General features: G+C 32.7%; 4 protein-coding genes and 1 long non-coding RNA gene across 10 annotated transcripts; 1 reads left to right on the forward strand and 4 right to left on the reverse strand.

Moving 5' to 3' along the window:
* Positions 1-12,296: 12,296 nt before the first annotated feature.
* LOC103496578 (uncharacterized) lies at positions 12,297-13,742 on the forward strand. The gene is made up of 4 exons (XM_008458497.3): positions 12,297-12,458; positions 12,542-12,848; positions 12,935-13,090; positions 13,163-13,742. Exons 1-4 carry the CDS (start codon positions 12,408-12,410, stop codon positions 13,564-13,566), a joined length of 918 nt encoding a protein of 305 aa, XP_008456719.2. The 5' UTR covers positions 12,297-12,407; the 3' UTR covers positions 13,567-13,742.
* A 122-nt stretch (positions 13,743-13,864) lies between these two features.
* Positions 13,865-17,515, reverse strand: LOC103496577 (polyadenylate-binding protein 3). Its single transcript, XM_008458496.3, has 7 exons — positions 17,019-17,515; positions 15,734-16,509; positions 15,546-15,623; positions 15,369-15,458; positions 14,893-15,189; positions 14,551-14,775; positions 13,865-14,436 (listed from the first exon to the last, which is right to left on the reverse strand). The coding sequence occupies exons 1-7, from the start codon at positions 17,281-17,283 to the stop codon at positions 14,212-14,214; spliced, it is 1,956 nt and encodes a 651-aa protein (XP_008456718.2). The 5' UTR covers positions 17,284-17,515; the 3' UTR covers positions 13,865-14,211.
* Positions 17,516-18,853: 1,338 nt separating this feature from the next.
* On the reverse strand, positions 18,854-21,360 carry LOC103496576 (uncharacterized). Its single transcript, XR_007819668.1, has 3 exons — positions 20,752-21,360; positions 20,560-20,633; positions 18,854-20,476 (listed from the first exon to the last, which is right to left on the reverse strand). It is a non-coding gene; the product is annotated as an uncharacterized LOC103496576 (long non-coding RNA).
* Positions 21,361-24,411: 3,051 nt separating this feature from the next.
* LOC103496575 (uncharacterized) lies at positions 24,412-38,036 on the reverse strand. 5 transcript variants are annotated; one of them, XM_051082659.1, is made up of 10 exons: positions 37,769-37,918; positions 37,220-37,305; positions 36,633-36,684; positions 34,895-34,968; positions 34,278-34,379; positions 28,886-29,026; positions 27,609-27,660; positions 26,542-26,615; positions 25,491-25,580; positions 24,861-25,221 (listed from the first exon to the last, which is right to left on the reverse strand). In XM_051082659.1, exons 3-10 carry the CDS (start codon positions 36,678-36,680, stop codon positions 25,098-25,100), a joined length of 705 nt encoding a protein of 234 aa, XP_050938616.1. In that variant the 5' UTR covers positions 36,681-36,684; positions 37,220-37,305; positions 37,769-37,918; the 3' UTR covers positions 24,861-25,097. The 5 variants fall into 5 exon arrangements, with proteins under 5 accessions (XP_008456712.1, XP_050938615.1, XP_008456715.1 ...); XM_008458490.3 differs by lacking the exons at positions 24,861-25,221; positions 37,220-37,305 and adding an exon at positions 24,412-24,703 and having other exon boundaries at positions 37,769-38,036; XM_051082658.1 differs by lacking the exons at positions 24,861-25,221; positions 37,220-37,305 and adding an exon at positions 24,412-24,698 and having other exon boundaries at positions 37,769-37,983.
* A 3,670-nt stretch (positions 38,037-41,706) lies between these two features.
* On the reverse strand, positions 41,707-51,920 carry LOC103496574 (uncharacterized). Of its 2 annotated transcripts, XM_008458489.3 has the most exons (9): positions 51,655-51,920; positions 48,815-48,866; positions 48,000-48,073; positions 47,190-47,291; positions 46,479-46,622; positions 45,564-45,618; positions 44,968-45,041; positions 42,827-42,916; positions 41,707-41,987 (listed from the first exon to the last, which is right to left on the reverse strand). In XM_008458489.3, exons 1-9 carry the CDS (start codon positions 51,777-51,779, stop codon positions 41,954-41,956), a joined length of 750 nt encoding a protein of 249 aa, XP_008456711.2. In that variant the 5' UTR covers positions 51,780-51,920; the 3' UTR covers positions 41,707-41,953. The 2 variants fall into 2 exon arrangements, with proteins under 2 accessions (XP_008456711.2, XP_050938617.1); XM_051082660.1 differs by lacking the exon at positions 48,815-48,866 and having other exon boundaries at positions 47,190-47,260; positions 51,655-51,860.
* Positions 51,921-72,089: the final 20,169 nt, after the last annotated feature.

Consider the following 72,089-nt stretch of genomic DNA (forward strand, 5'->3'; position numbering starts at 1 on the left):
AGAAGATCGTCGTCTCAAATACGTTGCAGCCAAAAAGATCGTCGTCTCATATATGTTGTAGCCGAGGATGTCGTCGTCTCAAATATATTATCGTTGAGAAGGTCGTCCCCTAAAATATGTCGCAGCTCAGAAGATTTCCGTTCTTAAATATGTTGAAGCAGAGAAGATCATCGTCTCAAATATGTTACAACCGAGAAGATCGTCGTCTCAAATATGTTGCAGCCAAAAAGATTTTTGTCTTAAGTATATTGTAGCCGAGAAAGTCGTCGTCTCATATATATTGCAACCAAGGATGTCGTCGTCTGAAATATGTTGCTGTCGAGAAGGTCGTCCCTTCAAATATGTTGCAGCTGAAAAGATTGTCGTTCTTAAATATGTTGCAGCAGAGAAGATCATCGCCTCAAATATGTTACAACCGAGAAGATCGTCGTCTCAAATATGTTGCAGCTAAAAAGATTTTTGTCTCAAGTATATTGTAGCCAAGAAAGTCGTCGTCTCATATATGTTGCAGCCGAGGATGTCGTCGTCTCTAATATGTCGCCGCCGAGAAGGTCTTCCCCTCAAATATGTTGCAGCTAAGAAGATCGTCGTTCTTAAATATGTTGCAGCAAAAAAGATCATCGTCTCAAATATGTTGTAGCTAAGAATGTCATCGTCTCATATATGTTGTAACCGAAAATGTCATCGTCTGAAATATGTTGCAGTCGAGAAGGTTGTCGTCTCAAATATGTTGTAATCGAGGATGTCGTCATCTCAAATATGTTACAACCAAGAAGATCGTCGTCTCAAATATGTGTAGCAGCCGAAAATGTCATCGTTTCAAATATGTTGCAGCAAAAAAGATCGTTGTCTCAAATATGTTACAGCTAAGAAAATCATCGTCTCTAATGTGCTACAACCGAGAGGATCATCATCTTCATCTTCTCACATGTGTTGTAATCGAGGAGATCATCATCTTCATCTTCTCACATGTGTTGCAGCCGAGAGGATCTTCATTTTTATTTTCTCACACATGTTGCACCTTAGAAGATCTTCATCTTCATCTTCATTTTCAATGTAGCGTGGCCAAGGCATTCCTCATCTTCATCTTCAATGTGGCGCGGCGCAGACAATCATCTTCATCTTTAATGCGGTATAGTAGAAACGATCATCATCTTCATGGACCATCATCTCTATCTTCAATACGGGCACAACAGAAATGATAACCATCTTCATCTTAAATGTGGTCATCATCCTTATCTTCAACGTGACACAGTAGAAATGATCATCATCTTCATCTTTAATACGACGAAACAAAGGCGGTTATCATCTTCGTCTTCAATGCGGCGTAGTCTAGGCGATCATCATCTTCAATGTGGCACAAACGATCATTCTCTTCAATGCGGCACACACGATGATCATCTTTAATGCGGCATAGTCGATCTTCATCTTCAATGCGACACAGTCGAGTCCATCTCCTCTTGGTTGATTTCTATCAGAACTATAAGGTGTCAAACTCCAGACAATCATCATTCTGTGAAGTAAACCATCGTTCTGCAAATGAAGTTCGCCAGAAGCAAGTTAGCGCTGATGATATCATCTTGAAGCAAAGAATATATAAAAGCAAAGTAGACGGAGAATGGCGTCGAGGAAGCAGTAGGGCGTCATGATAGAGTTGCATCGTCTATCATGAACAAACCTCAGGCGTCAATGAATAAGTAAGGCATCATGATAGAGTTGCATCGTCTATCATGAACAAACTCTAGGTGTCGATGAAGAAACAGGGTGCCATTAAAGAAGCAGGACATCAAGGAAACTTCATATATACTTGCATGAGACTACAAAAAAAAAAAGGTCAACTTTGGTATAGCTTCAAGTTGGTGCGAATCTAAAAAAAAAAGAGAGAGAGAAAAAAACAAGAAAATAAAAAAAAGTTTTAAAAAGAAAGTAACTAAAAAAAACTTGAAAAAAATATGTTAGAACAAAACAGTTTAAAAAAAAAAAGAAAAGAAAACTTTTTCTAAAAAAACAGAAACAAAAAAAAAACAAAAAAAAGTTAAAAAAAAGGACAGGAAGAAAAAAAAATGAAAATGAAATAAAAGTAAACAAAGAAAAACAAAACTAAACTAAAAGGAGTAAAAATGTAAAAAAAAAAAACATATATGTATATGGAAAAAAAAAGATGAAAACGTGAAAAAAAAAAGAGGGGAAAAAGTAATTGAAAAAAAAGAAGTAAAAAAAAAAACAAAAAATGAAAAAGAAAATATATATATATATATATATATATATATATATATATAGAAAAGAAAAGAAAAGAAATAGAAGAAAAAAAAAAGAAATAAGAAAAGAAAAAAAAAGAAAAAGAAAAAGAAAAGAAAAGAAATCTCTCCAAAATTAAAAAAAAGGGGGGGGGGGGGGGTTTTCTCTTCTCTGTCTCCTTTCTCTTCTCCATCTGTGCTCTTCCTTACCAATTGAATGAAAAAAAAAATCTGTTTTTTTTCATCTATCACCTCTTCTTCCAAATCATGAAAAAAAAAGAAGCACATCGGATTTTTTTTCCTCTCCCAAATAAAGAAAAAGAATTGGAGGATCAAACACATATGCAATGAAAAAGAAAGTTAGAGAAGATGAATTTGTGTGAATTTTGTTTGCAAGCTTCTTCCCTATTTATAAAGGATGGAAGGTAGCAAATCAAATCTTTTCTCAACAAACTAAATAAAAATCTTCTTAACAAATAGTTAGATTAGGTGAGATTATAGGAGAGAATTCCTAACCTCCTCTATTCTTTTTCTTTATTAAAAAAAAAAACTCCTCTATTGTTTTTTTTTTAAAATTAATTAAGAAAAAAAAATAATGACATTCTGTTTTTTTAAAAGCGTTAAAAAAATTTCAAGTCTTATCCCTCCCATATCCTCTTCATAATTAAACCTTAAAAAAAAAAAACCTCAAATCTTGGAAAAAAAAAATCCCCCGATTTTCTTTTCTCATCTATTAAAAAAAATGTTTAAACTTTATCCCAAATCATAAATGAATTTGAAATGAAGTAAAAAAAAAAATGGCAAACTTTTCAAATTTTATCCCAATTCGCTAAAAATTCAAATTAAGAGAATATGCAAAAAAAAAAAAAACTTTAACTTAAATTCATATTTTGATGAATTGGCAATATTCCAATTTTATAAATGTTAGGTCTCAATTCTTCCATTAAATTCATTGGTAAAAAAGAAAAAGTTCAATTTCATTCAAGTTTTGGCTATATTCCAAAATAAATAAATAAATTGTGAATTAAAATCAAAATTCACTACAAATTTGATATTGGGCTGTATCAAAACTTCATTTTTAATCAAACTTATGTCCAAACGCATAGTTTGATTAATTCGACATATTAACTGGAGCAAAAGTCAAGAAATCACTTGTATTTTTTGTTTCAGCTTATCATTTTCGAGATTCATCCACCCATACACGTGTACAAATCTCGAAAAGGGGGCATTTGTTGAACAGGAAATTTTGACCAATTAAATCACGCCACGTCATCACAGCAAAATTGAGATAATTATAATTTGATTGGATTTGGGTAGTCAAGTTTTCTCATACCCAACCTAGTTCAAGGCCCTAAAAAAAATTGGGCCAAAGAAATAATGGACCCGAGCTTGCGCAAATAAGTGGGCCGAGTTCGAGCCCACCAAGCAAATGGATCCAAGCCCAAACCGATCGAGCAAATGGGTCCGAGCCCAAGCCTGTCAAGAAAACAGATCCAAGCTCAAACTCAACAAGCAGATGGGTCCAAGCCCAAACCCAATAAGCAGATGGGCCCAGGCCTAAGCCCGCCCAACAAGCAAATGGACCCAAGCCCACCTAAAGCCCATCGAGATTCTCTATAAATAGAGACCTTCTCATTCATCTTGGGAGGACCTTTGATTGAAGAGAAGAATCGAAGCTCTGAAGAATTGAAGACAAAAACTTCTGAAGACTCTCAAGACGTGCAAGTTATCATCAACCTCAAAATCAACCTTCTGAAAGATCGAAGACTTGGAAGATCAAACTTTCCTTGAATTCCAGAAGATTGAAGCTTGAATTGACTTGTAGTTACAACTTCTTGAAGATCGAAGACCACGAAGTTTTAAATTTTACTTTTTGTATCCGAGGGAAAGAATCAAAGGAGTAAATATTAGAGATTGTATCCGCAATACATAAATCAATACAAAGTTCGATTCCACGAATTAAATTTCTCCTAAAATCTCGTGTGAACAGTTAGATTTGTTTTAAACAATAAGTGTAAAAATAGAACCTCTCTAACTTTCAAGTTATGCAATTATGCACATTTTAACTTTGTCTTTTAAATTATTACATCATCGTGAATGAGTCTAACTTAATTGATATGACATTTGTATTGTAAACTTGAGATTAAAATTTTTATTTTAAAAAAAGAAAAACAATTTTTTAAAAGACAAAGACTTTAAACCTATTTATCATAAAATTGAGAGTCGGATACATACATTTTAAAAATTCATAAACAAAAAAAATCACATCGATATAAATCATATAAACAAATAATATATTTTTCAAAAATTTATAAAGAGGAATATTAAGTCCCATGATCACACAACAAAATTAACTTGATCATAGGCAAATTAAACTTGCTTATTAAAATTATTATAAATAATAAAAATGCAAAAAAGTATTTACAAATATCAAAAAATTTTGATTTTATTAATAATGAGGCATCTATTAATTGATGGAGTAACTTTGTCAATACTAAATTTTGGCTTCGAGTTATCTCCAACTCCCCATGTTATAATTTAATATATTAAATATATTTCGTAAATATTTTCATCATCATTTCTTAAGTTATAATAATGATAACAATATTTATTATTATTATTATATATAGGGAGAGAGAGAAATATCATAACCGTCAGCTTTGCCAAGGATTTGAAATTGGGCTTAGAAAAAGAATTGACAAAAATTAGAGGCTTGTGTTCTTGAAGTTGAAGACTTGGAAGGAAGCTTCAATTTTCAAAAATGTTCTTGAATTCTCTCTAGACCTTCTGAAGTAAAAAATTTCCAAGCCTTGCAAATGAAGATAACTCCTCTATTTATAGATTTACGTAGTGGACTTTAATGGACTTGGGTTGGTCTGGTCCATGGATTTGAGTCATATTTAATTTTGGGCTAAATTAAACTTATTTTTGGGCTGAATTGAATTTTAGTCCAAGTAAATAATATTTAATTGAACCAAAATAATTAATTTCATCTAATTGCAATAATAAACGCACGTGACATTGTTAGAATTGTCTAATTTGTCCTTAAATTTAATTTGCACACGTACCAATTTTTAGTTAATCCCAAATACAATTATTTTAGTAAATGATGTGACAATTTGTGATTGGTTCCAAAATTTCTTATTCAACAAATGTCCCCGACATTTATGCATGTGTATGAGTGGGTGAATCTCGAAAAGATAAATTTGAAATCCAACTATGAGTTTTTTTTTTTTTTTTTTTTTGCTCAATTTGACATATCCAATTAATTAAACTATGAATTTAGTACATGGGTTTGATTTAAATTTGAAATAAGGGTTGGGATATAACCAATCCTTAATTTGAGAAAAGATTAAGGTTTTATCCAGAATTTACTTTAATTTGAGGATAAAAATTTGAGTTTGATGATGATTTGATTTTTCTTTTTTAGATAAAATTTTAGAACCATATTTTAGTTTGAGATAAGAATGGGGTTTCTATCGTACCCTAATTTGTTTGAGTATGGATAAGAATTTGGAAGGATCAATTTTAATATTGGGATAAAATGACCAAATTTAATTTTAAGATAAATACGAAATCTCAATCTTGGGATAAAGTTTGATTTATGGCTCCAATTTAAATAAAACAAATTGAGGTAAAATCTAAATTTTAATTTGGGGATAAAATCTAAACTTTGAAATATTCAAATATGTTTAATTATATAAAAAAGTGAAACTCGAGATTTTATTCAAAAAACAACATAAGATAATTGAATTTTAATTTTATTTTAAAAATTAAAATATTAAAATATATTTGAACATTTCAAAAGTGGAATCCGAGATTTTATTCCGAAAATAACATAAGATAATTGAATTTTAATTTTATTTTTTAAAAATTAAAATATTAAAATATCTTTGAATATTTCAAGAGTGGAATCCGAGATTTTATTCCAAAATAAAATATCATAAGATAATTAGATTTTAAAAAATTAAAACATTTCCAAATCCTATTAAAAATTGGATTTGTTAGCCTTCTAAATAGACTCATACCTCGATTATTCTTTAAAAACTTCTCTTCTCTCTTTTTATTTTTCTTTTTCTTCTTCTTTTAATAATAATTTTTTTTCAACTTTCTATTTTTTTTAGGAACTAGAGCTATCGTGCCTCTCTTTACTTCTAGACGCGTCTTCAAAAGGTAAGGATTTCTTTTATTCTATTTTTTTTTTGAAATCATTTGTAGAAGTAACTCTGTCGTCAGCGATCCAACTTCTATTGGGGGACGATCGGGCTTTTGCCATTAGATCCACCGCCCTGGTAGGAGCAATCGGACACCTTCGTCCTTTAGAGGGGTGGTATTGCCGTCAGCGATCCGACTTCTATCGGGAGACGATCGGGCTTTTGCCGTCAGATCCACCGCTCTGGTAGGAGCGATCGGACACCTTCATCCTTTGGAGAGGTGGTATTGCCTTCAGCGATCCAACTTCTATCGAGGGACGATCGAGCTTTTGCTGTCAGATCCACCGCCCTAGTAGGAGCGATCGGACACCTTCGTCGTTCGAAGAGGTGATACTGCCGTCAGTGATCCAACTTCTATCTGGGGACGATCGGGCTTTTTCTGTCAGATCCACCATCCTGGTAGGAGCGATCGGGCACCTTCGTCGTTTGGAGAAGTAGTACTGCCGTCAGCGATCCAACTTCTATCGGGGGACGATCGGGCTTTTATCGTCAGATCCACTGCCCTGGTAGGAGTGATCGGACACCTTCGTCGTTTAGAGAGGTGATACTGCATTAGTGATCCAACTTCTATCGGTGGACGATCGGGCTTTTACCGTCAGATCCATCGTCTTGGTAGGAGCGATCAGACATGTTCATCGTTTGGAAAGATGGAGGCAAAATTGTACCATCGACGTCTTCTTGGAGAAGCAAAGGTGGAGCTGCACCATCGTCGTCCTCTCAAGGCTACAACATATTAGAAATGAGGTAGAGTTTTATTTTATTTTATTTGTTTTTTTGTGCCGACATTTCTTTTAGAGGAGGCAGAGCCGCCTCTACATCAATAAAGCCTAAGGTCTTCAAACTTGCTTGAAAGGCAACGATGAAGTTTTTTTATTTTATTTTATTATTTTTTTTTCTTGAAGAAAACAATACTTTTAAATTTAAATATGAGAAAGCATCAATGAATCCTTTGAGCTTGAATATGAGGATACATCGATGAAACCTTCGATCTTGTACATGGAAAAATAACAGTGCAATCCTCAAAGTCGGTGGAGCATTGGTGAAGTCTTCAGCGTTTCATTTGAATGATCCTTTATGAAATTTTTGAACTCGAATTTGAAGAAACATCAACAAAGCCTCAAATTTTGATTTTGAGGAACTTCTAATCTTTTGTGAACTTAAGTTTTAACAAACATTAACAAAGCCCCCGAATTTGATTTTGAGGAACTTCTAAATTTGGCGATGGAGTGTTGAACTTCAAAAGAATGATGTCACCTTATAAGTTTCAACATCTTGCTCCTAGTGCCACACCTTTTAAATTTTGTTATATTGCCCCCAGTAAGGCATCTTCAACTTTAAGTTGATATTCTTTGATGAGAATGAAAACCATCAATTGCTAATGCCATGCTTTATGTGATCATGACACTACTCTTGCTTTCCATTCTTCTCAACTGAGTTCTTCTTTTTTTTTTTTTTACTAGACTGAACTTAAAGTTTCTCTTAAGTTGCCTACATACCCTTTATAATATAGGAATCAAGTCATAATGTAGTTCAATTTTTTTTTCTGCCATTCATCTTTTAAGCTCTTATGGGTTAGGAGTACCATGCAGTTTAGGCTCTTACGATAAGGAGCTTTGCATATTTAGCAACTTTTATTTTCATCAAGAATTTTCTCATCTCCTTCGTTTATGGGATTGGTGAAGATGATAAATCTTGGTTTCACGATCAAGGAACCTTCTGTATTTATGTCCACAGACAATTTTCTCTTCATGCGTGATGGAACACGACTATGAATCTTATCGTCATCATTTTCTTCATGAAATAGTTTTGCCTTTAAAGATTTCATCTCTTTTTGTTGTTGATCGTTTGTCTTCTTTAGACGATCAAAAGCAGATGTTGAAGGTCGATCTTTCTTCGATGTGGAGATACTTAGCCTTTTGAAAGTTGAAGTTCGAGTGTAAGTAGACGTTGGACATTGGTTTTCTTCTTCTTTCGTGGTCATACTCAATCTTTGAAAGACTGAAGATCGAGTAGTTAAAGGCTTGATACGATCAAAGACAGAAGTCCTTTGCTTAATTTCATTTGAATTGTCTACTTCATAAGAATCATAATTGTTGTCAACTTCTACTATGCTGGTAGTATGACATGCAGTGACTTCTAGTATTTCTTCTGGATGATCCTCAAGGAAACTTCTTGGGAGGAATTCTGCCAAAGTTATCGACCGTCGAGGTTGAAGGAAGTCCTCGTCTTTTTCTTTGATGGGCTTAGGCTTCCACATCTTCTTGTTCCTTCTTCCCTTCTTTTTATGGGAGATGTTTCCTTTTGAATACTTTGGATGGAAGTGCGACTTCGTTTGAACGGAACTTGTTTGTCTCTCTTTTTTATGAGCCACGACTATCCATTCTTCGCCCCCATCCTCAATTGGCTCTTCTTTGTTTTGAGAGTTCGACGTCATGATCTTTTGTTGGAATCGAACAAGTATAGGTTCGAAAGTCCCAAATTGAATCAAACTTTACCTTTGATCATAAAGCAGTATTGATGGCGAAACACTTGAAGTCATATTGACTGCCACATGATTTGTTTGAGCTACTTCATCAATATCCAGCTTAATCTTATTTCCTCGAGCTAACTATAGAATTAACTCCTTCAACACGAAGCACTTTTCAACAGGGTGACTAATGATCCGATGATACTTGCAGTAGTTAGGATCATCTACTTTTCCTGCTTGCTCCGATCGTTTACATTCTGGCAACTGAATAAGTTGCTTCTCTATTAATTGCTCCAACATGTCTGCAACATCATAGTCAGGAAAAGGATAAACTTTTTTCTGTCTTTCTTTAAGAATTGGGCGTTGCTTTTAATCGCCATCATGATTTCTTTCATGTTTTGTTTCTTTTCTTTTAGAGAAAGATTTCAATGGAGTCTCTTAGACAACCATATACTCGTTTAGAACACTATTTGTAATCTTTTTAGTTTCATTGATTTTATTCTTGTCACTCCTCGTTCTTTGAACCAAGAAATCTTTTGCTCCTCTGTTGGCTATACTCAACTCATATCAGGGGCGCGAGTTGCCAATTCTTCAAACGTGCGAGGTTTTATTCCCTGTAAAATATAGAGAAGTTCCCAGTGCATACCTTGGGTGCACATCTCTACTGCAGACAGTTCTGTGAGTTTGTCTTTGCAATCCAGACTTAGAGCTCTCCATCGGTTTATGTAGTCGATGATTGACTCTCCCTTCCGCTGTTTGGTATTTATTAACTTCATCATGCTAACGACACGTTTAGTGCTATAAAAGCGGTTGAGAAACTCTATTTTCAACTGCTCCCAACTATCAATTACTTCTGGCTCTAGATCAATATACCACTCAAAAGCATTTCCTTTTAAGCTTCGAACAAATTGCCTGACTAGTTGGTCTCTTGATCCTGCATTTTCGCATGTTTCAACAAAGTGGGTGATATGCTGCTTTGGATTGCCTTTTCCATCGAATTGCTGGAATTTTGGAGGTTGGTACCAAAGTGGCATTCTCAAGTTGTTGATTCTCTTGGTGTACGACTTAGAATACATGAAAGAAGTTTGCAGCGATCCTCCATACTGAGCTCTAATGGAATTTGCGATCATATCCTGTAGCTGCTGAATTGAGAGAGAAGCAACAGAACTGATTGTTGTTGTGGTTGGTTTTTCTGCACCACATTCTTCCTTTTATCAGTAGCTTTGACAATAGGAGTTTGACTTGACTCAGTAGTTTCACGAGTCTTCATTTGATCTTTTAAGGCGGCTATTTCATGATCTCGCTCCTCAACAACTTTCATTAGGAAATTTATTTTTCTTTCCATCTTTGCCATGGTTGCCTCAACTATCACATCTACCATCATGACAGACACTGCTTCAAGGTGTGATTCTTTGTCTGATAAATTAGAAGCAGGCATAGAGTCGTTGAGCAAAGGATTATATCTGATGATGATCCCGCCTTTAGGAGATTCTATCAGTTGTTCCAAACTTTTCTTCTTGAGGACAGAACCTTGTTCTTGTTCTTGCATGCTTTCCTTTAAGTGACTTTGAGTGACAAGTCCAGTGTAAGAGTCACTTGCAGTAGAAGATTTGGATGCAGCCTTATTTGTTGTCATTGATTTTCTTGCAGAGTTGGATGATGAGAGAGAGATGAAAGGTAGAGATGTCCCACCGGGCGTGCCAATTTGTTCACAAAAGATTTTTGGAGAAATTTGATTCGTGGAGTTGAACTTGTGTTGATGTTGTATTTATGTTGATTCGATGTGATGTGGTTTGATCTCTAGAATTTGATCCTCTGATTCTCTCTCACCTGGATGCTTTCGCTTGAAATTTAATCGTTAGAATTGCTCAATTTGTCTTTAAATTTAATTTGGGACACATACCAATTTTTAGTTAATCTCAAATACAATTATTTTAGTAAATGATGGGGCAATTTGTGATTGGTTCCAAAATTTCTTATTCAACACAATGTCTTGAATGTCCCTACCAAATATGATTCATAAATTCAGTTGTTTACTAATCTCCAAATACTCTATAATTAAATATTACTTTGCATCCACCATAGAATATTCTACTCTCCCCCAAACCATAAAAAAACCATCAAATCTTCATTCTTCATTCCTCTGTTCGTCCATTCGAACCTTCGTCACATCTCCTTTGCTTCGTCCGTTCGCCCTTGTCACTTCACTTCAAGTTCGCTTCACTTCGTTCGTTTCCTTTCGCTTCCCTTCACTTTGAGTTGGGAGAATCAACATTCATTTGTTCGCTTCCATTCGAAACATCTTCAAAGGGATTTTTGTCGCTTTCTGCCATTCGTTCAAAGGGGATGTAACATTTTCTGACGTTTATACACAGACACGACAATCATATCTTCAACGTTTTCTGTCGTTCATCCTTTCCTTTAAAGGGAACAAACTCCTCAAATTTTGATGAGTTCTTCAAATTTCCTTTAAAGAAAATACGGTGAGTTCCTTTCGTCCCTTCTACGAGTGGAAATAATTGCAAAATTATTCAAAATGTGAGAAAATAATTAACAAAAGTATTGGGCTAAATATTTTAAATTGGCAATATTTAATTTTCAGCCCAATTGTAGGATAATTGCATAATCAATTTGAATCATCCTTACCATTATATCTTAAATTATTGTTTCATAAATAATACAAAATAATGATTCAAATTTGAATTAAAACTATATTAGAAATATATCAAATATTATCTTTGCATAATCTTAGGATTCAAACTAACATGTAAAATTTGGATTTAAAAATAATGTTAGAATTTTAAATTAAAACTAACGGTTTCAGGTGGAAAATAATGTTAAAATATCAAATATGTATTACGTATTAGTTAAGTCTATTTTTTTATATATATACTTTGAAGAATAAAAAATACAAAATAGTTTAATTTATCTTTAGAGTTATTTTAGGGATACAAAGTAAAATATGAATTCAAATTAAAATTGTTATTAAAAATTTGTTAATATGCATTATTTAATATATTTTTTATAAACAATATTGAATATAAAAAATCATGAATTACTTTGATTTAAATGCTAATACCTAGTGAGGTTGAAACTAAACCATATCTTTTAACATGTTGGTTGAATATTTTGGAACAATAAAATATTTTTTTATTTTTTATTTAGTTAAGATTTACCAAAAGTGATTGCGTTTAAAAATATGATATTTTGTTGATTAGTTGACCTCGGAAGTATACTCGGCTAAAAGAAATTGGAAAAAATAATCAAAATAAATTTGGAATTTACTAAGATTTTTCTTTTTCTATCGAAGATTTTGTTAGATAAACGTGGGCCGAAAACAAGGAAACCCATGTAACAAAATGGAACTCGATAGAGACATTTATGGCCCAAATCGCGAAAAATGGCGCCAAGGTTTTCAATCGAAACCGAGAACGTTGGCTCCAAAGTGAAAAAAGTTGAGTCAAAAGCATTAGAGAATCGAAGTAGGAAATGGCGACGATCTTCATCGCCGTCCAGTGCTTTCAATGTTCCACCATGCAGGTACCGAACTCTCTCTCACTGTTTCTCAGTCCTTTAACGTCTCTCTATACCTTCTGTAATGGCGAGCGATGGTTTCGATTCAGGTGAAGCAGCAGCGTAAGAGCGGGAACAAGTGGATCTGTGCAGTGTGTAACGAGAAGCAATCGGTGCAGAAGGTGTTTGCTCGAGCTCCTATGGCTAAAGACGTCCGTAAATTCGTACAAAGCTTCAATATGTCTCGGAAATATGCGAATGAACAGGCGAACGTCGACGATCTAATTCATGGAGGAATTGTTGATGACGATAAGCTTGATTGCAGTGGGAGGAGGAAAAGACGTAACGATTGGAGTGAATATCTCGATCCGGAGGAAGATCGGAGCCATAGTGGAAGAGAAAATGAAGGAGAGTTAGGTCATTAAATTTTTAAATACATATTCAGTTAGTTTTAATCTTCGAAGAAAAATCTTTGTTAGATGATGATTTTTTTTCTGTATCAGAGAGTGATTTAAAGATCGTGACGGAGCTTCCAGACATTAAAACCTGGAAATCTGATTCAAGGAGCTGCTCAAGCTGGTCGGAAGGAGAAGGCGATGGATTGTACAGACCACTTTTCTCTAAGAGAAAACATATAGCCAAGAATTTGAGCTCCCAAGGTAAAATTTGATGTTCATGTAACTTCTTGCACTTCTTCAAGAAAGGATTAAAAAACGCCAATAAAATTGCAGATGAGATCCAAAACTGGGAGTCGCCATCAGCAATTCACACATCAAAATTGAGTAAAGGCGACGATGAGCAAACTTTCTCGACGGCCGAATACTTGAGTGCGCCTTTCCAGGACAAGAAGATGAGCAAAAACAGCCATGAAGTTGAGAGTGAGATTCAAAACTGGGAGTTGCCATCAGAAACTGAAGCATCAAAGTGGACTAAAGATGATGAAAATTCAAGAACGAAAAGTTGCATATTAGGTAAGGTAAGAGGAGCTTCATCTAAGTGGAGTGAATACATAACTGAAGAAGAAAATTGTGGAGGCAGAAATGAAGAAAATATGGCGAGAGAACAGGGAATGGATATCTTGAAGATGATAAATGATGAAATTGTTGAAGACGATATCCACCCTGATTTCAAATGACAATGACAGAGCAAAATAATACCATTTGTGATTAGAAAAGAAAAAATTATTTTAGTTTGGTATTATTGTTCATGATTCAAGACTTTGGATATAGCAACTATTGTTTTGGTAGAATTTGTCAGTTTGGAAAGAATGAAACACTTTTTTTTAGTGAAAAAAGAAGTTTAAAGAAATCATTTCAAACTGACAATTTATTAGTTAGATGGTGAAGATCTTAACTACAAACATTTGAATCATGAACAATAGCAATATAAAGAAAGCCTTGAATCATGCATGACTCATGAGCTGAAATAAGAGCAAAAACAAAAACATGAAATCAGTGTTAAATCTCAAAGAAAACTGTAGGTTAGATAACAAATGTGTCATCATGGATCTAACAAAACCAAACAAATTTACTAGAAAACTTAACCCCAAAAAACTCCTCAGTACCAAAATTCTAAAATATCCAAAACTATAATTAAATAAAATAATGCCGCCGCAAATATTTTTTTTTAAAAAAAAACCTAATTTAAATATAAAAGAAACTAAAAAGGGAAAAAGAATATATAAAACCCAACCATAAAAATATGTTCACCATGCAGAATAAAGAATGTTGCAAGGAAAATTGAATGTCAGGGAACCCGTGCTTTCTTTTCCAGTCTTTGTTCATTTGGTCAGGGCCAATGCACCAAGCTGATCAGAAAGCTCGGGTTCCGACGAAGCTTTGCGAAGGACTTCCATTGCCTCAGCCACCTTACTTTTCAAGTCTTCAGGTGACTCGATGAGATGAAGTACCTCTGGTTGGTCCATCTCCAGCAACATTCCAGTAACCTTTGCTGCATGACTTGGCTCGAGACGTTCCACAAGTGGATACAACTGCTCGCCGAGCATCTGTATCAATATAATGCAGAAACCACGAAGTACAGTTAAATGGTATGTTTCATGTAAGAAAAATATGGTTTCATATTTCTCTAATAAATGAAAGAAACAAACATGGTGCCATACCACACGTTGGTTTTCTGGTGTAGCGGAAGCTAATGCAGAAGCAAGTGTTGAGGTAGGCACGGCCCTTGTTCGCTGGATGTCATTGGGAGGGCTAGACACTCCAGAACCATCAAAAGCTAGAGGCATCATCGGACTAACAAGACCTTGGGGCAGGACAGGTGACTCTAATCCATTTCGTGCATTGTTCATGTATCTAAAGCCTTGTCCGAAGCCACGGAGTGGTAACTGGGTTCAAGAAATGATATCACAAGATAAGAACAAAAAAATAGTTTAGAGGCATTTGGATCGGCCTTGAAGGACTTTAGTTATCTTTGGGTAGTCCAAGATGATGAAAAATGTTACCTGCTGCTGCGGTAAAGGTTGTGAATTTCCACCTCGCCTCATCCCTGAGCGTGGCCCAGGCTGTCCTTGCCTTTGAAATTGGTATGGCATGAGGAAGTTTGGGCCCATACCAGGTCGCATCCCACTCATGAGTTGAGGCTGGAAACCATATCCAGCAGGCTGCGGGGGTGCTAGCCCTGGGTTTCCCTGACCATAATACATTTGCTGAGGTGAAACTCGTGCCCCTGGATGAAATCCTGGAATTCCAGAAGGCAAAGATGATATTCCACCAGTTGCTCGGATTTGAGCAAATTGTGCCTGCACGCAGGGACAAATGTACGAAGTTATCGATTTCCTAATAAACCGCAATTTACAAAATTACAATAACATGAAGACATGTGTAACGAATGTTTTTTACTTAACAAAATTTAACAAAATTCGACCGAGGAAAATAGAACTTGAATACTCTGGTCAATCCCCAAGAAGAAATATCACACCTGCAACCGAGCCTTTCTTTCTTCCTTGCGCTGGGCAACAGCCACATAGAGAGGCTTCCTTCCTTTCATCTTTCCATTCATTTCATTTAACTAAAAAATACATAAGAAACAAAAATCTTAATATCAATATTTGGATCTGGATCTTAATGAAAAATTAGAAAAATACAAATAAATTACGGCTTTGGTTGCTTCATCTGGTGAGGAAAAGGCAACAAAACCAGACCCTTTGCTCAGTCCATGTTGGTCAAGCATAACCTGACAAATAAATCAACCAAGCATTGAGATCAACAAAAGCAAAATTAACCTGTAGGCTTTTAATGGTATATATAAGAAGACAAATGGAGATTGCCAAAAGAAAAACGAACCTTGCATGATGTGATTGTTCCATACTCAGAGAATAACGCTTTAAGTTTCTCATCATCAATATGGTCATCAAGATTTTTTATATACAAATTAGCACCTTGTAATTTTTCAAATCTACTCTTTCTTTCCTGTTCAAATTTTGCTTTCAACTCAGCCTCCCTTTCTGCTTTCCTTTGAGCCCTACCTACGTACAAAATCTTGTCATCTCCAAGGACGGTACCGTTCAACTTTTCAACTGCAGCAGCAGCAGAGTCTGTGTTCTGGAAGTTCACAAAACCAAAACATTTGGACTTCCCATTTGAATCAGTCATGACAATTGCACTAGTAATGGTACCATGTGCAGCAAAAAGATTTTTTAGGTCATCATCAGTGGTAGTTTCTGGTAAGTTTTTCACATAAACATTAGTAAACTGTGATCCATTTGCCCGAATCCTTTCTTGGTGTCGAATAAAATGCCCAACATAAACTTGCTTATCATTGAGCAGCATGCCATTCAACTTTTCTATGGAAATTTCCGCTGATTCCTCACTTTCAAATTGCACAAATCCGTAACCTTTTGACTGTCCATTGCTATCTACAGCAACTTTACAAGAAAGGACAGGACCAAAAGCAGCAAATGTATCACGTAACGCCTTGTTATCAATTGACAAGTCCAGATTTTTGATAAAAACATTTGCATAGCCACTTTTCCGAATGCTAGGATCTCGATTAGATATCATAATCCTGATAGGCTTCCCATTAACAGGCGTGAAATTCAAATGCTCCATGGCATTGACAGCTGACAATTTATGAAACGAAGCAAAAGTAGTTTAAATATATAAATTTGTCCCAGAAAACTATTTTTAAAAAAATCCAACTAATGTATAACAAACTACAAAGTTCACAGCAGCATGAATGCATGAAATGTATAACAAAGGATTGAAGAAATATAATCATAAACTAAATAAGCTAACATGCATTTACCGTTTACATAGGACCGCGAATAGAAACAAAATAAAATAGAGAAATTCAATAATAGAAAATCTTTGTTTCGAAATTTTTGATTGATCTTGAATTAGATATAAAACAATTATCAAATTTTGGTGATGGGATGGTCTTTAAAAGCATTTTTAACATGAAATTTCTCATAATATTTTTCGCCAGTATCAAATTGAAATAAAAACTAAGAGTTTGATCAGTATAAAAATATGAATCCACAAAAATCAAAATTCAAGCGTATCATCCAGAAATTACAAAATAAACATAGAAAAGAAGAACAAAAAAAAAAAAAAAAAAAAAAAAACGAACCATCCTGGTGGCTGCTAAAATTAACATAAGCATATCCAAGCGATTGCCTGCGTGTCTGATCCCTGCAAACCCTAATGGATACAACCTGAGCCACTTGGCCGAACAGTTCCAAAAGCTGTCCCTCGTTCACGCTCTGGTCCAGATCGCCTACATACAATGAAGAACTCAAAAACCCGCCTCCAGTGGCCACAGCTCCCGTCGGAGGAGGAATCACCGCCGTTTGAACTGTAGCGGCCGTCGCCGGAGCCGGAACTGTAGCCGCCATGCCGTCTCGTGAGAAGAAAAAAACAAAAAAAATCGAGGGAATACAATTGAATAGTTATGTAAAAGAGTTAGCGATTGCGATCGAACAGGGAGGAAGAACACTAGGGTTTCTAAACTCTAAAAATAGAAAATCGAAGGTTTTTTCTTTGTTTGTTTTTTTTTTTTTGTTTTCTTTTCCTTATTTTTTTCCTTTTCTTCTTCAGTTCCTCCAAGAGGGAAGGGAGAGACGCAAAACGAAATCGAAACTGATTTATTTATATGTGGAGAAAAGCGGGGAGATTCCAAAACGGTGAGTTTTGAGAACGGATGACATGGCATTCCAGGCCGTATCTTTTATCAAATTGTCGCGCGCTTTTGGTTTTTTATTCTTTGTTTGCACGTGTCTTTTTATTCATTTCATATACATTTTATATATTTTTGTGGCCAAGTCAAATCAAAGGTTAATAATATCTTTATTTTTTATTTTTTATTTTATTTTTTTCTCTCTCTCTCTTAAATCAAATTGATTATTTAAACACCTTTCTATCAATAAAAATTCAACATTTGCAAGACGAAGTAGTTTTTAAAAACTAGGTTGATAGTCCAACAATATGAAAGTTTGCAAAAATATAATACTTTCCGAGTCCAAGCCTACTTTAAATTTGTTTCAATAAGTGTACTTATGCTTTACTCAAATCTAATTGCTATGTGATTTTCATTTGATATTGATTTGTAAATGATTGTTATCTAATTACTTTATGATATACTAATTGTTACTATTATTGATTACTGTTTTATTATTGTTCGATTAATATCTAATTGTTATCTGATAATGATCGTTATCTTTTATTATTCTCTACTTTGTTTATTACCGATTGCTATCTTATACTATTTTCTACTTGATGCTTGTTTTATTCTTATTTGATATCGATGGTTCTATTATTACCAATTTCTATTTGCTTGTTTGATTGTGAAATACTAGTAGGCAATGATATATATTTTTCACGTGATAATGATTTGTAAAATTGTCGATGATATTGATTATTGTTTGACAACAACAATTAGATAGCAATCAATAATATAAATTGTCATCTTATTGTTCTCTGATTGCTATCCAAAAATTTAAATTAATACTAGTTCTTAACACGTGTCATGCACGTGACATTTGTGTTTCATTTTCTTTCTCCCAATTGTTCTTTAAAATTAATGTCACGACCCAACTTTCCAGACTAAGTTGAGATCATTACTTACGACTAGACTCACAGTAAAATGCACAAACTCGTAAAAAGATCTGTTTACGAATCATTAAAATCCTTCAATACATAAGAAAAGCAGTTTCGGGCCCTATTTTAAATAACTTTCCAAAAGTTCCAACACATAATCCATGAAGTCATCAAAACAAGACAGGAAAACAATTGTTCTAACCATGACTCCATTTAATAAGTAAAAAAAACAGAAACAGTAAATACGTTCAGCGGAAGCATAAGAAAAAACTAGACATGTCCATATGGCCTTCACGTATCCTTCTTGCCTCTCGCCGATCTGCCTCTCGCGTTACCTTTACCTGAAAAAGTTAAAGAGTAAAGGGTGAGTATAAAAATATACCCAGTAAAAGACCCACTACTGGGCCCGTTAGGGTAATAACGGTTAGCTTCCTATTAAGTGGTTTCGTAGAATGCACACATCAATCAGTCGAGTGATCCCGAAGGATGCACATATCAGTTGAGTGACCCCGAAGGATGCACATATCAGTCTAGTGACCCCGAAGGATGCACATATCAATCTAGTGACCACGAATGATGCACATATCAGTCTAGTGATCCCAAATAATGCACATATCAGTCTAGTGATCCCGAAGGACGCACATATCAGTCCAGTGATCTCGGATGACACATATATCAGTCTAGTGATCCCGGAGGACGCACATATCAGTCTAATGATCCCAAAGGACACCGTGTCTGTAAGGTACACTACCCCATAGATAAAGTTAACCGTTACCCCTCAGTCCATTCTTAACCGTCTACAACAGTCACATCACAACATCGTTCAAGCTAACAATTCAGTTCATAAGCTTAGTCATTCAGACCGTTTAGGTTTAGTCAACAGTCTCATCAGTCGCTATACATAAATCCAATCCACGTAATACCGTCACCTTTTCTAAATCCAGTCAACGAATCAATCATCTCTAGGTAAATACACCTGACAATCATTTCGTCTCAGTCCAAGCGCTAGCACAATTACAAATAAACTATATTATGCATAATGTCCCTATTTTGCTTAACGTTCCCATTCAATCTACAGTACAATCCATCAGTGAGTACACAGTCTATACATGAGGTTTCCGAACCTTAGTCCATCAACTACATAACTCAATAATGAGCAACCAACATTCTTCAACTATACATAACATCAAGATTTTCATAATTCAACGACATTACTATTTTGGTTAACAGCACGACCCATCAATATAACTATATCACATGAAACATCCAGGCGTCCGTACTCCATCAACAGAACAACCCATTAACATATATATATAAGTTACAACTAATAATCATGTCACCAAGTACACACTAGTGGTGCGTCTAGGCATACGTGCATCAGTCACTTAAGTGCAGTCGTTATTGTGCAACCCTTATTTGAGTTACTACTTATCCCCCTTAACAGCTTAACTCGAAAAAGATAAGTAAACTATGCATCACGCCTATGTTCAGTCTACAACACAGTTCATCAGTATATACAACTATACACTATAGTCCAGAACCCATACTCCATCAACAGCATAGTCCGACCGTATGCACAAACTACACATGACCGCTCAAACATCACTACTCCATTAACAATACAACCCATCAGTATATATAACTGCATATAACAGCCAAAGTCATTTACACTCTACCAATAATATAACCCATCAATATAGATGATATATATATATAAACCACTCATAACGGTCCAAACATCTAAACTCAATCGACGGCACAACCCATCATTATAACTAGACTACATATAGCAGTCATATGATTATACTCAGTCGAAAGCATAACTTGGCAATACCTTTTTGGTTTATACAAACAGTCGAACAGTACAGTCATTATATTATAATTCTCATATCAGTCAATACGTGCCAATCTAAAACTGAGTCCAGTAGTAGAAGTCCCTTACTTGAAATGTAGCTAAAATCCTTGTTCAATTCGACGTCCACACGAATCCACCTAAACACAAACATAAGGGTTTAAACGATGGCATTACCAACATCCACATTTAAAACGTTCCAAAGCAACATCCGCCGACTTACTCGAGTAAAGGAGGGCTATCTCCAACTAAGTCTGCCGTGAAACCCCAAGAACTCGAGTGCCACTTCTCTAACACCTTCAAGGAACGAAAGGTAACCCAACCAATAAGTTCCACGTTTTATTCGAATATCTATACTTGAATCAACTATAGCAACGTTAGGAAACTCATTAAGTAATCCTTACCAAGGACTCACCGTGACCCGACGTGGAAAGAAAATGGCTTAGGTGGCTCGGTGAACAGGGAGTTCGGCTTGGCTTGGGAGTGGCTCGCTCGGCTCAATTCTCAGCTCACGGCTCGGCTCAATTCGGCTCACGACTCAATTCTCGGCTCGGCTTGGCCCAATTCTCGGCTCGGCTCGACTCAATTCTCGGCTCGGCTTCGCGTAGGCGCTTGCGAAAATGGAGATACACGATCGTTGGGGGGCTTGTCGACGGTTGCTTGGCTACATGATGAGGCGAAAGGTGGCTGGGCATCGACAGACACGGTCAAACGAGGTCGGAGGGTGATCGACAGCGCTCGACTGAGGTCAGAGACAGCCGGCGATCGACGAACGAGTGACAGGAGAAGAACCGAAGATGCGATGCCAAATGCTCCACCACACGGCTGCCGACTTCACAACAGAGACAGGTCTGGCCGACAGACGTGGAGATACACGGCTGCTGGTTGACGTTGAACGAAAAGGAAGAGGAGAGAAGAAGAAGAAGAAGAAGATTGGGGGGGCGGGGCGCGTCTTAGGGTTTAGGGTCTTTTCCAACCCATTTTTTTACTCCAAAAATATAAATCCTTTTAAATAAATATAAATTTTAAAAATTTACCTTGAAAAAAATCGAGGCGTTACAATTAAACTCATAAATAGTTCTTAAAATAGAATGCTTCGACGATTGCTTGACAATTTTACTTTGCATAACTATTAGAAAAATAAATAAACTATACTACATTGATTTACCGTTCTAAATTCTAGAAACTTTTAAAGAAGAGAGTTGATGAGTGAATAAAAAAAAATACAAATTAAGAGAGAATGACAAACCCAAAGTTTTTTCTTATATAAGTACATATAGATATCTTTAAAGATGTCAATTGATGAGATAATTTTTTCTTTAAAAAAGAACAATAACTTCATAAATCACATACTATCAATTAAGGATATATTTTTTCTATTGGTGGAATCTTTTTCTATAGTTGTTTGTATTACCCTTCGGAGATGCTTTCATTTTTACTGATGTTTATGGATTTATTGGATCAAACCCAATAACTTCTAGATTTGATCAGCCTAGCCCCTAGAATAAACACATGTAACAGCCGAAGTGCATGTTTTATGTATCAACTTGAAACATTGATGAAATGTAAAAGATTTTCAAGAGATATATTTTTAAAATAAACACATCTAGAAAAGCATAAAAAACAAACAAACAAACAAAAAAAGAATAGTAAGAAAATGAAAATACAGGACCGAAAACATGCAATGAAACTAAGACTAAGATATTCCTTCTTATTTGGAAGACTATCCAAATTGTGTGCAAACTAAGACTATCCAAATTGTGTGCAAACTCCAAGGTAGAAAAAGAGGTTTTATAGACATTCATATTCAAGAATTATTAAAGGTTCATTCATTGTATTTTGTGTAAAAATTAATAATTAAATGGATTACTAGTTATTTTCATTTAGACGATGGACTTTTGGATTCCCTTAACTATAAAATTGCTCATTAGTTACAATTTGGTTTTCTTGAGCTATTAGAAGTTGGAAAGATTTTTGGTTTTTTTTGAGCTATTAGTTATTTATAAGTTACAATTAATTTGCCTAATCAATTCGTAAAATCACCTCATTTCTTCTTCAATTAGCATAAAAATAGGAATGGAAAAAGACAACATTGTCATCTACCTTATTATAGAAGTTACTTCTAAAGAAAGGTCAAAAATGGGAAAAAATTTCTCCTTATCCAAGCTTATATATACTATATATTAATCGATAACAATTGCTATCTAAAAATTTAAATTAATATTGATTGTTATTAGAAAATACATTAGAACCAAACCCAAACCAAAAATCTATCTCACCTCTAATAAACTAAAAAACATTGTTTTAATTGTAAACCAAACACAAAAAGGAGTTAAAAGTAACCAAAATAGTATTTGAGTAATTTAAAGCCCAATGGTAATTTATTAAGTTTAGTTTAAAAAACAAACAAACAAACCAAACCAGACTCCTTAAAATACCTATCAGTTTCCCACCTGGGTCGCCTAGCAATCTACTTGTTATCGATCACCGCTATCCATGACGTCGGCCACCGTTGCACGTTTGGTCGTCGGTCTCTCTATCACTTTAGTCAACACAAAATTGACAAAAGGGTATGAAAATGTTTTTATAGATATATATATTTTTAGATGTATTTATCAATCTCCAACATATTGTTTCAAATTCATAAACATAATAGTTAAACCTCCCGAAAAGTAGAGAGTGAAATAAGAAACAAATGGTTAGTAACCAAGGGAAATGTGGTAACCCAAACTAGTACCTTAGTTTTTGAATCTTATGTACTAAGAAAACATAAACAAATTTAGGAACAATTCTAAAAAAGAAACAGAAATGCAATCACTCATCAATGGATCTAGCAGTGAAGCGTTCATGCTTTTTTTTCTTTAACTTTATTTTGTCCATTGATTAAAAAATTTAAGTTCATAAATGAAGATAAACTTAATATTATATCGGTATTCTAATGCTCTCCCTCGTTTGTTTGTGAGCTACAAATTTGTAGGATGCAAAACAAATAAAAATCAATATTAATTAGAGAAAATGACATCTTAGGGCTCAAACACTACACCTTCGATATTAACTTATCATTACTGTTATTAATTTGACACATTTTAGTTGCTAACACATATATATGCTATCTATGACCATACCCCCCTAAAATTTAGAAAATAAGAATCATATTATTGTTATTTCTTCTTACTCATATAAAAAACTACTTGGTTTTCTTGTATAGGAGAAAAACTACCCATGGATAAAGAAAGATATTGGAAATCTAAATAACAAGTATACAACGGATAGACAATAAATATTATAAAATAATTGTTTTAAGATATAGCGGACACATAGTATTTGTTGCACAAGTTGTACAAAATATATTGCACGTGAAAGATAGGGAAAAAGATTCTATATCCTGTCAAATTTTGTTGGTTACCGATTTGCTTGAGAATGAGAATAATATATGGATTACTCAGAGTTTTATGGAATATATGGTTTGTGAGATGAAAATAGAAATTATATATAGATGGTTGAAGTCTTTGAGTCTAGCTGTTGCAAAGCAGGTGTTGCTACAAAGCTGCAGTGTGTTCTCCTAGGTGTACTTGGTGAATATTTCTAAATATGAAACGACTTTGCAAATGAATTCAAAATATACAACCACTATCCATATGAAGATCTCGTATGACAATTTATATACAAAACCTTGATTGGATGATTGATGAGAAAATTGATCAAGGGGAGATCTTCATCATTGAAGTACTTAATTAGGAAGTCTTGATTAAGGAGGAGATTTTGATTAACTTGAATCAAACATAGACTTAATCATAAAATGTCTTTGTATTTTCCAACACGTATAACCACTATATAGAGTAAGATTAGAAGTGTGAGATTACTTATAATCTATTGTTGTTAGAAATAAAATCTCCTATCTCGAGTCAAGTACCCCCAGACGTAGATGCAGTTTCATCGAACTGGATTAACAAATTTGAGTGTCATTACTATCTCTACTATATATGCTTGTTGTTGTTCCTACGATTGATTAAGAGCACTAAATATCTTCGGCCATAATTGTTGATTGTTTCGTTGTTTTTCAATAATAGATAAATAAAAGGAAATCCAATCATTGCTTGAGATACAAACCATAGATATTACAAAAGGCTTCTAAGGTTATTTTGATCATTTGATAGAGTTTCTGCTATGGAGTTTTTGTACAAGTTCACCAAGCAAATATCATGAAAAAACTATAAGATTTAAACTATTCTCAATTAATAAAAAACATGACATCCCAATGAATCGGCTTTCAACGTAACGTTTTGATACGTACCAGAACAAGGTAAATTCCTCTAACTTCCTTTGCACCTTATGAGGACGACGTTCTTTCATACCTTCTTTCTGACCTATCATAAATGGATAACAATATGCAAGAAGAAGCCATATTAAGTTTTTACCTCTATTAAGCCAGAAGGCTATGTAGAGAGCCAATAGTGTTGAATATCCAACTCATCTACTACCTCTGATATAAAGTTAGAGAGACATGATCAATTAATGTAGGTCAACCATTATCATCACTTATTAAACGCAGTCAAAATGGTCATTAATTGTTTTAAGTAATTAATGGTAATTAAAACTTCCATAACGGTTTACTAATAAAAATGTCTTCTTCAAACACAAAATTAAATTAAAAAAAGAACAATTAATAGAAGACTTTCAAATTCAAATACAATACGAAGAAGTAATGAAATTTCCTTGTGTCCAAAATGTTATAAACAGTAAATATCAAGTAAGTGAAGGTCAGAGTTTTCCAAGTTGGCATTCACAAAAATAAGAGAAATCAAAGTACAATAGCTTAGATACATACTCTTTGATAACAATTTTGTTTCTGTTTTTATGCTTGTTATCCCCCAATTTCTTGACCCTGACCATGATTCTCATTTTTTGTCAAAGTCAAGTTCCAAAAACAAAAACAAGTTTTTAAAAACTTTTTAGTTTTCAATTTTGATTTGGTTTTTGAAAATATTGGTAGGGAGTGAATAACAAAAAATAACTTAGCAACGAAAGAAGTGTTCATAAACTTAATTTTTAAGAAAATCAAATAGTTATCAAACGGGACATTAGTATATTGAACTATATATCAATTTTGTATTTTCATCCTCTGCTATCTAACAATTTGGACAGTGAACTTGCCTGTTAGAATTTTTAAATAAAACAAGGTATGCTGGATCGTCGGAGTTGAGCTTGAATAGCTCCTTAACAATGAAAGTACACGAAGAGGCGCTGAAATATTAGGAAGATAACACTGTCAGTACTTAGAGATATTTGCGGAGCCATACTCCGCGTAAAAATAAATGATTTAGAATAAACGAATAATCACTTCAACTAGAGGATTGTGTTGCAAGAAAACACACATCCAAAATTCATATAAAGAGGCCATAGGAACTAAATATTTTCCGAAAAAGCTGGAAACTAATAGGGACAAATTTTAAACTCCATTGAAAGTACATAACTAAATAGTCATTCAAAAGTAAATGGACCAAAATGAAATGACAACTAAAGAAAAATGAAACTTCGAGCTTCTAAAAGAATAGGTAATCATCAACTTGGAATGTATGGTGCATCACCATGCTGAGAACGTCACATTATTTTAGATAACATTTGGGAGAGAATAAATTGTTGGGATATTCATGGTGCACTCCATTCCCATTGTCTTTATTTGTGACATAATATCTTGCTAGTTGTTACTAGTTGGAATGATTTCTGTAAAATTCATTGATAGAGGTTGTGTTCTTATCCTTTTCATTTTTTATAAATGAAAGGGTTTACTGTTTCCTATCAAAGAATATATATAAATGTATATGCAACACACACCAAGGTCCACGTGAACAGAGAAATACAGTCATTAAAACATTATATAATCTTTGTCCCTTCATCAAAAATCAATGGATTAGAAACGCATTTTCTTTACATCCTTAAAAGCATAGATGCTTTCTTGAGCATCTTAATATTAACGAATGTAAGAATGTAATGATGCGAGTACGGAGTACATACACGGTGTACTTTGAACTAAAGAGACTTTTTGTTTGAACTTACTTTAAGAGAAGAAAGTTGATGAATGGTCTTAAAAAATGATTATCAGTGGAGAAAGAATGTATCACTATTTCATTCACCAATGGCAGGTTCCAAATGCAATAAAGATACAAATAGATATGTGAATTATCCAACAAAAGTGACAGATTACCTTCCAAAGATTAAGAATAGAACTATCCAAGTGAAAGCAGTAAGCCAAGATTCTTCTTTGTAGAACATCCAGACCTAATTTCATATGGCAAGACAGATAAAGTTATTCGGCTTTTGGATGACAAATGAAGTCACGAAAACAACAATCAGGAAGCTAATCCAATTTTAAGTATTTACCCATTTACAAGTTATAAATAAGAGAGCAAAGAAGTAAATTTTCTTCTAGATGTTAGGTTTAAATTTCAACCGTTCAGGCTAGGGCTTTGTTAACAGCCTAACAGTGAACCATCGTTTCTTTTCCTTTTTTCGGAAAGGGAAAAGTTTATACGGTTTAACTTTACTTTAATTCATTAGATTTTTTCTTTTTGAAAAGGAAACAAGACTTTACGTTCATAAAATGAAAAGAGACTAATGCTCAAACTACATTGAAAATGAAAAAACAAAACAAAACAAAACAAAACAAAACAAAAGAAATAGGAAATACAATCTCTACAACCAACAATAAGTTTAATAACACTTGAAAAGAAATAGAAAAAATCATTTGATATCATGAACTAAAAAGAATGCTTGAAGGACAAAAGACACCATTAGAACCAACAATGGATCTCTAAACTAACGAGGCAGATGAAAACCTAAAGGCCTTGAGATGGGCAGAACTTAACACTAGAACCAAGATTTTTTATTTTAGTTAGAAAGAAACAATAGATTCTTCGGTGATATAGAAAAGCCACAAATATCTATCTTTACAATGGTATTTTATTCTCTTAATTTTGGTGTAAATTATGCCTTTGACTCCTTAGAGACATATCTTGCTATTACATTCACTAATAAACTCTTTGGGAGAGGAAATCTCTCAAGAAAAGTTTTATCTACAATAGCTTCGTCTTCAGCTTTATTTGTGGTTAACAGAACAACCTTATTTAGATATTCATATATATTGCCCCTACCCTTGTGTACAAGTTTCATTAATGTCTACTTTGATGGTCTCGTTAAAAATCTAGGTTCACTGGCTAATTGAGTGCGTGCACTGAAGCAACAAGGGTAAATGATAAAGAATTTAAGACATACTGATATAGCTGTGCCGTTTATATAGAAATCAATCAGCGTCGCCACCAACCAGCTGCAAATGTACCAACAGTTAGTTAAACTCCATAAGAAGATAAATAAAGGCAGAATGTTGGTCAAAAAGTATATACAATCAAAACAAAAAAAGTGTAATGATCTATTCAGAATCTGTTCAAAGAAAAATCAACCAGTTGCATAAACAATGAATGATTAATGCAGAATAATATATATGGTTAAATAACAAATTTAGTAGGTAAACTTTAAATCGGTAAGGAATCTAATAGACACAAAATTGAAAATCGAAAGTTCAGGAATATTTAAAAAATCTATTTAACTTTAGAAATCTAACTTGAGCCTTTTATTTTAATATTTAGAAATCTTAGCATGCAAAGTCCAATGAAAGTTCCATTTCCATTGACCTAAAATTTAAATTTATATTTAAGAACTTTGTTTAGTGCTAAGAATGAAATCTTGTTTTCTGCTTCTTAAAAATAGTAGTAATGATAATAATGAGAAGAGCGTAAGATTCTCTCTTAGGAAAATCCAAGGAGTTTCTATTCGTGCTAGAAAAATTATAGAAGAGCCCATCCTGAAACTTCTTAAAAAAATACTAAAGAAGTTAAAAGATCTTAGATTCCACAACAATACACGAAGCTCATCTCAAAAGATCTTAGTGATTCACCTCATGTACCTCACTCGTCACTCTCAAAATGTATAAGTATAACCAAAAGCATTGCTACAAAAGACAGGCGCAGATATCACTGGCTACTCCCAAGATCCTTCATATGAGCAAAGAATTTGAGCTTTTAACAACAAAGGCCGGAGTCTCCAATAAGGAAAAGGTTACCCAGGATAGTTATTTGCGGCTGTCTATGTGTTTGCTCATTCAAAAACAATTTCAAGGATTGTTCTCTCATTCTGAGTATTTATTCCCTTTTTTTTATCATCATAGGCAGGCAAGCTGACTCACACATATCTTGACTAGTACTGCCTGTTCATACAATTTACATTACATCAGCCCAAGAGTGGCTAATGTGGCTACAGAGCTATTTCTTTGGATAGCTACTAATGAGATGGGAAATTAGGCAATCATTATGCAAGGAAATGAATAGTAAAAGAGACACAGTGGTGTTGATATCTAAATATTAGTTTCCAAGGTTTAGATATCAACACCACTGTGTTTTTCTTTTCTCCTCTCCTAATATGAGAAAAAAATAATTGCAAAGCATCAACACTTAAAAGGACAATCAAATTAAGGAAGAAATAAAAACATAAATTACGGTGTAAAAAGGTCCTTGTTAAAAGGTGAACCATCGCTGAAAAGATAGGCCAAAGTTACCGCCATCAAAAAACCCATAGCACCAAAAACTATTTTTGCAATCATCGTATTGGAGGGCTTCCTGGGCTGCTGCACGCCATTCCTATATACATAAGCCAACAAGCAAATCATGCTAAAGAATAAGATACAGAATAACGAAGTTTCTCAAAGTCTAGGAGAAAGAATAAGTGCATAACCATAGCATCGCATACAACTATTGGTAATGCTTCAAGTCTAAGATGTAATCATATTACCTGTTATGTGTGTGAGTGTGAGAGAGAGAGAGCCAAACCTAAGAGAGTCATAAAAAGTCTTAAATCTCCAATTCGACCAAAAAAGCTTAAGATGGGTGAAAAAGTAAATTTTATTATATATTCTTAAAAGCAATAAAGTAAAGAGACACCAAGTTACGTGGAAACTCGAGTATCAGGAGAAAAACCACAATTTACTTTTCTTATTAATTTCTCATAATAACAAATGATACAAATGGGTAATTAGAATACAGTGTGGAATAAAAAAGGAAAGAATATTAGGTCAAATCTTCCCTTGGGCCAAGACCATTAATCTATACTCCCCCTAATATAGAGGCCAATATTTGTTCACAACAACCGAATGACTGACACATTCTTAACATCCAGCCAATATAGAGCCAGTCTTTGTTCACAGCAACAGATAGCAGGACTCTAACTGTATTCAATTTAGCAATCAAAAAAAAGTTTTTGAATAATCAACACCATAGGTTTGAATAAACCCTTTTGCAACTAACCTCGCCTTGTGTCTGTCAAGGGTTCCATCTACTTTGTATTTGAGAGGGAACACCCATTTGCATCCTACAGTTTTATGTCCCTTAGGTAAAGGGTAGATCTCCTAAGTCTTATTCTTCTAAAAGGCCTTCATCTCTTCCATGAAAGCATTTTTCCACTCAGAACACTCTAAAGCAATGTGGATATTTTTCGATATAACGGTAGAGTCAAGGTTGGCTGTGAAGGCTCTAAACTTAGAGATAAACTATCATAGGAAACATAGTTATAAATAGAGTATTTTGTGCAAGACTTAGTACCTTTTCTCAGCGCAATGGTAATATCCGGAGAAGGATCATACTTATTAAGGTTCCCTGACCCTGTTCAACCTCATTACCACTAATTTATGCTCTAACCTCAGTCCTATCACCACTGTCATTTTCTCCCATATCTTCAGGAACAATAACACCAGACCTGTCATTCTCACTCATTTTACTATCAACACATGATTCAATAGTGTTCGTCATACCTTGATCTCGAGGAGGTTCAGAGTCTTGGACTGGAGCTAGTTGATTAGTGGGGGACTCAATTTCCTTTCTAAGATTTCTCCTATAATAAGTTTTCCAAGGGACTTGGTTTGTGGTGGTTTGTGGTAGGACTATGGGATGAGGATCGGGGTCAGGTAAGATATTAGGAGTAGGTTCAGGTTCGATAGACTCTAAGGTACAGTTAGACATTTCACTCACACTCTTCCCTTGAAGACGGCTATGGGAAAGAAAAGTTGATCCTCACAAACAAGTAACATCGATAGAGACAAAGTACTTTCAAAAAGGAGGATAGAAGCATTTATAGCCTCGCTGATGAAAAAGATACCCAACAAACACACATGCCTGAGCCTAAGGGGGTAAATTTGGTTTGATTGGGGCCAAAGCTATGAACATAGGCTATACACCCAAACACACGAAGGGGAACCTCAGAAGTTAGGCGAGTAGAAGGATATGACTTCTTAAGGCAATCTAAGGGAGTTTTAAGGTGGACACGAGAAAGCATTCTATTGATGGGACAAGCTACAGTAAGGATATCATCTCCTCACAGTAATGAAGGAAGGGAAGTAGATAGTATAAAGAAACGAGCTACTTCCAAAAGGTGACGATTTTTTTTCTCGACAACCCCATTTTGTTGATAAGTGTAGGCACACGAGTTATGGTGAACAATCCTCTTGGAGGCTAGGAACTCACTAAGATTATGGTTTTGGTACTCCCGACCATAATTACTTCGAAGAATTGCAATTTTTGTATTGTATTCTGTTTCAATAGTGTGCTAGAAGTTTTGGAAAATAGAAAAAACCTCGAATTTATCGATGATAAGGAAGACCTAGGTAAGACGGGTATGATCATCAATAAACGTCACAAACCACCGTTTCCCAAAGGAGGTAGTGACCTTGGATGGACCCCAAATGTCATTATGGATAAGGATAAATGGTTGTGTAAGTTTACATGATTGTGAAGGGAAGGATACCCGATGATGTTTGGCCTGAATACACATATCACAAGATAAAGAGGAGATCAATTTTAGAAAAAAGATGGAGAAATAAATACTTCATATATTTAAAGTTTGGGTGGCCCAACTAGAAATGTCACAACATACAATCTTGTTCAAAAATGATAAAATATGAAGACAACAAACTAGTTCCAGAGATACTACTACCGGAGGTATCATCGTCAAGGATATAGAGTCCCCTACTATGCCGGGTAGTGCCAATCCTCCTCCCCGAGCTTAAGTCCTGAAACAAATTCAGGTAAGAGAGTAGATTTACAGTTTAGCACACAAGTGATCTTGCAGATAGATAGCAAATTATAGGAAATCTTAAGCACATGCAACCATTCTGAAGAGAGCTCTTCAAAGGAAAAGATTTGCCTCTTCCCAACAATTGGGGCCAAAGAACCAACGACTATTCAGATTTTTTCACTACCAGCACATGGAATATATAAGAGACAAAGTTCTCACAGGAACCTGTCAAGTGATTTGTAGGCCCCAAGTCTAAGATCCAGGAATTCTTCCCGTCAAAACTGATAAAACTAAGGGACAGAGGCATGCTTGACTGAGCAAAGGCTCCTAGAGTGGAGGGTGGATCGTTCTGGTTTACAGTAAGGCCAGATGGTTGAGTAGTGCTGGCAGACTCACTTACATAAGCATGCCCTAAGTTCTGTTTATCATTGGAGGAACGTTTCTTACCTCTTAGGGGACAACCATGGAGTTTCCAACACTGATCCTTGGTATGTCTTGCAATGCTCACAAACAAGGATTAGTTTTCCGTTATTCTTCTCATTATCATGGGTCGAGGATCTAGCACAGAAAGCAGTGGAGTCAGTGGCAGAAGTAGTCAGTATACTCATGGCATTCGTATGGTCTTCTTCAATCATAAGACACTACCATTAAGGATGAAAGAGGTCTCTCTTTGAGTATACGACCACAGATAATGTCAAACTTGGGGTTAAGGCCTGCAAGGAAGTCATAAACACGGTCAACTTCAAGTCTAGCACACTGTATATCGTCATTTGAAGTATCCCATATTGTTTCTCTGCATAGGTCCATCTCTTGCCAGAGTAGAGAAAGCTTATTGAAGTAGGAGGCTATATCCAGGGTTCCTTGCTTGCAATCATGGACTTGTTTCCTTAGCATATACAACCAAGAAGCGTTCTGACTCTTCAAATATAGTTTTTGAGTCGTGTCCTTTGCAGTAGCTACATAAAGTAAAGGCTTGCCTATTTGTGGTTCTATACTATTAATCAGCATAGACCAAATAAAGAAATCCTCCCCCCTCTATAAACATTCCAAGGCATCACCAGGTGGGGGACGGACAATCTATCTCATTAGAAAGCCAAATTGGTGACAACCCTCGAGAAACATCTAGATCGATTTGGACCAGAAGAAATAATTTTGGCCATTCAGCTTCTCTCCTAGATAAGTCCTTGTAGATGGTGCTAGAGAACTAGTTATATAACTTGAAGACAAGTTAGGGGTCGAAGTTACCAGGTTCTTGGAATACATTGGTAAGTCGGTTGATTTGGATTGCGCTAAAGTTTCACCAACTTCAAATCCATAAATATTATGTCCTCGATCGATCCCAATACCATGGACATGTGGCTGCTGTAAAGAGTCAAAAGATAGTGGCACGTAAAACTATGCAGTCCAAAATCGAGGGCGACGGCGGCAGCGTGTGAAGGTGCGATTTGTCAGAAGGGTATTGCGGCTAGACTTGAGATGACAGATGGGAGAAAACAAGCTAGTTACTAGAGGTGTTCGGCTGGTTTCCGGTGCTGGGCTACCTGGCTGACTCCGAGGGTAGGTCCATTTTGATCGCCGACAACTTCTGAAGTTGGTGGAGTAGATTCTCCATGGCAGCGGCGATGATGGCATCTATGGCGGTGGCAGACTCTGTCTGGGTTTGCCTTATACCTGTGTCTAGGGTTTCGTATTTACCTCGCTCTGATACCATGTAAAAAGCGATAAAGTAAAGATACACCGAGTTACGTAGAAACCCGAGTACCAAGAGAAAAACCACGATTTATTTTTCTTATTAATTTCTCATAATAACAAATGATACAAGAGGGTAATTAAATAGAATACAGTGTGGAATTAAAAAAGGAAAGAATATTAGGTCAAATCTTTCCTTGGGCCAAGCCCACTAAATCTAACATATATCATTCACTCTCCCTCACTTGTGTGCTTGAAATATGTGAAAGATCCAACCAGTGGAAATGAATACTAATTGGGGAAGAAATATAACATTGCATGAGCTTGAATACAGGACCTCCCTGGACCTTATGTTCTAATACCAATCTTAAATCACCAATTCAACCAAAAAGTTAAAGCTGATGGGTGAATGGTAAATTTAATTATATATCATTAACACTCCCCCTCACTTGTTGGATCTCTCAGCTATTTGAAGCCCATAAGTGAGGGGGAGTGTTAATGATATATAATTAAATTTACCATAAGTGAGGGGGAGTGTTAATGATATATGAAGCCCCTCACTTATGGGCTTCAAATAGGTGAGAGATCCAACAAGTGGAAATTTAATTGAGGTGGAAATATAACATTATAGGGGCTTGAACACAGGGACCTCCCTAGACCACCTATTCTGATACTATCTTAAATCACCAATTGACCCAATTATATATCACTAGTGGTTGAAGCTTAAGTTAGTGGTTGAAGGCAAATTAATTATATATCACTAACAAAAATAGTATTAGGAGTCAAGTGATCTGTAAGAAGGCAAACCCATCCCATGTTACGAAAGTAGCAGCAAATCAAGCCCCACACAAGCTATCACCAAAACAAATCTGAGATGCTGAATTTATCTATTAACTGAGAGAATTCAAAAATTAAAATATATATATATAAGACTTCTTTTATTCCATTTAATTACTTAACACCATGAGAAAAAAGAGTGGACTATAACTGTGCAGTAGAATAGTCAGGAAATACATGAAAAAAATTCCAAATATAAAGTATGACGGAACCTTTCTAATGGAATTAATCAATCAACTATTTAAGAGACCTAAAACTCACAGTACATACTGTACTAGACTAGAGTTACTGCATACATACTTGTTTGTATCCCTGATAAGAACACTGTACATAATATCTTCAAAAGATTCCTGAGACGATAATTGCCACAACTGCCAAAGGATGTAGGCACATGTAGCGATGCTGAGGCAAATGATAGGGTAAGAAGAGTTAAATCTGATCTAAAAATAGAATGAAGATTCAAGCTGCAAGTATTACCAATCAAAAAATGCTGCAACTTCTAATTAAAGTAGCCCATGCATGAAACAAAATCGATCTTAGTAACATGTAAGAGTTTGGAAATCAAAGTTCTGACTTTTACCATAAAGTTATTCAAGAATCGGTTTTGAAAGAAAATGTGATTATATTCTGAAAGTATAAAAGAGCAAGAACATCAAATAAATAAAAATATTTTAACCAATTAAACTACTTATCATCTTCTCAAATTTAGAAAATGAGATTAAGAAACATTGGGGATTTTCCCACTCGTTAATGCAAATAATAAAAGTAGTATTATCAAGCGTCAAAATATGTCTACCAAACTCCAACAAGGAAGTTTGATTCAAAAGAACTCACAGATATTATTCACACTAATATACCCGATGATCAAACAAGCTTTAGACTGGAAAGTGAGCTTGACGAGGATACAAAGTAATTACCTGCCAAGACATACAAGAAAAACTATCCAAATCGCTGTGGCAATCCAGTTTGATTCCTTGTAGCAAACCCATGCCTGAAAAATTTAAAAATAAAAATAAGTCTGAGAGAGAGAAGTTACTACGAATGCTTGAACACATTGTAACAATGTTTCTTTTGTCTGTAAATGATTATGAAGTAGATGGCTAGATGCTAATCCTTTGAGCTTGCAATAATGACAAGCAGAGTGGATTGGATAAAAATTATAATTGATCTAACAATTCCATCTGAGTTTTCCCTGTCAAAATCTACATCAAATCGACAAAAAAAAAAAAAAAAAAAGGAAGACAAAACCTAGAATAGATTCTTAAATTGCAATGAAGAACTTTATAAAGCATCATGAATTGATCTCTGAGATTATTTTTAATTAAGACTTTCATGTTCATTTTCCCATCCTTGATATCAAGATTATTGCCTAATTAAGTTATGTTTGCATACTGGTTAGAAAGGGAAGAGAGGACTTAGGGTTACCAATTGCCGCAGGAAGTATGATTAGAAAAAAAGGACAAATGAAAGAGAATGGCTACAGAGGAAGAACGGTAAGAAAACAACAGAGATCAATTTCATTACAATATATGTCCACAAGAAAACTTGATACGAATCATGCACCCTGAAGGTTTCCTTTTCCCACTCATTGAAAATCCTATCAACAAACGAAGGGCAACGGGGGATACTAAAGTGGCTCTCATTGATACCATCTAGGGTAAGGTGAGGTTGTTTTTCTTTCCATCTGCCATACAGTTCTGACTTAAAGCCTCAAGGAAGAGAAGGGAAGGGGAGGAGCTGTTATCTAAGTAACTGCAGTCTCTGTTGGCCGTTGTTCCGGTTGAGCACTCTTTACTTTGTCAAATTTTGTCTTACCAAACAAGATTGGATCAAGAAGAGGCGCGATGTAATTAAGTCTTGCATGCACCACAAAACTGAATTATTTTAGGGATGATCTCACCAGGATGAATGCCTTGTTCCCACCAGAACATAGGCATGCTTGGTGAAAATAGTACTAAATTGAGCAATCACATAGGAAGTCCTAGTGTTGTATAATTGTATTCTTTTGATGAAAATGGAGATTGGCTCAACAATTTATTAATGGCTGAGTTTTTTATATCTACCTCTCTAGGCCATGATAGAATAGGACATATTGTTTAGCTTAGAGTTTCATCAAGAGCTACATATAGGCTCAAAAGCCTAACACTTCTAGGGTTTCGTACAGGTTCATTGAATGTTGGGATTTTTCATTTTCTGCATTCATTAGACTTGAATTGGATGCAACTTCTTTCTTCTGCCGTGAGAATGACACCCTTTTCTCCAACTTTATGTTTTCATAAATTGCATTCTTAGAACATTCAAGTTGGTTTGACCCATCCCTCTTGGAGTATTTTAATCTTACTTTAGGTAAGGAACTAGTTTTCTTATCTTAGATCTTTGATCCTCGAGGTGTCCATTTCAATCACTTCCCTTGGATTGAAACTAAATTGGTTCTGTGGCTTAAATTTGTGGAAGGTTTCTAATCAAAACTTGAAACTCCACATCAAAATACAATGAATTGAAATAAACAGGGTTTTTGCCCTTACCCAAATGGTCTAGCAGGCCCATTCTCACAACATAGGAGGTTAAGCTATAAAAACAATAAAATGTACAGCATTCAGCAAGTCCAGTTTTCGTAAAACAGAAAATAAAAGGAAAGTTAAAATATTTCCATACCGCAATAATTGTCACATTGAAATAGAAATCAACTAATACTGTCACCATTAACCTGAAAAATGTAAGTACAAACTTGAATGAAAAGGTCAAGATTTGTGGGAGTATTAATTAGAGAAAAGTTAATTACTCAACATCGCAAGTAATGACATTCAAGGAAAGTACACTAAATTAAACAAGTTTCCCTCGTGATTAACTTGCATACATAGGCTCCACAAAGAGAGCATGAGAATGTTGTATCAATTAGCTAGCTGATGATACGACAAACAGTTAATAGTCTTTTTATGTGAACTATAAAATCAGAGCTTGGCTTTATATTGTGTAAGTACAAAACTTGGCAATTTGAACAAGCCTGAGACACATAATATGGTCCAATAAGAGAAAACAAGAAGAAAAAGAAAACCATCTACGTAAATACTAAGTAGTATAATACTTCATGTAAATCATCAGCAGCCCAAATATGATTCAGCCAGAAAAAGACACAGGATTACTGTGATTGATAAGGAAAACTAAAATACTGCACGGATGAGCACTTTATTGTAACAGCTAATACTGCTTATGCAAACGATGCTCTCTCAATGGCAGCCTACCGTGATTGAATTCCAACATAATTGTCCCATGAACAATGGTGGTTTTGATCTTTCGAGAGGAATTAGACCCTCCTAGCATTATATTGCTACAAGATTTAGTACAGAAAATAAAGTTAAGCTTCAATATAAATCCTAAGGATTTCACAGTAACAAAGGAAAGTCTCAAATCTTCTTTTTAGTGCATAATCAATTTTAGTTTTATACTTTCTGAATACTTTAACGCTTAGTGCCGTCTAAAGATATTAATCACTTTATAATTCAGGACACCTGCCACACATTCCCAATAACATTAGATCTATGGATTTATAGCACTTTAAAACACTTTATAATCGGGATAGTTACTTATTTAACCATTATATTACTTCAATTCGTTGTGAGACTGAAATATACACGGATGATCACTAGATACATCATGAACAGAACAACTGAAGCAACTAGATCATTCTGCATCAATACAGAGGGAGGGGAGGCAGGCAAGCAGAAATACGAAGAAGGATTCGGAACGATAAGAAATAAAGTGAAACAAGGTTAGTGGAGAAGAGAGAGCACCGTGAGAGAAGTTCTTTGCGGAAAGGAGAGCCATCAGTGACGAGTGTGTAAGCTAGAGTTGAAACCATTGTGCAAGCCAATAGAAGGAACAGAATCCTCCACCCAATCACCGCAGAGCTCGCCATTGTAGGAGAAAACAGCAGGTTGAAGAGGATGGAAGTTGGTGGAAACGAGAAGAAGATACGTGTCGACGTGGTCTCCTTCCTTCCTTTTCTTCTTCTTCATTAACTAATAAACACGTGGATCACTTTAATTGAAGGTTTTAAATAATGTAAATAACTCAAACGAGAATAGATAATGACACGTGGAAATACTTTCTTTTCTTAAATTATAATTCAAATATTTGTAATAAACTATTTACTATCCAAATTCATCTGATTTTTTTTTATGAACTGTTTAAATGTTTTGCTGTATTTTTTAAATAGTTCTATTTTGTTTAGTGTTATTCGTAACAAATTTTTATTATAATTATAGTAAAAAGTATTCATAATATAATAATTTTAATATTTTATTATTTTTTTCAAATATTCATAATATATATATTTTTTTCTTTGGAAGAACGAATAGAAAAAAATTGTACATAACTTATTTATAGGTCAATTTTCCGTCTCTTACTTTTCTAGTTTTCTTTTTGCCAACTTTTTATTTATATCTATTTTTTTTTCAATCATGCCTAAGTTCAATATGTAATCATATTATCTCGAGTAAAAGAATATAATAGTTCAATAAGTAATCATTTCATTTAAATATAGTTCAATTTTGTTGGAATTCATATCCTAAACCTTGTACTTTGATATTTGATTCAATAAAATTTAGTATTGAATGCTATAAATCTTAAAACCAATAAATTAAGGTCCCGAGGTTATTATACTGAATTTGTCAAATACACTTAACTTTATGTAGAGACATAAACATAGATTAAGTTCAAGTTAATAGTCCAAATAGTCTGGAAAAACACTATGGATGTGGCCCGCTCCGTAGTTAGTACAAACGATGTAATCGTGAATCGTTCATATAGAGACATGGGAGTGGGGGCGTTCTATGTAAATAGTTTACATAAGACTGGAACCACGAAATAAGTCACTTTTGGTTATAACACCGTAAACTATAAATTGACTATTTCAATTATGATGACCTTGGTAACTTGATCTTAATCCTGAGCTAACTATGAACTTCTGTTCATTCGGTAGTATCCTTAAATCTGCATAGGTGAGGGCAGCTCATTGCTGGCCCAATAAACCTCCCATTTCAAGGATAAGACCAAGTGGATAGCTAGGGACATAGGGTGCAAGACGGAATTCACTCCTACCCATTTCTGGGATAGTAGATAGGTTGTTTCCTTAAAGACTGAATCCAAGTCTTGAACAAGGGGCCCCAATTTCTCATTGGCCCGATAATGATTCAAGTTTATAGGTTGAACCTTAAACCAATTATTCAATAGTGGATCAGTGGGTCTTAAGGAGCAAGATATAATCTCGCGGGTAAAATAGTATTTTGACCCAGCCAAGATTACGAACAACATGTGAAGAATCAACTTACTCATCATGGTTATATCAGGTGGACAGATATATAATATATAGTGAGAGGAGTGCAACTAAGAGTCATTAATGACTCTTTAGTTAACGAACGTTGATTAAGCTTAGTCTAAAAGAGTTTAGCCAGTTAATCTCGAATCGTTGGAACCCATGATCTATAGGTCCATTAGGTTTCCCTACTAGCTCATATGGATTCAACTAGGAACAATATTTTGAAGTAACTCGAATTGTTCGAAATAAGAAAAGAGAGAGAAACCGACAAATATATATGATATAAGTCGGTAGATATAAACTTTAAGTTTTGTGTTTAAATATGATTTAAATAAATGTGAATATAAATTCATATTTAGAAGCTTGGAAAGTTTTAAAACGGTCAAAGTTGTAAAAGTCAACTTGTTGAGTTTTAATTTTGAGAAACAAAACTTTGACCGGATTTATATTCAAACACACACACACACACATATATATATATATATTAAATATTCAAATCTCCAAATTATAATTTTTAAAATTATATTTCTTATTAAATATTTTTTCAATTTTCAATTTTCAAATTTTTATTTTAAAAAATATCTTTCCAAATTTTAAATTTCAATCTCTACAAATACTTTTCCAAATTCCAAATTATAATTTCCAATTCTTTTAAAAAAGATATGTATTAACAAAATATGTTATTAAAAAATATATTAAACAAATATTTGCAATCCACCGATATTAACAAAATATCTAATTTTTTTAGAATCAAAATGAAAAAAGTATAGGAAGAATAATTTAGAATTAAATATTTTATTTTTTGATAACATGTATAATAAGATATTTCATTTGGAAAGATATTTTTTAAAATTGAAAATTGGAATTTGGGGATTTAAATATTTTTTAGAATCAAAATGAAAAAAGTATCGTAAAAATAATTCTATAATTAAATATTATATTTTTTAATAACATATTTAATAAAATATCTAATTGGAAAGATATTTTTGAAAATTGAAAATTGGAATTTGAAAATATATTTAATAAGAAAAAATATTTTTGAAAATTGAAATTTGGAGATTTAAATATTTAATAGGGATAGTTGCAAATGTAACCATTATATTCAAAATAATTAATTATGTAGCAACATTTTAAAAAAATTGCAAATATAGCAAAATTTGTTAAAATCTATCAATGATAGGAGTCTATCACTGATAGACCATGTAGCAAATGTTGGTCTATCACTGATAAACCATAAGAGTCTATCAACAATAGAAGTGTATCACTGATAGATTTTGCTATTTTTGCAATTTTTTTAAAATATTGATACATACTTAATAATTATTCTAAATATTGCTACATATTATAATTACCCTATTTAATAATATATTTTGTTAATATATATATTCTTTAAAAAAATTATAGATTGAAATTTGAAATTTGGAAATATATTTAATAAGAACAGATATTTTTGAGAATTGGAAATTGAAAAAATATTTAATAAGAAAGACATTTTTGAAAATTGGAATTTGGATATATATATTAAATATTAAATATCTAAAAAAACGTAGGATTCACGCATTGAAATATCTAAGTAAAGTCATCCAAATTATTATATTTTTGTCCATAGTTTGCCTTTTACCTTATTTTTTATATTACTTTTAAAAAACACATTATTTAGAAAAAAAAAATTATATGTTGTATCTTGAAAAGTTGCATTATGTATAATTATACATGTTAAACTCAACAAACATCTATGTTTGAAGAGACATGGAAGTCTAGGAAGGACATTGTTTCATTTATATATATATATATATATATATATATATATATATATATATATATATATATATATATATATATCTATAATCTATAATATATTAAAATGTCAGAATATTTGAAAAACATTTTGAACTACTTTATCCATTTAATTTTAAATGTATTACATATATGCCATCAACATTTCCGTACATTAATTTTAAATATAAAATAAAACTAATTACTTTACTTTGTAACGGTAAATATTTAAATCTAATAAAAATTAGTGACATGTTATAAAACAAAACTAAATAGTAGATCTAGTTGAATGAAAAATTAATCAGTTACGTTGTTGCAAATAACATTTGTGAGAACTTCAATCTCAGTTATATATATGAGGTTTGGAAAAATTGGGAGTTGAGATTCACCCATTTAACCTAAAATGAGGAATCGTTCTCTAACATATTGAATTATTATTAAGAAATTGGTAGGAAAAATTGATAATGTAATAGTTTAATTGTATAAGTTGATATCAAAGAAAAAAGATAGTATAGTGTAGTATATGAATTATATGGACTGGGACTACCATTAAGTATATTTCAAAATTGTCATTTAATATCACTTAGGCAAAATGAATGTTTATATATATAAAAAGAAGTATCAAACCTAACGATGGAGATGAAATGAGATTTGGAAGGATAAAGTAATAATATGTCTTTTGGACATTAAAGTTACATCATATGCTAAATTTTCCAATACGATGAAAACAAGACAAGAACCAAAACGAATTAGAACACTCCAATTTCTCTATCCTTTCATTTGGATGGAGACATCATTTGAGAATGTGGTAGTTTATCAACAACGATCGTATGATTAGATATAAATTTTGCAGTTTTTAAGAAACCGTCAAATTGTAGCAACCTTATTGAATAATTTGTACATAACCTTCTTTTAACCTGCCAAAAATTACGATACGTAAAAACTTCTTGTAAATTTCTTTCACGTCAATCAAGCAAATAACTAGAAAACTAACCACATTAACTAATAAACTATCTTTGAAATGGCATCAAAGAGACATGGAAATATATTAAATAGAAAGAGCTATAAGTAATAATAATTTTTTAAAAAAAAAAAAAAATCTAAAACTTGAACAAATAATAGAGCAGCTTTCAAGAATATACCTTTCATTTATTTCCACAACAATATTTTAATTATAGTAATCATATTTTAATTATACTAACCAGTATATATAATTGCTACAATTAAAATAGAGAGGTTTTAAAAAATAGAAAAAGTTGATAAAATTTACCCTCTGTAAGTATAAAACCACCAAAATACAAAATTCGTTACGTTTGATTTTTTTACACAGTATAAATATTTTTGTTAATGTTATATTTTTTAAAAGTTTCCATAAAAAAAAATACCGCTGTTAAATTTCTCCAAGTTATTTTACCATTTTTGAAGCTGGGACATTAATTTGAGCTATATGTTTCACATGTACTATCAGCAATATCACCACCAAAAGTGATGAATTTAACACAAGATATCAGTTTGTAAATATAAATTTACAACTTTTATGATGGATGGTGATCATCCATTCAAATGAAATTCATAGTTATCTCTGCTTTGCTAGATTATCATTTGGTTCAAAATTTAAATAAAAAAGCTTTTACAAATCTATTTTTTGTAAAGTACTCGAAACTTTGAGGAGTTGAAAGTGGATAACAAAATAAAAGTGTCTTAGGAAAAGAAATCAAATACATCTTATGCCATATAACAAGAAGAGAAGACTTGCCTGTGGGATGCTTTCAATAAAATAAGGTGTGGAGGATCTCCGGAATTGAGCTTGAATAGTTCCTTAACAATGAAGGGACATGTAGATATACTGACATACATAGAGAGGATGATGCAGTGTTAGATATATATTTGTAGAGCTATACATACTCCACGAGCAAGAAGATGTTAAAAAAATTATAGGCAAGTTGCAAAAACCACTCCACGGCATTGGTTTCCTCCGTACATAGAAGTTGAGTTAAATTGATCTAATTTTAATGTCCGAGAGTTTGATTTCTTTCCTAGTTTGAGAGATTAGTTTTTACGGAAATAAAATTTGCACTTTGAAAAGTTTGAGGTTTATGTTTTACAATTTGGTGTTTGGTGCTCGTAATGGATTGAGCGTTTTGAGTTCGGTTTATAATATAATTCACATTATGTTCCGATAATTTTCATTCAACTCTATTTTTTTTTATTGTTTTCATGCTTCACAAATTCATTTTCGTTTCGTCTTCAATTATTTTCGGTTTCCAACGCTCTCCTAGTTTTCAGTAATAATTATAATCAACTCTCCAAAACATCTTAATGGTGCAATCATTACCAACCATTATACTTCCAAACATCTTAGAGGTGCAATCATTACCAACCATTATACTTTATGGGTTGTTTTTACAATTTGCCAAATAAAAATCCTATATATTCACCTTTTAAAGCTAACATAAACTTTTATATTTACATTGTCTTGGATAACCGATGGGTTTTTAGTTTTTGAAAATCAAACTTACGAATATCTCTTTCACCTCTAAAGTCTAAATTTCTTGCTTTTGTTATTTACTTTTTGTCAATGTCTTTAAAAATCAATCCAAGTTTTTAAAACCATGGTTAGTTTTTAAATTTTGATTGAGAATTCAACTTTTTTTTTTTTCAAAAGATGAAAACCATTATAAGAAATTGAGAGTGAAAGAAACATGATTTTCAAAAGCCAAAAACAAAAAACCAAATGGTTATCAAACAAACGTAGAGATTCATAAACTACTGCAATCAAATCACATTTATTTGCTGTGACATCGATATTTAAAGAAAAAGATGAGCAGGTAAAAATTAAGAGTGATTAAAGTACTAATTCAACAAAAAAAAAATCATCTTTTTTCTTTTCACAAGACATTAAATCAACTAGGTCTATAGTTATTTCAAGTCAACAGTATGTCACTTTTGTTCTTTTTTCATTTTTTCATGAAAAGACCACATCTTCTCCAAAGCCTATATGAACAGGGAAATAATTGGCTAACCATCTTTATCCCAAAAAATCAAAATTCAGTCTATGAACAACATTTGGATTAAGTTGGAAAGTAATCAGAAAACCTTCGATGATAAGTTCTCTCCCTTTGAGTTCTTTTGGAGGTATGTGTATACTTTACAGCTTCTTTGGTGGGGTTATAGTCACAGGAAATTCTTTTACAGTTAAAATTTTTCTGTGGAATGGTTCTTTCAGAAGTTTAATTTTGCATTTGCTCGTTATAGGGATGTTCGTTTGATAATTGGAGAGTTCCTCCTCCTGTTCTCCATCCACCTCTTTCAAAGAGAAAGGTTGTTTTCTTTGGCTTTGAGGGTGTGCACGATATTGTGGAATCTTTGGAGGAGAGAAACAATGAAAGTGTTTTGTGGAGTGGAGAGAGACCCTAGTGAGGTTTGGTCACCGGTGAGTTTTCACGTTTTCCTCTAGGCTTCACTCTTCAGTTTTGGAGACTTTTTGTAAATATATTCCCTAGGCAATATTTTACTTAGTTAGAATCCCTTTCTCCGGGATGTTTCCTGAGCTTGGATTTTTTTTATACGAACACCCTTGTATTCTTTCATTTTTCCCTCAACAAAAGCACTTGATTGGATTCAATAAAATTTTCTACTATTCATTATGTCTCTCTTTTTCACCCTTATATATTGCATTTTTTATCAGGGAAAAAACAATATAAGAATGTGAAATGTCAGTACATATATGCGAACATAAGAGAATTTTGGTTTGAACTTACTTTGTGAGAAGCTCAAGTTGGAAAATGAACTTAAAAAATGATCGGTAAGTAAAAAAAAGAACATTGTTTCCTTGCAAATGAAAGGCTCCAAACAAAAGAAAGATAGGTGACTTTTTCAACAAAAATGACAGATTACCTCCCAAAACTCAGCAATAGAACTATCCAAAAGATTGCAGTAAGCCATGATTCTTCTTTATAGAACATCCAGATCTGATTTTATATGAAAGGACAAATAAAGATATTCAGCTTCCGGATGACTAATGAACTCATGAAAGAAAACAATTATAAAGAAGTTATGCTAAATGATCGACCCAAAAGTTTAAACTAGTGAGTGAAAGGAAATTTAATTATATATCATTCAACACTTTCCCTCACTCGTGGGATCAAAATAGGAAGAAGATTCAACGAGTAGAAAATGAATATTAATTGGGGAGTAAATAATATTGCAAGGGATTAAACATAAAGCATCTCAAATCACACTACTCCAGTACCGTCTTAAATCACCAAGTGACCCAAAAGTTTAAGCTAGTGAATAAAGGTAAACTTAATTATATATAATTAGATAATATTGAGTTAAGATGTAAAATTTTCTTTTGAAGGTTAAGCCTAATTTCAAAAGTCTCAAAATGAGGCATTATTGAGTCTGTGCCTTCTAACAAGAAGATGGTATTTCAGTTAATCATAAACCATCTAAAAGCTATAAGCGTAAATGATAAGAAATCTAAGACTTACTGACAAAACTGTGGCATCTATACAGAAATCAATCAGTGTTGTCACCATCCAGTGTCTGCAAATAGATTATAATTAAATTTGTTAATCTCTAAATGAGAAAAAAAACGAATAAAGCATAATATTAGCCAACGAGGATATTCCGTCATCAACAAGAAAAAAATGTAAATAGTTTATGCAAAGCCAAATTAACATCAGCAGGGATTGCATAGCAAAAAATTATTACTGTTATTGTACCATAAGAATCTAGTTTTTCAATTATAGAAGTGTTATTCATGCTAGACAAACTATTCAACAAGAATCAAATCAACTCCATAGAGTCTAACGTATCTTTAATCACTCTAAATCATATCGATGTTTAATTTTGAAAATCCGTATTAACCTACAACAATTAGGTATCAAGAAAACTCAATAAAAAATTAACTTCTAGATAGGTGGCTACCCTGGAAAGGATTGTACCTTTGACCTCTTTTAGCCAACCATACCATAAGATTAACATTTGAACACATTTTATTTCAGATAATTGTAGGTGGTCAAGCCAAGTTGCAGCACATTTCGTCAATATAATGCATGAGCATACGAAACTAATGCTCAAAGTACATGGAAGGAAACAAGCCCAGAACCAAAATTCTATCATTAAATACTAACTCTGAAGGAATAAAAACACTCCAAAACCTGATCATACAGACCTAATATATATTTCCCTTCATCCTCTTTCACATTTCACTTCCTCTATTTATAACCAACTCCAGACCTAATAACTAATATGCCCTTAGTATCTTAATAATATTCACGGTGAGTTCTACCTTAGCTTAATAATATTTGTGGCACATGTATTTCACATTTCACTCAAGGAATTCTGAGAAGAACACACAACTGATGAAATAAAATTAAGAAAGAATGGAAAGGAAAAATTACGGTGTAAAAAACTCGATGCGGAAAGGTGAACCCGCACTAAAAAGATAGACCAAATTTACCGCCATCAAACAACTCAAAACAATGAAAACTATTTTTGCAATCATAACATTGGACTGCTTACTGTGCTGCTGATCCATGCCAATCCTGTACGCCAAAAACCAAATTTTTTTTTAAGAATATGATAAGGAGTAGTGAAGTTTCATAAACTACAAGTCATTGGACAAATAATAAAATCACATCGATCCTTCTACTGAATTCTCAATCATGTTTTCCTTTATTCTGTTAATGGTAATTAGACGTAATGCCAAAGTTAAGTCGTGGTTAGTTTGTTGTGCGTGTAACGAAATTGACAAGTAAAGAATACAAAAACGTAAAATAATAGAGACGATCGACGCACATATATATAGTCACTAAGAATGTGCTAGCTACCTCCACACAGTCAAGAGAGAACAATTTTTTTAGAGAGAATATTTTTAAAATACAAAACGACGCTACTAAGATCATTAGAGAGTTTATACAATGCTAAATAACAAGTTCATCATGCCTTAACTGGGACTATGTTAGTACATTGTATTGAAGGGTAGTTCTTAGGGGTGAAGGTTCCTAGCACTCTCAAAACCACTGGTTGGTTTATGTTTATCATCTTGTGAAATTGTTTGAATAGATATTCTCAACAACAATACAGACTCTATTAGTTTTACTGATACATACTTGTTTGGATTCCTGATCAGAACATGGTACATGATATCTTCAAAGGATTCCTGAGATGATAGTTGCCACAACTGCCAAAGAATGTAGGCACATGTAGTAATGCTGTCCGGAAGAAGAGTTGTTTAGATCTAACAACAAAAGTAGTAAAAATCAAAGAATTCAACCCATAACCACTACCAGTAAGAAAAACATCGCTACTTATTTTTCTAGAAACGGAAACAAGACTACCTCATTGAATTAGTGAAATAAGTCTAGTGCTTGATATCTCGTTGAGTTAATGAAATGAGTCTAATGCTCACAGTAAAAAAAGAAACAAACAAACAAACAAGGAAAAAGGAAAATTCAACCCAAAAACTGAAACTGACGAACAACCATAGGAACTTAACTCATCTTGTAAAGATTGTGACGTTTTTCTACTTTTCCAATGTGGAATCCCCTCAAGATAGTGTCTCTTTGGATTCACTATTCATAGACTTTGATAACATATTAGACAAACATAAAGTTTCATCTCAAAATCAATTGATTATGAGAGAAATAATCTATATATCTTATAACAATTGTGAGGTCTCTCCACTGTTCAACATGGGATCGTCAACACATGAACATCAAGTAAGTAAACATATTTCAACAAATTAAATATACATAATTGAAATAGGAACTGTCAAGCATCAAGATAGATCAACCAAACCCCAACAAGAAATAGCATATTCAATTAAGAGGAATTCACAAAAATTATTCACATTAAAATATCATATTGTCAAACATGGTTTAAAATGGAAGGCAAGCTAGACAAGGATAAGAAGTAATTACCCGCTGAAACACACCAGAAAAACTATCCAAATTGTTGAAGTAATCCAGTTTGCTTCCTTGTAGGAAATCCATGTCTGATAAATTAGAAAAAGAAATCATCTTTTATGTAGTAGATAGGCTGGATGCTTATCCTTCTAGCATGCAACAATAAGACGAGCAGAAACTGATTACAAGAAAAACATAATTAAACCAACAATCCTTCATGAGTTTAATATAAAATTTACATCAAAATCTTAAACAATAAGCAAAAGCCCAGTATCTGCATATGTTCAGTGTTCTTAAATCAGAGTGAAAAACTTCATAAAGCATAAATCATTTATATTTCAGATTAAATCAAAGACTTGTATGATCGGTTTCCATCTAATTGACCAATCAAATTACAATTCCATACTGAATTGTGGAAAGAGAAGCAACAAGCGAGATGGAAGAACATGGTGGGGTTGGGGTTAGCTTTGATTCATAATTGTTGTGGGAAGGATGAAAAGATAAATGTATCAAGAGAGCAATGATCGTCAATATGTAGCAAGCGAACTTGTAAATGCTTAGACAACGACGAATCTCTACATATTTCTAAAATAGTTTGATATTGTCCACTTTGGACACCTATGATATCACTTATTTCCCTAACCTATGTGAAATTTTGTTTACACTCCTAACAGTAAACTTCACATAAAATCAAGTGCACCCAAATGGTCTAGCAATATACAACCTCCATTCACAACATAAAGAGGTTAAGCTAGAGATACAATTAAATGTACGCAAAGTCAAATTTTCATTAAATGGAAATTATTATAAGAAAATGAAACTTTACATACTGCAATAGCTACGATGCTGATATAAATGTCAATTACGGTTGCCACCATTACCCTGAAACACATATTTACAAACCTAAATGAACAAATCATAAAAGAAGAAAAAATAAGAATAATAATAAGTCCAACACCACACCACAATTGAAATGACAATAAAGGAAAGTACACCGAATAACACAAATTTCCCCAGTGATTAATTACTCACACGGGTCCTCCACAATTTGAACACAAGAATTTTATAATAATAATTTTTTTTCTCTTAAAAAGAAAACGGATCTCTTCATTAATGTAATGAAATGACACTAATGTTCAAAGTACACTGTTGTGAAATAACGATAGTTTAAACCTAGAGATTAGGAAGTGCGCTAGAGCCTCCCAACTAAGTTGACGCGCTCCCTTAACACTCTCATCATAACCAAAATTATAATAAGACAACTACGACCCAACTTAACATGTCAACAAACGAAGAAACATCCTGAGCAATACAAAGCTAAAAGCAGAGTAGAACAATCACATAACAAACAATCAATTACTTTCCATCTTCTTTATGAGAATTGAGAACTACATGAATCAGATCCTCCTTTTAGCATACTACTATTGCAAGATTTATTAAGAAAAATAAAATTAAGCTTCAATATAAATCAGATCCACCTTCCAATCTTCATTTTAGTACATACTTATCCAATTTTAGTTTTATACTTTAAATTTCTAGATGAAATACTAATGCACACGAACATGTTTTTTCAAAAGTTTACCAAGAGAATAGGTTCAAAAAGATATTGAAAGTGCTACACAAAATCTACCCATTTTGAGAGGCTAAATTTGAACATTTTACCACTATATTACTCCAATCTAGGGGCATTCAAAAAACCCGATGATCCAAAAATAGATGTACCCAACCCAAACTTATTGTTAATGTGTGTATTAATTATATATAAAAAATGTCCCTGACCTATGTATTTTGTATAAAAAATATTTCTAAATTTTCAAAAAAATTAAAAATACCCTTAAAATTTAAAATGAAGTTCAAAAAGATCTTTATGCGTTAGTTTTAGAGTAAAACCGGTAAAGCTTTGTTTCAAAAATACTTCTAACTTAAAAAATTAAAATTCTTACAATATTTTAAAATAAAAGTATCTCCTTTTAAGACATACCAAAATAATAAATAGTGAAAACAAAAAATAAAGGTATTTAGCTATTAACACAAACTTAACTGATTTACAAATTTGTTTAAACATCTAAGTCCTGAAAATCCCTTGGTGAGGCTTCCTTTATTCCATTTCTTCTTTTTATAATCCATATACCTTAATTAAATCATGCAACTCTTATTTATTTATGAGAATTTCGAAAAATAGAAAGAAAAAAAAAAGCTATTTACCCTCGATAGAAAAAATTACTAAAAGATAAAATTCATCCAACTTTAAATGAGAGGTAAATATTTTGTCAATTTTTTCTATTTTTGACAATTTTTTTTATTTATTTTAGATAAAAGGGAAGTAAAAGGATATTTAAGAAGGTAGGAAAGAAAAAAAAAATGAAAAATAGGGAAGTAGGGTGGTCTTAACATTTCCATCTATATACCCATAACAGTTTATGTGCAGTTATTGTCCATTTATCTTAGGGGTGGACATTCAAATCGTAAAAATCGAACCGTTTCTTAAAACTGAATCGAATCGAAAACTCAATGAACTTGAAAATTACAGTTCGGTCACATCGAAATTGAAACTGAACAGAAACTACTATTTATTTATTTATATATTTAAAAAAACAAAAAGAGTAAAACCAAATTGCTTAACAAAACCGAATTTAAAATGGGACCAAAGCTAGTTATTTTTCTTAATCTTTTAAAAATACCAAAACCGAACTGAGCCGCATTTATGTGGTTACCAAACCAAACCATTTCAACCCTAGTTTATTTAGTTTAGATAAACAAATGTCAAATAGTTAAAAAAAAAACAGGAGAGTAAGAAGGTATCAAAGAAGAGAAGAGAAAAGATGGAATATAGATAAGTGGAGCGGTCTTAACGATTTCTAATTGTCAAACTTTTGAAAGTTGATGGGTATTTTTAGAACGGTTTTCATCTAAAATCAAGGATAAGAATATCTTTTTTTTTGACACATTTTGAAAGTGTTGGGGATATTTTTTTAAACTTTTTAAAGTTAAAAGTATTGTTCACGCAAAGTACAAAGCCTAGGGGTATTCTATATAATTTACCCAATATATATTGCTTATGATACAATAATAATAACAACTGTTATTATTATTATTAACTACTTGATTTCATTACTTTTTTAAATAATTTATTTTCAACAACTCATACAAATAGTCTTTTAGGATTTTGAAAAATAAAAAGAAGTTATTATATAAATTGAAATTAGTTATTTCAATATATATATATATATATATATATATATGCATATATCAAAATAGTTAAATCAAACATTTTACTTTTTTAGAACAAAATTTAAATAAACGAGTTGAGTCAGTGAAAAGTAACCCAACTCAAATGTTTCATAATTGAGTTTGGGCTAATTGTTTAAGAAGGATTATTTGAGATGAAATTTAGGGTCCGGAATAATTGGGTAAGATCGATAAACTCCTTCAACCAAATCCTGCACACACAATCAACGAACACTAACCCTACCCCAATCACACAACGAAGACGTCGAAGCACATTGGAACGGAAATATACACAAACGATCACTAGATACATGAACAGAACAACTGAAACAGATCGATTATGTATGAAAACAAAGAGAGGGAGGCAGGCAGAAATACAAAGAAGGATTCGAAATGATAAGAAATAAAGTGAAAAACGCAAAATATGGAGAAGAGAGAGTACCGTGAGAGAATTTGTTCGCGAAAAGGAGAGCCATCAGTGGCGACTGTGTAAACTAGAGCTGTAGCCATTGTGCAGCCTAATAGAAGGAAGAGAATCCTCCATCCAATTACCGCTGAGCTCGCCATTGATACTGAGAGAGAGTGGTGAGTGGAAATTGTAGAAGGAGAAAAAAGCAGATTGAAGACGATGGAAGTTAGGAGAGACAATAAGGGACATGTCCACTTGGTCTTAGCTTTTTCCTCTTTTCCTTTTCGTTTCTTTGGATTTATGCATCTTAGTGGAAAAAACAAAAAAACAAAACAACGAAATTAGATTTGGTTTGGCCTTGTGGATTTGCTTTGTCTATTTGCCTCGTCAAACTCTTTAACAACAAATCGTCGTGTAATAAATTAAAAAATCATCAAAAATAACATATTTACACCTAAAAAAAAGTTCACTTTTAGTAAACCATCCAAGATTGGTGATGGAATATGATACATGGGCAGTAAAATAATGATCAATTTACTCAACACTAAAGTTGGTCCACTATTCTTCGGTTGTAGTATCCGATTAGGTGAAGTAAATTGAGAGAGGGATAGAAATTAATAATGACTCATCATTATTGTGTTTTGCAACGATATTTCAAAAGTTTATAATAACCTTATAGTAGTCGATTATTCTTCTTTTAAGCCAAGATAAACTTAACCAGATGCTAACCCCTAAATAACTCATATTCTTATAGCAATTAGTTATCGCTACTTTGGTTGAGACTATACTAACAACTTAGTAATTCTTATAAGTGTAACTCTCCATCTTTGGATTTTAGAGATAAGAATTATTATGCTCCAAACTGTGGAAAATCAATATAAAAATCGATAAAAAGAGACTTTATCCATATATGGAGTTCGCGGTGTTTCGAATCCTATAATACAACCCTCCAAAGGAAATATCACTCCCAGGACAGACAAGCAAGCGCATTATAGGAATCTCACGATACAACCTAATGGAAGAGACCGTGAGACATGTTATGATCACATATCTTTCACCCACTTACTATGAACTACTTCCCCTATTCGCTTTGATATTAATACATGCAAACACTCTTCAAATGGAGTTCGCTCCTATGCGCAGCCCAAAGTCCTGCATGGACCTCACGGTGTGAACTCTTAGGGATGCTAGAGCTAAAAGTACGCTATTTTTCCCTAGTTGAAGAGTTCTATGACGGTTTTAAAGGGTACTCATAAAATTAGGATCATATTTAGGCTGACTTAAACATATCACAAGTCTAGGTGAAATATCCAGCATAATCATTATAACATATTTTAACCTACGACATCCACATGATAAACCAGCTTTATTATCTGATCACATCTCTCGCACGTGCTCATAAAACTAGGTTAATTATGCTCGTGAACTGATTACGATCTCCAGGTACGTAACAGGTGTTCCACAAACTATCAACTTAAAAAACCTCCAATCTTAGTCATCTTATCTGACTTGTTGACAAAACAGAATAAAATGAGCCTCTTCTAACTAGTTTTACAAGATATCGACTTAATTCTATGAAAATTCTGATTGATATGATTTTAACCTAGGTGAACATGCAACTTATCTTTGTTATAGAATTTAAACGTTTAATTTATTTTATAACACTTATAAAAATAAATAGGAAATAATATAACATTTATTCAACATACATTATATAACCATTATATAATGAAATTAATTATGGATTTTAATTTATTTAACTTTTAATTAAATCATATTTAATTGTATTTAATTATATTTAATTGAAACAAATAAATAATTAATTAAATCAAATTTAATGAAAATTAATGAAAATTAATTAATATTAATTAACATGCAGACTATACCTTATAACGATTATAACATACTTTTAATGCATGAACATGTTAACTTATGGTGAAATTTTAAATCTATATAACATACTTTACGCACATACAATTTAATTTAATTAAAACATACATCATATACATAATTAATTAAAAATACTCTAAAATAGATCGATTTTGGCTCTTAAATTAAGCTTAAACTATATTATTATAGTAAAAAATTGGTGAAGTACAAAACAGTCCCCGAACCACTCGAACTGGCTGGAAAAACTTCAAAACAGCACTAAACCGGCTTAATTATCCTCATGGACCGGCCCAAGACCCAACCTTTGGTCTTGGACCGACCCAAAAGCAACATGGAACCACCAGGCGCGCGCAGGGTCAAAGAGATGGGCTAGAACGGGTTGATGTGTGGCATTGCAAAGCACGTGGAGCAGATCGGCCAAGTCGGGTTGGACAATGATCAATTCGAGTCAAATGGGCGTGAAACGGGTCAAAGGAATGTGGGTCGTGAAGCAGGCGGGCTATCGCACACGCGTGGGCCGAGATGGGTGTAGGTCGATGCGTGAAACTTGGGTCGGGCCGTTGCACAAACCAAAGGGCGGAACAGGAGTGTGGCATGCACGAAGATCGAGTGGAGAAGCGGGTCGCAGGGTTAGGCCAACGGGTCTGGACCAGGTCTAAAGGCTTTTTCGGGTCTGTCCTCTGCTTTTCACCAATTTCTTTGAATTTCTCTCTCTCGGTCGAAGAAATTATAACCTAATTTCAACTCTAATGACTCTAATAAAAATTAAAAACCTTCGACAACAATAATTAAGCCACAAAATTGAACCAATTACAATAATTAAAAGAAAACTAAGCTTAATTTAATTGCCAAAACCACTGATCCATTTTAATTAAACCACAATTTATCAAATAAATTAACATCCACCATATGAAATTAAGTAAAATTAAGCATGCTCTAATACAAGATTATGGAATACGATACGTGCGCAACAAAATAAGGATCAATTTTTCTCTAATTACAACTAACTATTTAGTAATTAACATGCATCAATTTTCGTTCCTAGTAATCTCCTCACAAACTCGAATCGGGGACTACTACTAGAGTTGACCCACTAGCCTTCTAACTTAGAACTGGGTTGTGAGACTCGATTAGATGAAGGAAATTGAGAGAGATGAAAATTAGAGGTGGAGCTTAGCTTTGAGATTAGGGAAATGAGAGAAAAGAAAAAAAATGGTATAATAATTTTTAATTTAAGACAAAAATTCCAAAATTGAAAAAAGTTTTATCTCAATTGAATTGATGTCTGTTTATAACCTAATTACATGCAAGAATGCATGTAATTAGTTTATAAAATCTCAATAGCTAACATTCCATTAACTATTAGTAGGCTAGATGTCTACATCTAATGTAGCCACTTTGAGATTATCTAACAAAATGTTGTATTTTCCACAAACGTAGTCTAAGGTAGGGGTGTTCAAAAAAATCGATAACCCGACCAACCCGGATTACCCAACCCAAACCGTAATGTTAGATTTATTCTTAAATATAATATTATCATTAATGTGGCCCAATTGCATTATTATTATTTATTCTTTTTGGGCTTATTATTTTATTAGGCACATTAGGTTAAAAGATAATGCCCTAATTTAACACCATGATGGGTGGTGTCTATAAATAGAACCTTAGGGATTAGTCCTCTCACTGCCTCATTAACTAGTTTATTCTTCCCATCAAGAAACTTAAATTAAGTCTAAAAGGAAGGCAAGTGAGAGAAACACAATTCCTCAAGAAGATTATTCATGGATCAAGGTATGTTGTTCTTTAACTAATTTTTAATTTGTAAAGTTATCTAGTTCAAAGATATTGGCATTTAAGGTTATATACAATGTTATGATTTATTATATATTCATGAAATTAAAGTTTACATGTGGTATCAGAGCCTTGATTGAGAACTTGTAATTTTACATGGATGATTAATGATTTGTTTTAATGTTTCCGCTACATGTTTTTCTTTTAAATTTAAATCAAGATTCTTCGATTATTGATTATCATTTGAATTAAAGATTCTTTGATTAAAGATTATGAATTTGAAAATTTGTTTTTATGGAAAGCCGGAAGAAGAAAAGAAAATTATAAAAGTTTTTTAAATTCATCGTTTTTTCTTCAAGGGGTTAATTCATCCACCGCCGGCAATCTTCTTTTCCTTTGATAAAATTCATTGAGCCACTTATTAATGATTAAAGTGTTACGAAGATTTGATCTTTTTTTTTTTTTAAAAAAAGAATTAAGATATTGTTTTGATATAAATTTCAATTATCTATTTGAAAGGTCACGAATTAAATTAATTTTCTAATCCTTGATAAAAGGAATTAAAATCTAATAAAGATTACAGTATTGTCGAAAATCTAATTCATCATAAATCTAATTAAATTTTAGATTTTAATGATTTTCGAAATATTGCATATATTTAGTTTATGATGAAATTGATGATCACGTGTTAATTATATTTTATGTGTTATGTTTAAAGTATCCATTTATCTCTAAAATTTAAATTGTACAATTAAATTTTTGGAGGATAATGTATGAATGTATGAATTTTTGATGAAATCCTTGTATCTAATTGTAAATTATGAGGCAAATCACTTGCAATTATGTTGTTTGATATCTATATATTATGAATAATTTGTTAGTCACCAAAGTGACCAAATTAGTAAGTTTTATAGATATTCTATTGATGGTGTTTTGCAAATTAAGAAAATAATTATTTGTGATTATTTTAATATGATATCTATATTACGAATAATTTGTTAGTCACCAAAGTGGTCAAATTAGTAAGTTCAATAGATATCAAATTAAGGTTAAACTCAATTACTCCTATTTATGTAATGATGATGAATTATTATTATGAGTATATTATTATAAAACTTTAAAATTGCCCAAAGGTAATTAATAGTTTTATAATTTTGAATCTTATTATGGTTAAATGGAATTGTTTTATTATGATGCCTATGTTATGAACAATTTGTTAGTCACCAAAGTGGCCAAATTGGTAGATCTTTAGACATCAAATTAAGATTGATTCAATTACTCATGTCTATTTGATGCTAATGAATGAGATAATATTATGAAACATTAATGATTTGTCATGGGTATATTGATTTTCATTATTATAGAACATTTAATTTGCCCAAAGGTAATTAGCAGTTTTATAATAATGAATCTTATTGTGGTTAATTGAGGTGTTTGGTTAGATATTGTTAGTATATCCAAAGATAACTAATGTATCTAATTTGAGCATTTAAATTACCAATTATATGAAACTAAATCTAGTATCAGTTAAGTGTAAATGTTGTAAATTGTTGTGTCTTCCAAAGAAGAACTTCAATGTATAAATTAATAGTTATTTAATATTATCCGAACATATGTTAATATCTTTAAGTTTATTTCTCAAAACAATGATGTATAAGCATATTTATTTTGTAATTGCAACATCTGCTCCTGTTTCTCATTATTCGCATGCTACATCTATAATAAAGTTTAATGGACTCAATTTCTCTGATTGGTGCGAACAAATCCAATTTCATCTGGAGTTTTGGATCTTGATTTAGCACTGTTAAGTGAGAAACCTGCTGCAATTACTTCTGTTAGCAGTGATGAGGATAGATCTTTCTATAAAGCTTGGGAAAGATCAAATAGATTGAGCTTAATGTTTATGCGAATGACTGTAGCAAACAATATTAAGTACACAATTAAGAACACTGAAGATGCTAAGGAATTTATGAAATCTGTGGAAAAATGTTCTCAGTCAGAGTCGGCTGACAAGTCACTTGCTGGAACACTTATGAGTACTTTAACCAACATCAAGTTTGATGGTTCTCATACTATACATGAGCATATCCTTGAAATGACGAACTTGGCAGCAAGGTTAAAGACCATGGGAATGGAAGTTAATAAGAATTTTTTGGTAACGTTTATCCTTAATTCCTTACCTTCAGAGTATGGTCCATTTCACATAAACTATAACACTCTGAAAGATAAATGGAATGTGCATGAATTACAAAGTATGCTCATTTAAAAGGAAGCGAGACTTAAGAAACCAATAATTCACTCTGCCAATCTCGTGGGTCATAAAGGAGCTGGAAAGAAACCTGAAAAAAAAAAAGAATGGCAAGGGCAATCATGGACAATTAAAGGTAAAACATTCATCTGCCTCAATCCACAAAAAGGGACAAATTAAGGATAAGTGTCGTTTTTGCAACAAACCTGGACACTATCAGAAAGATTGTCTAAAACGTAAGGCATGGTTCGAGAATAAAGGTAAGCATAATGCTTTAGTATGTTTCGAATCAAACTTAACTGAAGTTCCTTATAATACATGGTGGATTGATTCTGGTTGTACCATTCATGTTTCCAATACGATGCAGGGATTCCTTACGACCCGAATCACAAACCCAAATGATAGACTCATTTTTATGGGAAACAGAGTCAAAGTTCCAGTTGAAGCTGTGGGAACCTATCGTTTAACTTTAGATACTGGACATCATTTAGACCTTTATGGTACCTTTTATGTTCCTTCTATTTCTCGTAATTTGATTTCCTTGTCAAAACTTGATACTTCAGGTTATTACTTTAAATTTGGGAATGAGTGTTTTAGTTTATTCAAACAGAACAATTTTATTGGTTCTGGTATTCTTTGTGATGACTTATATAAATTAAAGCTTGATAATGTTTTTGCTGAGAGTTTGTTAACCTTGCATCATAATGTTGGTACTAAACATGGTCAAATTAATGAATCGTCAGCTTACTTGTGGCATAAACGTTTAGGTCACATATCCAAAGAAAGAATTAAAAGATTAATAAAGAATGAAATTCTTCCAGATTTGGATTTTACTGACCTTGGAATTTGTGTGGATTGTATTAAAGGAAAACAAACAAAACACACAGTTAATAAAGAAGCCACAAGAAGCTCGCAACTCCTTGAAATTATACACACTGATATTTGTGGGCCTTTTGATGTTCCATCCTTTGGTGGAGAAAAGTATTTTATCACCTTTATTGATGATTTCTCACGTTATGGTTATATCTATTTATTGCATGAGAAATCTCAAGCAATAGATGCCTTAAAAATATTTATAAATGAAGTTGAAAGGCAATTAGATAGAAAGGTGAAAATCTTAAGATCTGATAGAGTTGGTGAGTATTATGGAAAATATGATGAGAATGGACAATGCCCCGGTCCATTCGCTAAATTCCTAGAAAGTCATGGCATATGTGCTCAATACACAATGCTAGGAACACCACAACAAAATGGTGTTGCAAAAAGGCGAAATCGTACATTAATGAATATGGTTAGAAGCATGTTAATTAATTCATCTTTACCTGTGTCCTTGTGGATGTATGCATTAAGAACCGCTCAATATTTATTAAACAGGGTTCCTAGTAAGTCAGTTCCAAAGACACCTTTTGAACTGTGGACAGGAAGGAAACCTAGTTTAAGACACCTACATGTTTGGGGTTGTCAAGTGGAAGTAAGAATTTATAATCCACATGAAAAGAAACTGGATTCAAGAACAACCAGTGGTTTCTTCATTGGTTATCCAGAAAAATCAAAAGGGTATAGATTTTATTGTCCTAACCACAGTACGAGAAAGTTGAAACTGGAAATGTAAGGTTCATTGAGAATGACATAATTAGTGGGAGTTTGGAACCGCGTAAAGTGGAAATTCAAGAAGTTAGGGTGGAAATTCCTTCATCTATAACTTCTTCTCAAGTTGTTGTTCCTGTAGTTGTTGACGCTGTTAACAATCCACAAGAACAACAAATTAATGTTCAAACACCACATAATGATATTGTAACAAATGAACCTGTAACTGAGGAACCACAAGAAATAGAATTAAGAAGATTTGTAAGATCAAGAAGATCAGCTATTTCTGATGACTATTTGGTTTATTGGCATGAGTCAGAATTTGACTTAAGCATTGATAATGATCCAATTTCGTTTTCACAAGCCATTAAAGGAGATAATTCTACCAAATGGTTAGATGCCATGAAAGAAGAGTTAAAATCTATGAATGATAATGAAGTCTGGGATCTTGTAGAATTTCCTAAAGAAAGTAAAAGAGTTGGGTGTAAATGGGTCTTTAAGACCAAACGTGACTCAAATGGCAATATTGAACGATACAAGGCTAGACTTGTTGCCAAAGGTTATACTCAGAAAGATGACATTGACTACAAAGAGACTTTTTCTCCTGTCTCGAAAAAGGACTCATTAAGAATTATTATGGCTTTGGTAGCTCATTATGATTTAGAGCTTTATCAAATGGATGTGAAAACCGCCTTTCTAAATGGAAATTTAGATGAAGAAGTGTTCATGGATCAACCAGAAGGTTTTATGGTTGAAGGAAAGGAACATATGGTGTGTAAATTAAAGAGGTCAATATATGGACTTAAACAAGCTTCGAGACAGTGGTATCTTAAGTTTAATGATACCATCACATCTTTTGGTTTTAAAGAAAACATCGTTGATCGATGTATATACCTAAAGATCAGTGGGAGTAAGTTTATAATTCTTGTTCTATACGTTGATGACATCTTGCTTACTACAAATGACTTTGATTTATTATGTCAAACCAAATAATTTCTTTCTAAAAACTTTGAAATGAAAGATATGGGTGAGGCATCCTATATGATTGGAATTAAAATATTCCGTGATCGAACACATGGATTGTTAGGATTGTCTCAAAAGGCCTATATTAATAAAGTTTTAGAGAAATTTAAGATGGACAAATGCTCTTCAAGTGTAGTTCCAATTCAGAAGGGAGATAAATTTAGTCTCATGCAATGTCCAAAAAATGAATTGGAATGAAATCAGATGGAAACTATTCCTTATGCATCTATTGTTGGAAGCTTATTGTATACACAAACTTGCACTAGACTAGACATCAGTTTTACTGTGGGTATGCTAGGCAGGTATCAAAGTAATCCAGGAATGGATCATTGGAAAGCTGCAAAGAAAGTCTTAAGGTATCTGCAAGGAACAAAAGATTATATGCTTACTTACAAGAGATCTGATCATCTTGAGGTGATTGGATATTCAGATTCAGATTTTCTCGGATGTGTGGATACAAGAAAATCCACTTTTGGCTATTTGTTCCTTTTAGCTGAAGGAGCAATTTCATGGAAAAGTGCAAAGCAGTCTATTATCGCTGCATCCACTATGGAAGTTGAATTTGTAGCATGCTTTGAGGCTACAGTTCATGGTTTATGGCTGCGGAACTTTATCTCAGGACTTGGAATTATCGACAGTATTGCCAAGCCGCTGAGAATTTATTGTGATAATTCTGCAGCAGTTTTCTTCTAAAAAAACGACAAGTATTCTAAAGGTGCTAAACATATGGAATTAAAATACTTTGCCGTTAAAGAAGAAGTTTAGAAACAGAGGGTGTCAATTGAACACATTAGCATTAAACTTATGATTACGAATCCACTGACTAAAGGATTGCCACCAAAGACGTTCAATGATCACGTTGAACGTATGGGCATCAGTAGATATCATCATTGAGATCAAGATTATGTTATTTGACACTTTGAGCTCATTTATTTATTGTTTCTGATTTTATCTTATGGTTCTGTTCTTATGATTAGTATATACATAAAAGAATTATGTAAACCAAACAGGACATCGTCTTTGATAAAGACACTTATTGTTGGACCATTATTGATTATCTTTATTATAGATCATGTTAATAGAAGAACTATTTCAGTGATACATGGAAGAGAGTATGTTAATGCAATGTTGTATGACCGCCATGATCCTTTAGTAGTTTCTTTGACTTGACACGATATGTTATGAAGTTTAATTTTGCGCATTATGTCTATAACTGTATATGGTAATATTGTCAATGGGCCAAGTGGGAGAATGCTAGATTTATTCTTAAATATAATATTATCATTAATGTGGCCAAATTGCATTATTTATTATTTATTCTTTTTGGGCTTATTATTTTATTAGGCCCATTAGGTTAAAAGATAATGCCCTAATTTAACACCATGATAGATGGTGTCTATAAATAGACCCTTAGGGATTGGTCCTCTCACTGCCTCATTAACTAGTTTATTCCCATCAAGAAACTTAAATTAAGTCTAAAAGGAAGGCAAGTGAGAGAAACACAATTCCTCAAGAAGATTATTCATGGATCAAGGTATGTTGTTCTTTAACTAATTTTTAATTTGTAAAGTTATCTAGTCCAAAGATCTTGGCATTTAAGGTTATATACAATGTTATGGTTTATTGTATATTCATAAAATTAAAGTTTACACGTAAGGGTTGGGTTGGGTTAAATTTTATGTTGGGTTGAGTTAGAAAATTGGAGAAAAAAAGGTTGAGTTGGGTTGTCAGAGTTGTGCAAGTTAAGGGTAGGGTTGACCCGATCCAACCCGATTATATATACATATATAGATACACACACATATATACACCTAAAACTTAAAAGTAAACCTTATTTTGAATGAACATTCTATACTTGAAATTTGAATATATAACACACACACACACACACACACACACACACACACACACACACACACACACACACACACACACACACACACACACACACACATATATATATATATATATATTTGCCACATTGTACCTTGAATAATAATTTGTTCACTTTGCATATTGAAAAATAATATGAAAATTTGTCTAAATAAATTATGGAGAGATGAAAAAAAAAACCAACCTGTCAACCCAACTCGGCCCAACCCGAATTTTTTGGGTTGGGTTGACCCTTACGAATTGAATCGATAGGGTTCATTTTTTACCAATACGGATACTTTGGGTTGGTCCATAATTTTCCTCCAACCCGGCTTATGTACACCCCTAGTCTAAGGGCAATATGGTCAGTTGGTCATTCAAGTTAAAGTCAAACTTTGACTTCTTCAAGTCAAAAGTCAACATTTTAATCTTTTACCATTTTGTCCATTTTGACTAATTCCAACCTCCCGAGCATGAATCCGCATTAATTTTTTAAAAATTGAAATCACATTTGAATATAAAGCTGATTAAAGTTTGACTTTTCAAAGTCAAAAGTCAATATTTTGACTTTTTACAACTTTGACCATTTCCATCAATTTCAAGCTTTCGAATTTTAATTTGTATTCATATTTTAAATATTGAAATCATATTTAAATATAAAGTTATATCTCAAACTTATAGCTGGTGGATATATCAAGTATATACATCAGTTTCTCTTTTTTTACTTAATTTGAACAATTCGAATTGTACTTTCTATTTTCTATCCTCACCCTCACGAAGAGGTATAAGATCCGAATTCCATATGAGCTAAGTTAATTCCAAATGTATTGAAAACGATGTTACTATTGGGTTTTATGTATTAAAACTCGTAGATAGTAAATATAATCAATTGACCGTCATTAATAAAGTGTTTTATTATTATAATTTCAATAAGTGTTATTGATTATATTATTAGTTTTGTCTTAATAAGCTAAATCTAATAAACTAACATCCTAAGCTATTCGATGAGTCTTGAATAGTATGTAGAGACATACGGGGATTAATGTTCAAGATCAGCTTAAAGGGTCTATAGTATAGGGTTAAGGTTGGGTACCTTATCCTGTTAACACTATGAATACGACTCACTTTGTATTTGATACAAACACATTGATCAAATGCGTCCATGTATGCGATATGCGAGTGAGGGTATCCTATGCAATGAGTTTGCATAAGACTGAACCACGAAATAATAATCACTAGATATAACTCTGTTAACTAGTTGGATTTCTATTTCATTAGGATGACCTAGGTGACTTAGTTTTAATCCTGAGTGTATTATGAACTCTTGTTTGCGAGGGATTGTCCTTTGATTTGTACGGGTGAGAGTGACCAAATTTTCGACTCAATATGCTTATCATTTTGGGGACAAGACCGAGTGGGGAGATTGGAACATAATCACACAAGATGAAATTCACTTTTTCCCATCTTTAGGGTAAGTAGGTAAGTGTTCCCTTAAATGGTGTCTCCGGGACTTGAACAAAGAGCCCTACCCTTTTTATGGTACGAGAGAGGTTTCTGTTTAGTGGTTGGACCATAAATAGGTTGTTCATTAGAGGAGCATTGGTATTTAAGGACTAGAAATAACCCAGGGTAAAACGGTAATTTGACCTAGCTGGTGTTACGAACACTTGTAAAGGACTAACTTATTAATATTGGTCTATATCCGTGGACACAGAAATATATCTACAGTGAGAAGAGTTCAGCTGTAAGTCTTTAGTGGAGTGTACACACAGTTAACGAATATTGATTAATGTGGTTAATGAGTTTAGCTAATTAATCTCATATCGTTGTAGCTTCTGATCTGTAGGTTCATTAGGTCCCCTTCCTAGCTCATAAAGAGTAATGAGATTTATTTATATTGGTTGTAATTTGAAATGTCCAAATTTACTTTGGGAATTAATATAATGTATATCGATACATTATAATATAAAGTTTATATTTTAATTAGACTTTATTATATAAATTTAATTTTGGATATGATTCAAAATTAAATTACGAGAGAATAAAATATTTGAGTTTAATGTGAATTAGATTCATATTAAAACTATAGGTTATGAGATAAATTTATATTTGAATATGATTCAAATTTTAGATTAAATTAAATATAAGATATTTAATTTAAAAATTAATTAATTGGAGAATTAATTAATAATTTAGTTTAATTTCGTTTAGTTAAATTTGATTTAATTAAATTAATTAAATTAAAACTATAGGTTATGTGAGAGATATTCATTTAAATATGATTTAAATGAAATATTAATTAAATATGATTTAATTAATTAATTAATTAATTTAATTTAATTAATTAATTTAATATTTATTTATTAAATTAATAAGGAATGTTGGTGGTTTTACCACGTTCCCATTTATTCTCTCTAACTTCCCTCTTCTTCCGATTGAAGAAGAGAGAATTTTTTTGCGTAACGAAAATTAGAGGGGTGAGTTCTGCGAAGTTTTGATTTTGCTCTCCCATTCTCTCTGAACAAATTTTCTCTCTAAAGAAAAATTCCCTATTCCATTTTTGGTTCCCACAAACCATCTCATTCAGAGAATAGGAAGATTTCTAAGTGGTGGTGCCCAAATTGGTGATTGGTAGATTCAGAGTCGTCAACGAGCGTAAGTTTAAGTTTTCTTCTTTGTATTTTTCTTCAAAGCATGTTTAACCATAAAAATAGTTTTGTAATTTTTGCCAATGTATTGGTAATTTTAAGGTTCCAATTAAAATTGAGTCTCTGTAATTCTTCCGCTAGTAAGGGTTTTCATCCCTTCAGTTACTGCATGGATCAAAATTAAAAATCTCATCGTTTTCATCCATTAAATAATATTTAAGTGTTATAAGTTAATTTTATATGAGCCAGCAAGAGAACCTAATAGACCTATATATCATAGGCTCCAACAATCTGAGATTAACTAGCTAAACACTTTTAGACCGAGATAATCAACATTCGTTAACTAACGGGTCTTTCATTACACTTAGTTGCACTCCCTTCACTATAGATATATTTATTTTCATCTGATATAACTATGATCAGTAAGTTAATTTTTCACAAGTTGTTTGTAATATCGCTTAGATTAAAATATCGTTTTACCTCCGAGACTATATCTTGTTCCTTAAGTCTCACTGATCCACAATTGAAGAATTGATTTAAGGTCCAACTTATAAACCAAATCCTTTTCGGGCCAATGGGAGGGTAAGGTTCCTTATTCAAGACTTGAATTAAGTCCTTAAGGGAACAAGCTGTCTACCAAACCAAAAGCAGGTGGGAGTGAATTCTGCCTTGCACTCTATGTCCCTAGCCATCCCCCGGTCTTACGCTTGAAATGAGAGGCTTATTAGACCAGCACACTGTTGAGCTACCCTCACATATGCAAATCTAAGGATAGTTTGAACAGAAGTTCATAATTAGCTCAGGATTAATATTAAGTTACCTAGATCATCATAATTGAAATAATCAATTTTATATAGTCAACGGTGTTATAACTTAAAAGTGACTATTTCATGGTTCCAGTTTTTATATAAACTCTTTACATAAAGATGCCCCCACTTCCATGTCTTTACATAAGAAATTTAGGATCATATCGTTTGTATTAACTATAAAGCGGGTTGCATCCAATGTGTTCCCAGAATAATGTGTTCTTGGCACTAGGCACTTTTACATACTTGACGCTTTTGTTAAAAAAACGTCAAGTATTGACAATTTTAAAGGAAAAACGTCAAGTATAGTCTCAAAAAAGCGGAGTTTTTCAGATAATTTTACGCTAACCTTTACTTGACGTTTTTTTCGCGTCAAGTATAAAGGATATTTTACTTGACGTTGTATTCGTGTCAAGTATTACAAAACTTTACTTGACGCGAAAACAACAGCAAGTATAGTTTAAAGAACACAAAATTTTCACCAAAATTTTCGAATTATTTTTACTTGACGTTTTGTGTCGCGTCAAGTATAGTGAAGATTGTACTTGATGATTTTTTAGCGTCAAGTATAGTGCGGTTTTTTCCTGACGTTTATTGCACGTCAAGTATAGTTGACATTTACTTGACATGGAAATAACGTCAAGTATAGTTAAAATTTTTATTTGATACTTTGAAAATTAATATTTTAAAAATGTAAAATATAAAAATATAAAAATATAAAAATATAAAATATAAAAATATTTTTTATTTCTTTTATTCCATTAAATAAACTTATTAAAATAAAGTTACTAAAATAAACTTACTACAATGTTATTAAAATAAACTTATTAAAACAAACTTATTAAAATAAAATTACCAAAAGAAACTTATTAAAAATTAATTTAGTAAAAAAAATGTATTAAAATAAATTTAGTAAAAAGAAACTTTTTAAAATAATTAAATAATTTTATTGAAAACAAATTTATTAAAAAATTCCCTCTAAAAAAACCTTTCATTTTTGCCCTTTCTCTCTTCCAAAACCCTCCATCTCTATCTCCATCCCAAAACCCACGCTAACCCAAGTCTTTCGCGAAGACCCACGCCGCCGACAACGACGACGACCCACGCCGCAACTGTAAGCCGCTGCTCCTCCTCACCGATCGTCGCACTATAAGCCGTCGCTCCTTCGCTCCTCCTGTACGCCGCAGACGCCGCCGCTCTCTGCTGTACGCCGCACTGCCGTACGCCTTCTTTCTCCTCCAAATGAAAGGTAAACTTTCTCTATAACCTCCATTGTTATGTGCTTTACCATATCTGAAGCTATTCTCTGTTACATTCATGTGGTTTAGCCATTAGGAAACAAAATGGAAAGGAGATAGTACGAATAGAAAAGAAAAAGAGAAAAAAAAAGACAACAAATTAGAAAGAGGACCTGAAGATGGGAATTGTTGGCATAACTATTGTTGCCAATTCCTCCCCTCATGTGAAATTTTTTCTCAATATTCATATGGGTAAAGATTGGGAGTTTGAGACTGTTCTTCTCTGGTTTTTCTTCTTCTAGGCTTGGATGAGTTCATGCCCCTTTTAAATGTAGAATTTGAAAAAAGGATCTAACTATTTTTGTACACCCATCCCGGATTGGAACAAATAATTACCATAATTTCTTCTTTTCTTATGATATTTCCTTTCATAAATAGTGGCTACTTTCTTACCTTCTTGAGAGGGTCCATTGTGTTGATTCAGAAAATGTAATAAGTGATGCACACTAGGGGTTGTTTGCCCAAGGTGGAATGAGATGGTTTGGGTCATGACAAACTAATTCTGTTTTTCACTTTTTTTATGCCTTCATAATCTCATTTCTATTCTACCATCAATTCTTTATGCATTTCAATGTCAATCATATTTTCATTAAATCTGATTACATTTTAGTCTTTAAACTACTCTTTAAATAACACGTGAGACTTTAGAATTTTGAGTCTTCAAACCACTGCTCTGTGATTTCTGTTGGTTGTTGGGCTTAATATTTTCAAAATGTGCTTTTACTTGTACGACTTCATATTATGGTTGGCTATTGGATCTTAAATCATGTCTGAATTTTTTTTGTTGGAAATAACAAATTTCTTTCCTTCTTAAAGTTGTAGAATTGGGATTCTTTTGCTTTTGGATTATATTGAGTTTCTATATCTATATTTTTTTCTTTTTTACAACTAAAACGTTGAAGCTTCTGACCGTCGACCAACGTCCTTCAAACAGTCTTATTAGACGAAAACGAAAAGCTACCGGAATAAATGAGAAGCGGTCGCTTGATGAAAGCGAAAAGGGTGAACAAAAATGAAAACGCTTTGTTCTGTACGACCGCCGACCATTAAGCTATTGAAGTTATCCTTGTTCTTTATAGAAAATCTTAGAAGATGGATGTTTCAACATTTACCATTCATTTTTCTTTGCAGGTGGTCCTAAACAAAAAGAAAGAATTTCAATGGCAAAGGGTTGTTCTTTTTCTAAGAATAGGTGCAATGAGGTATCTTAGGTTATGTTTCATTTCACTTGAATTCGTAATATGCTTTTCTACACTCTCATGAGTCATTCATTTAAGGAAAAGTGTTATATCTTTCCAATACATCCGTAGTTATTATTTATACACTTGCGTGGGTTGAGAAAGCATCTTCAAAATTACTGAGGATAGGCCATGATTATAGTTCAAGGAATTGGATCTTTCAACTTCAACATCCTCGTTATTAAGGCAATAACTTTGGTAGTATATGAATCCAAAACCTTTTTTATGTTTTGAATATCAGGAAAGGTTTACAGCATCGTAGTTAAACAATATTATAATGTAATTGTTTCTTTTTCTAGAATAAGTGTTGAATGTTCTATCAAGTTTAGTCCAATTGGAATGTAAATAAGAGCAAGATTTTCTTCATTGCTGGGTAATGTTATGATGGAGAATATTATGATAGAATGGTTGCAATGGTTATTTTACTCTTTCCAGAGAACATGGTAGCATGGGCTTTTTCTTACCAGGTTGATTCAATTCTCATTTTGGTAGCTCCTCTCTTCTTCAATCTTGATCTCTATTATCACTTACTTGCATGCTTTAGATTTAATTGGCACTTTGCATAAGAAAACTAAAAGACTCTATGTTTGTTCCTATCTCAATCTGCTTGGGATGATGAACTTTTTTTTTTTTTTTTTTTTTTTATCTTGATTGCATTTTTGTTCTTTCAGTTCAATGATTTTGGTACTAATAGAGGACCGGCAGCCAAGTATCTTAATCCAAGTTTTCTTACTTCTCCATTTTTTGCTTTCAGTGCAATGGAAGAATTGAAGCTTATAGGGAACTATCTGAAAGGTTCCCGTCCAATTTTGACATTTTCATCGAATTTTGATAAAGATGTCCTCTGGAAGCTTATGAAGGAAATGATTATTCAGGTACCAATGGCAAAGTTATAGAATTAAATGCGTATGCAAACATTTTCTACTTGCTACAAAATTTAATGCTAATTGTGGATAGCATCCAAAAGTACAACCTCTCCTTGACACCCAAACAATGCACTGGATGTTGTCTTTCTTCTAAATGTTTGCTCGCCGCTCTTTTCCATGAAGTGGCAAATGAATGCAGAAAAATATTCTACTTTGTGTTAGACAAAGACATTGGAAAGAGTTTTAGGAGTCTTGTGGTATTAATGGCAACTATTTATGATGATATTGGAAGTATATTAGTCATTAGTTTTTAAGGGGATTGTCAATGAATGGTTACACTTTAAAGAAAGACTAAGATAAGAGCTTAGATAGGTACAAGTAAAGAAACAGTCCTCCTAACTTAAGATTTAATGACCAAGATTTCACTCAGAGAAAAAAAATAAGAAATGGGCCCTTAGGTGGCAGTGAGCTTCAGCTTTTAACTCCGTGAATGTTGAAGTGTTGCACATTTTTTAATTGACAGATTGGTAGATTAATGAGTTTTCTGAAAAGATATTTATTCCATAAACTATGTTTCTGATTGCAGTATTCTTAGTTGGCTTGAATCTTACTTGTCAGGATTTTATATATGCTCCTGTGTCTGTGTTATAAAACTAACATTCTAAATGTTCCTATAGAAATTCACATCTTCTCCTAATCACAGTATGAATGTTAGTACAACGTTTACATTTTCAATGTGCAACCCTTTCATAGTTTCGTTTTATATGTGTAAGTGTTGAGATGATCTGACTAAAAAGTTTTAAAGATGAATTGTTGTTCTTTTTTACTAAAACTTGCGGAATTCTATTGTAGGTTGTTGCTTCAAGAATTATTTGGTGAAACATACTATGAGGCTACGTGAAGTATTTAACACTCGTAAAGAAGTAATTATTGAGGGTTAGAACATAATTTAATGTTCTAGAGTCTTATAGTTAGTAATTTTATTTATCTTTGTAAATTGAAAGTAGTTTGTGGAGAGACATGAATAGTCATACTACTTGAAAATTATGTACATATATGACTTATTGTTGAAGAATGAAATTGTTGTTCGAGAGTTTATTTTGTTGACAAATTTGTCATTGTTGTTCATTAGAGAGTTTATTTTGTTGACGAATTTGTCTTTATTTAAATGAATGTAATACAGGAAATGGAAAATAAGAAATGTAAAAAGTGTCAAGTATACGACTTTACTTGACACGTAAACAGTGTCAAGTATACTATCTTACTTGACACGCAAACAGTATCAAGTATGATATCTTACTTGACACGTAAAAAGCGTCAAGTATGATATCTTACTGGATACGTAAAAAACGTCAAGTATGATATTTTAGTTGACACGAAAATGGCGTCAAGAAATATAATACTTAACGTTTTTTTAGTGTCAAGTAATAAGACTATACTTGACAGTCGATTACTTGACGCTTTTTAAAACGTCAAGTATAAGTTTACTTGACACTGTATCAACGTCAAGTAATCCAATTTTTGTAGTAGTGATCGTTTGTATTAACTATAAAGCGGGCTGCATCCAATGTGTTCCCAGAATAATGCGTTCAACCTTATTCATACACTATAGACTATTTGGTCTATATACTCAAATTTGATCCTCATTTATATCTCTACATTAAGTTTAAGTTCACACTAGATAGTATTGGGGCATTAGTTTATTGGATTTAAGATTATAGTATTTTATTTTCACCGATAAGTCATCAATAACCACTTTATTAAATAAAATATAATTTTAAACTATAAACTATGAGTTTTATGACATAAATTCCAATAAGGGTCAGGTAGGTTATCTTGTAAGATTAGTCGAGGTGCACGACTCGGACACTAACGAATATTAAAAGAATATATTTTAGTAGTTTTGTTCTATAAAGTTTAAATAATTTGTCAATTTTTCTATTTTTAAAAAAATTCATAAATTTTGATTTTTATCAAAATGAATGGAGTGAATATTACAATTTTCTTTCTTTTTATTTTCCAAAAAAGAATTACAAATAGTTCATATAGCTATTTATTGTTGATTTTTCTTGTAGTTGTGAATTAAATTTACTCTACATATAGTTATTCTCATTAAGACCTTGTTGAACAATAAGTCACTTTTCGTTTTTTGTTTTAGAAACTACTTTCATGTCCTTATTTTTTTTTTTTACCATGGTTGCATCCTTTCTAAATAAAAAGGTAGAAATTCTAGATATATTTTATAAACAAAAACAAAAATTTTAAAGAGGGGGATTTTGGGCTAGATTCTTATTTTGATGTTTTTTGAATGGCATGGATTCTTTAACGTATAGCTGCCAAAAATATTGACAAGATTGTGATTAAAAAATTTCAAATATTTATTTTATTTTACATATATTAATATACCAATGATACTTTATCAAGTATCATGCATTTTAGCTTTGATCTCAAAATTTTGATTTGTATGGTATTCAAAAGATTTGTTCACAAATTTTATTAAAATTAAATCATTCCTACATGACGGATTTACCTTTAATTTTAAAATTATGATTTTTATGATTTTTTTATAGGACATTTTAGAAAATATAACAGTAGGGTAAAATACAACTTATAGAACAATTTCGAAAACATAAAAAAAGTTCATAAGCCCACAATAGAAAATATCAAAAATACCTAGTCAACACGCGATTAATCGATTATGTGTGCATGAGCAGCTTTATTCTAAACGATCATGTACTAAAGTCTAAAAGAATGTATACGGTTGTTTAAGTCAGGATACACGATCATATAGTTCTTCTAAATGATGGGAAGAAAAAAAAACTTCAATTTTAAACGATATCATGTCGATTATGGTAAATGATCGTTTAGATCGTATCTACACGATCGTGTAGTTATTTTTGAACAATGAAAAAAAGACTTCAAATCTAAACGATCGTGATCGTATTGATAATGGTAAATGATTATGTTGACAATGACAAATGATCGTTTAGATCATATTAAAAATGATATTTAAATGATATTGATAAAGTAGTTTTAAAAAAATATTATCGAAAACAATGAAGATGAAATAGAATATTTAGACAGAAATAAATCATTTAGAAATAAAAGAAAAAAATTTAGAAGATGAGATGAAGAAATATGGGAAATTGCCAAAAATAGGTTAAAAAAGGAGGGTTAAATGACTTTTGGGATAGTTTTTGA

Source organism: Cucumis melo, chromosome 3 (assembly GCF_025177605.1).
Source record: "Cucumis melo cultivar AY chromosome 3, USDA_Cmelo_AY_1.0, whole genome shotgun sequence".
Lineage (NCBI taxonomy): Eukaryota > Viridiplantae > Streptophyta > Magnoliopsida > Cucurbitales > Cucurbitaceae > Cucumis > Cucumis melo.

Bases quoted from the DNA above. Each gene is read 5' to 3' on its own strand.
- LOC103496578 (XM_008458497.3), top strand. From the start codon at position 12,408: ATGGCGACGATCTTCATCGCCGTCCAGTGCTTTCAATGTTCCACCATG. The intron at 12,849-12,934 runs GTCATTAAATTT...TTTCTGTATCAG, and splicing joins AGAAAATGAAGGAGAGTTAG to AGAGTGATTTAAAGATCGTG. The intron at 13,091-13,162 runs GTAAAATTTGAT...ATAAAATTGCAG, and splicing joins CAAGAATTTGAGCTCCCAAG to ATGAGATCCAAAACTGGGAG.
- LOC103496577 (XM_008458496.3), bottom strand. From the start codon at position 17,283: ATGGCGGCTACAGTTCCGGCTCCGGCGACGGCCGCTACAGTTCAAACG. The intron at 15,624-15,733 runs GTTCGTTTTTCT...TTTATTTGTCAG, and splicing joins GAACAATCACATCATGCAAG to GTTATGCTTGACCAACATGG. The intron at 15,190-15,368 runs GTGTGATATTTC...CCCTGCGTGCAG, and splicing joins AAAGAAAGGCTCGGTTGCAG to GCACAATTTGCTCAAATCCG.
- LOC103496575 (XM_051082657.1), bottom strand. From the start codon at position 37,893: ATGGCGAGCTCTGCGGTGATTGGGTGGAGGATTCTGTTCCTTCTATTG. The intron at 29,027-34,277 runs GTATGTATGCAG...TTATGTATATAG, and splicing joins CTTATCAGGGATACAAACAA to GAATGGCGTGCAGCAGCCCA. The intron at 25,581-26,541 runs GTAATCTGTCAC...CTAATATTTCAG, and splicing joins CTATTCTTAATCTTTGGAAG to CGCCTCTTCGTGTACTTTCA.
- LOC103496574 (XM_008458489.3), bottom strand. From the start codon at position 51,779: ATGGCGAGCTCAGCGGTAATTGGATGGAGGATTCTCTTCCTTCTATTA. The intron at 48,074-48,814 runs GTATGTAAAGTT...CTAATTTATCAG, and splicing joins TCAGCATCGTAGCTATTGCA to ACATGGATTTCCTACAAGGA. The intron at 45,042-45,563 runs GTAAGTCTTAGA...ATATAAAATCAG, and splicing joins TAGATGCCACAGTTTTGTCA to ATCTGGATGTTCTATAAAGA.